Raw genomic sequence first — 72089 nt, forward strand, 5'->3', positions numbered from 1 at the left:
TAGCTGCCTGAATTTTTTGTTTACTTAATCTACTAATTCGATTTTCATCTCTAACATGTTGCATTTGTTTTTGTAGTGATTTAGGGGACTGAGTTTTGCGACGTGTACTCTCTTGATGGGCTTTTTTAGTTTTGGGAGAAAGATTTGACTGACGACTTTTTTGCGCTGTATAGCTGTGGTTGATTTAAGTGCGTGCACTTTTGCTAAAGGTCAAGCATATGTAACTTTAAGCCCAGTAAGGTCCCTAGATGGACTAATAATCAGTAGTTTATTCCACCCTAAGTTACTTAATAATCCTCGCGATATAAACTTTCTCAATAAAATGACAAGGTTGTGAAATTTGCCGTCTTATGATCCTAATGACTAAGTCAATGAAAATTGACTAAAAAGGGTAAAATAAAAAATTATAAAATAAAAACAAAAAACTCAACTGCATAAAAACCAAAAAACAAAACTAAAAACAAAAAAATATAAGCCCAGTAGTTTAGAATTTTATCGAGTATTACTGAAAAACTACTTCATTGAAATCGTTTTATAATAGATACACACATAAGACAAATCATAAATTAAAAAGCAGAATAGAATGATCAACAGTCGGGGTCCATTCTAATTTTACAGGGTTCCTTGACTGGTCAAAAGGGAATGGGCCCGACTGTTGATCCTTCTATTCTGCTTTTGAATGCATGATTTGTCTTATGTGTGTATCGATTATAAGACGATTTCAATAGAGTAGTTGCCGCCTTCCTTGTCTAGTGGTCAGAGAAGTCTGATTGTGACAGGAAGGTCCGGGTTCGAATCCCGGCTCGGGCATGGACATACTTTCTCTCTCCTGTCCTTGTCCTTTCTTTGTGTGAATGTGTTGTTATGATGTGAATGGTCGCCTACCCTATAAACGGGTCCTTATGGCATGTGTGTACTGTAGAAGTCGGACTTCACACCAAATTACGGTACAGTTGGAAAAGTGAAGCAGCGCACCCCAAATTGCCAGCCTAGCTGGCACACGACAACAACAACAATAGAGTAGTTTTTCAGTAACACTTCGTAAAATTCTAAACTACTGGGCTTATATTTTTTGTTTTCATTTTTTTTTTTTGGTTTTCACGCAGTCAGGTTTTTTGTTTTTATTTCATAATTATTTTGTACACAAATTCTCAAAGATTGGGCTACTTAAACTTGTTTAAAATACCCAAGAAAAAAATTCCTTGTTTATGAGTGATATTAAACTAATGCTTTTACAGAAACAATTTGATTCCAACAACAGGAAAGAGAAATGACTATATATACTGAGGGGAGCGGGGAGGAATTATAAGTCTTTAACACAAATAACACAACCAATAGATTCGTTTTATTCAGACATTTTACAAAAAGAAACACTGTGTAAAAATTATTTCATATATTATAAATAAAAGTATATAAAATGTATAATTATATAATATGCATTCTTGGCTATCAAAATTTGCTTTATAATGTTTTAATATTTTTCAACTATTCAGCATTTTGAACCTTTACTAGTCTTTTAGCACCTCTATTCATTGGCCCTTTAGGCTTAGAAAATTTCGGTTTATAAATAGTCTGTTTTGGATGAATTTGATCAATCAAAAATTCTTCTGTAAGTTCGTCATCATCATCCATTTCAATCTGTGGAAGAAAAACAAATTTAACACATTTTATCAAAACAGTAAATCACACCATGAAAAGTAACTGTGGAAAGTTACGATGTCAAGTATAAAGTATTAATTATAACCTGCAATTTTTGTTTTAGAAGCAGAAATCAATGAAGGAAACATGAAACTTCCCACCAACATCATCAAAACAGTTTATCAAAAAATAGATTTTTTAATGGAAAATTTTCTGAAATTTTCTTTTCTTCCCACATCAATACTGGATAATCTGCCAGTAATCCTGCTTTGAAATGTCGAATATCCAGATTGAAGGGGAGTGGCTTGTTCCTATACCAGATATCCTGTGCATCCCTAGTTAAAAACCTTTCTTGAAAAATTCAAATATGGAATCATTATTTACTGTGTGGTGCTGTTTGTGTATGTGTAAGATTGTGCACATTGATTCCCCTATGGTTGATGTGTTTTTCACAATAATAGGATCAATCAATTGATTGATTCTTCAAACCGTGATATGCTTCAGCAGACTAGAACTAACAGTGAACTTCACGGATGGAAATTGTAACTTTCCAAGACCACTTTCTGCAATATTCTTGTGTGTTTTTAGGCTCAGATATTACATTTACCTGCTTGTTAATAATTTGAATAAATTTCATATTTATAGCCATCTTAATAAATGATTTTTTTAAACAAAAATTACACAATTTAAGGTTTATACTTTTCTCAAAATAGTGATACCTTGGTTTACTGGTTAACTTAAACTAAGTTTGTTTTTTTACTTAAACTTAACATAAACTTGGACTTCTCATTAGCCAACATTGTCTGCATAGAATTTAAGAGTTTTACCTCATTTACTAGTTTGTTAAATTACCTCAGTATTGTGTATTCAAGTAGGGCATGGTTAACTTTTTGTTTCAAATTTTTTTTAAGTTGTCAAAGGATTTTGCTGATTCTAATCAATAATTAATTTTTTGATGAAAGTAAGCTTGAAGAAGGAATTAAGACCTATATACTGTTCAAAGTTCATCTTTGAGGTATTTAATTCAGTATTTATTAAAATTATTGCAGTTTTCAAAGCTTGAAATAATGTTTAATTCCAATGAACAATACTAAGCTCTATATAAGGGCAATTCCACGAAAATGTCAACCTGAGCACCAAAATTTCAATATTAACAAAACAATAAGTATTGTATATCATTTGAATGTTTGAAATATATATTTTTAAAGTGTACCCAGTAAAATTTTAATTTATAATTTTTCGTATTGAAAATAAGCAGTAACGAATCCCTATGTCCTTTTCGGATTGTTTGAGGTAAATTTGGTCTATAGTAATCAATCTTTTTCCTAAAAAAAATTCTAACTAAAAGGAAAAAAATGTTAGTGTGTTTTGTTATGCTCATAATATGGTGTTATACTGGAAGTTTATATTAAAAAATATCTTTATAGTGTTTTGTTCAGAAACAATCTTAAAATCAGTTTATGAAAAAATGTTAGTCAGTTACCATAAAAAATCAACTTTTCCCTCTCAGCATGAAAATTATTGGTGGAAATATTCTAAAAAAATCATATTCTCTGCCTACATCAGGAGTATTTAAATGAAGTAAGAAGTCGAATTGGAAGTTTACATCTGGAACACCGAAAATTCCTCAATAACCGATTGACAACGGTAATTGACTGATATTCTGTTTAACTTTAAAATGGTTGCAATGTATTAAACTTAATACTCCTATAGGAATACAAAAGTGACGACCAGCAACAGACTCTGGGCCCAGCTAGACTGGTCCAAGTCAATTTACAATCCCCAGTGAAGATCAATGGCCCTCTTAAAACTATCTACTCCCGTGCTCATTACCACTTCTTCCGGTAAGCTGTTCCAAGGTTCCACTACCCTGCTCTCTTTAAATTTTCAAGAATAATAACATATTTTATTAATTTTATTCATTATTCATTCTAATATAATTTAGTAATGTTTTATCCTAAATTTCAAACATAATTGCCTAATATTCGAAAAATACATCGATTCAAAACAAAAGAGAAAAGCATTTTATAGTCATTACAGCCAAATGACAAACTTACAATATCACAATTTTCACAAAGAGGAATGAAATTCAGAAATATTGGAAGTGTGTGTGACTGATAGTAAAGAACATTTCTAATTGAGTTTCTTGTAATCTACAATATTTTGTAGAAAGACTGATAGATAGTAATAAGGGAAAAACTAAGGTGAAATTCTTGAAAAAAGGACTTCTTCAAATCATATGAGTGACTAAGATGATGTAGAGGAAATAGAAATAGTTTACTTTTTAGAGCTCCAAAATTTTACAAACATGTGTTCCATTTTAAAATACCGAAGGGAAAAAAAAGATTTTCAAATCTTCTAGCAATTTAAAAAAAAAAAAAAACCTATGAGGGAAAAGAGGTTATCCGATAGAAAAAAAAATCTTATTTTAATTGCTTTTCATTTGTGCAGAGTTTTAATTACAAATTTTAAGGCTGTTAGACATTCGGTCAAACACATTTATAGATGTTACCAAAAAAAAAAAAAAAAGAGAAGGAAGTGCTGCAGAGTTGCAAGCGCCTACAGTTTTTGTTATTTTATATTTTACAGATAGGGTACACTAAGGGACTATTTGAACAAAATACTAGGTAGCACAAAATAGCTATTTTGATGTTAAAAAATCAATCTTTATATCCGTTTTGTATCGCCCTTGCTTTTAAATATCATAATTAGCATATTAAAACTATATTTTGTAGTAATTTTTTATATGTTCTAATTATTTTGTTGGTCCTCATAGGCTGAAGGTCCCCTGGTCTAGCCCTAATGGCAAAGAGAGCTCTGCTTTTGTGTACACTTATTTGTTTGTTTTACTGCATAATTCTGAATTTTTTAAACTAGGATATATAGGAAATTTAGAAATATCAGTCAGTTAGCTCACCAGGGTATTCTAATTACTGTAATTTTGTTATTTTAGTAATATTTTTGAAATCAAATGTCATATGCTAAAAGGTTATTCATTATTCCTTGACCCAAATTTAAATTCATCTATAATTCCTTTTGCTTCCAGAGGAGAATCTTTTATTCAATCTATACTACTTTTCCTGCAGGTTACATTCATGTCAGTCACCATGCTTTTAACATTTTTTTAAATGATTTTTAATGCATTTTAAAAGTTCAATTATACTATTAAAATTCAGCTTGAAGAAATCACTAAACTAGGAGAAGATATATTTTGTAAATGGATATTTTGGTTTGCATGTTTTTAATATCAGTCAGTAGCCAATATTTCAGTCAGTTACCAACTTGTCATAAATAATGCAAATATTTATTTTAGCAATACAGTGGCTGCTGCTTATACAAATCACGTTTGTTCTAAACAGTTTTGATTCCATAAAGCGGCTGATTCAATAAAGCAGCTAATTCAATAAAGCTGTATTTTGTCCTGTTTTTGACAATTTGACTCATTAAAGCAGTTGATTCAATGAACCACTGATTCAATTAACCGGCGTTCACTATACAGTACCCCCTTGTTACATCGCGCCTCGTCATATCGTTCATTTGGATATATCGTGCTTTTCCTTTGTCCCCCAAAAAAATATACTTTAAAAAATTTTACTTTACATCCCAGGGAAAAAAAACGTTATTTTTTAGAAAAAGTATTTTTTTTCCTTTTTAATCAATTAACAAAAATTGCTATATTTTCTATACATCTGAAATAGTTGTAGCTGCAACTTTTGATTCATATTCAACTGTAAGACAATAGAAAAGATTTGTTTTTTTTTGTTCTTTGTTGTTGTTTTAAAAGAGATTTTACAACTCGTAAACCAGTTTTCTTTGGTTTTTATGAAGAAAATTGTCTTAATTTGAAAATACACTTTTTTTGTAGGTACACAAGTCATTTGTACGATAATTGAATAGTTACTTTTAAGTGTTTGGTTATATCCTGTTTTCAGTTATATTGTGCTTTTTTGTTGTCTCCTGACAAGTGCGATATAATGAAGGGATACTGTATTAGGTTTGACAAATGTATTTTCATTGCTTAGCTTTTATGTAAACTTACTTATAAGTTTTGCTACTTAATTTTGAACCTTTGCATCAGTATATTTAGAAAACTTCAGAAATGTCAGTCAGTTACCAGGATGTCAGTCAGTTACGAAGTCGTTCTAATTACTGTGATTCTTTAGAATATTGTAGCAATATTCTAAAGAATCGAAGAAAGAAGGAAAATATTGTAGCAATATTTTCCAACTCAAATGTCATAGGCCAAAAGTTTATTCATTGTTCTTTGATCCTGATCTGAATTTAATAAAAATGCCTTTTACTTTTAGAAAAATCTCTTATTGAATCAGTATTACTTATCACACAGGTTGCATTCATGTCAGTCAGTTACCATGCTATTAACAAATTTTCTAAAATCACTATCTGTTTTCGAAATTCAATTATACCATGAAATTCAGTATAAAAAAACAATAACCGCTGCAAAATATACTTTTAAAAACTAATATTTTATGATTTATGCTTCAAAATACTTTTCATTTTCCTCTGTAAATGTCAGTCAGTTACTCGTGGAATTGCCCAGAAAACTTTTTTGCTTTTAAAAATGAAATATTTTGAAATGAATAAAAATTGCTTGTGGTACTAAACATGGAAAAGAACTCAACAAGATGCAAAATCAACAGAGCTTAAGCCTGAACATCAGGATGTTAATTTAGTCCGAAATGAATTTAACAAGCACTTCCAATTAAAAACCAAAAAAAAAAGTTTTTTTTCTCATATAGTAAACTTTGTTGCACATGCAATCCATGACAAAGTTTTCAGGTTTTACTTTAGTCAATGACACAGGATCTCTTTCAGGGCGAGATATCAATAGGCTTGACCTACCTCATTGAGTTTCCTAAAATTGTTACCATAGATGAAGAGTAAAAGTTGTAAATAAAATGTATAGGTAAGAATTTCTACCTCTTTCATGTGAACTAATCAGGGTTTCCAGGCGTTGAAAGGTGCCTAAAAATAAGTAATTTACCCTCATCGAGTTTTTGAAAATCGTTACCGTAAATTAACAGTAAAAGATGGAAACAAAACGCTAAAGTAAGGTTGCCTACTGTTGCGTGTGAACTAATCAGGGTTGCCAGGGGATAAAGGTGCCCAAAAATGAGTAATTTATACTCATCGAGAGGCAAAAAATTTGTCATAAATGAAGAGTAAAATTTGTAAAGAAAACGTTAAAGTCAGATTGCCTACCTTTTTCTGGTCCCTAACCAGGGTTGTCAGGGGCTAAATGGTATCCAAAAAATAAGTAATTTACCCTTATTGAGTTTAAACATAAGTTATGTTAAAAAATGTAGGTAAAAATATTACAAAACTGATGGTATAAGGTTGCCCAAGCAAAAGTGGTCCAATCATAGGGTTGTCGCTATTCAAAGTTTCAATATTGAAACTTCGAGCAACATCATCATCGAGCAAATAATCATGGGAGTAGTATCGAAGTAGAAATTATTTGTTACCAAACTGATGCATGTGTTCCTGATGTCTCACAAGTGTTTCTTCATGTAATGAGTTTAAGTTAATTTTTTAGGTGCAAAGATTGTTTTAAGTTGATAGTTTTTATACTATCTCATGACTGAAAAGTAGTTTAATTTCTAAAAATATACTTCAAAAACATTGACAAGTGTGGATTTTTTTTCTTTTTAATCAATGATTTTAAACTAAAGGATAAATAAATTTTACTGTATTACCCAGCATTATCCAGCATGCCACAAAATTTAGGGATCAACAGATTTTCAGTAACACTTGCCTGGTCCTTTTCAGCATGCCAGAAAAATCGAGGTTAGGGGGAAAAAAATATTACAAAAATATTATGTTCAGCTTAAAAATGAATGTAAGTTCTATACATATCTTATTAGTATTAATAAACAGTTTAATTTTTAAAAAATATTTACTGACAATGTCACTTGTTATTTTAACAAGAAAAATATTGTTTAAAAACGAATAATTTTATAAAAATTAAACTAAAACTAATTAAGCAAACATTTAAGCAGTGGGTTACCGCCCCTAAACCAGTGCTACAGTATTTTCATAGCTATTCAAAAAAATAAAAATTAAACTTAGCACTCTAAAAGGAACCTAAAATAATTTATTTAAAAAAAATTATGAACAAATCACAGTGACGGTGATTGCTTCTGAATTGATTATTTTATTGGCATATATTTAAATCCATTAATAATGACCTATCATAAATAACAAGCACATATTATGAGCAATACACTTTTTTTTTTGAAAGAAGGTTACTTTTGGGATTCATTAATTTTTTTTACTTACAGTGGTTTGCTTTCTGACTGGAACTGAATGGGAAATTTACTTTTGTTTTGTTGCAAAATAAACCTTGCATCATCCAGCATGCCGGAAAATTCAAATCTCCCGGTATGCTGGTCAATCTCGCCTTTTCCGGCATGCGGGGTAATACGGTATTTCTTTGCCTTTCATCACTAACATCATACATGAATAACATTATAATCAAATAATATCATAAGGACTAGTTATATAGTATCTAATAAACATCATAAATGAAAAATATTCGATTCCCAGTGTATGCAAAAAAAGAGTGTTCTTCAGAATAAAGATATCAAAAGTATGAAAGCAGCAAACAAATGAATTTATTTGTGCAGAAAAATTTTAGAATTGTATTTTAATAGTGTTATGATACTTATTATAAATAATTACCAACCTAATTGTTGAAAATTTGGAATAAGTAAAATATAATTAAAAAGTAAAAAAACTAGGAGGTGAGGAGAAAATAGTAAAAGATGACACAGGATTCTTTGCATCGAACACATGAAAAAATTCCAGAAATCTAGTGTATAGCTGGAAGCTAATCACACCTATTTTTAAAAAGAATGTTTTCATCACTAGCACAGCTATAAGTCACCTTTAGTGGAGGAGGGGGGTATGAGGTGTTGAGTCACAATCAACTTTATATGCAATAACATCATAAGGATTAGTACATTAGTAATCATGTGATGCAACGAGGGGTGTTGGGGAGTTGGCCATCATAACTCTTTGCTGCCCATGATTCTAAAGTAATTTTTTCAAATTATATTTTTACACCCACAAATTTTACAAAGAGTATATTTAGAACTGAAAAAGATTCTGGTGATAAATGATAGCAAAATACATAAAATAAAGCATGCTTAACACTAATATATTTTATAAAACACAAAATAAATTTCACTACCTTCTTTGCAAGTTCTATCCCTATTTTGTTTTCTATCACATCAAGTAAAGGACCCTTACAACTTGAATACAGCATTCGTTCCTTAACAGGGCAGTTGTATCCAGGAACAGAATAAATGAAAACTGAAAATAAAAAGTAAATACTATATGCATTTCAAATATTCACTTTGAAATATCTATTAAGTGGATTTGATTAGATATGCAACTCAACTATCTGCTAATTTTAATTGAAGCCTTCACAGGCAGGACTAAACATCATTTTTAATGCCAAAGGTGACATATTTTGACTAAATCTTAATTTGTTATAAATTTCATCAAAAAAATCTTTGAATTATGTATATTACAGAAGTCTAATCAGTTGGACCTAGGAAGAACGAATGAAATATTTGGAAAATTATTCATATCATTCCGCAAAAAAAAGAGAGAGAGAGAGAAAGAAATAAATCAGTAGTTTTCCTTTTCTTACCTATTTCTCAAGTTATAAATAACTTCAGAATGTTTTACAAATATACTTAAAGCTATCAAATACTAGACAAAGTCAAAAAGAAATAAAATATGATGCAATTTACAAGATTTAATTAATAAAAATTCCATTAGGATTGTAAGACAATTTTTCTCCTCAAAAATACTTTGATAATTAGAAAATTACATGTTAGCAAGTAAAATTTATATACATACAATGTTTTGTGTGCTTCTGTCAAAGTTTTAAAAGCTTTAAAATCTCTATTGAACTTTTTAAATTCCCAATGATTGATACATACAACACTTATTGTTCACTTAAAAAGACGTATTTTGGTAGCAACAGAGTATTTTTTCTATATTTAGCCTTAATTTTGAAATCTGGGATCATGCATTCAACATAAAATCAGAGAGAAACACAAGAAAAATTTAAGAGATATAAATACAAGGGCAAAGGGGGGGGGGATGCACGGAAAACTTTACATGTAAAAATGTACTCTAAAAAAGTTTGAGAAAACCACATAAAAAGAGTCTCACTTGTTTTTAATCATTTTCATGCAGTAATTGTTTCATTCACATGATTGGTTTGATTTATTTAATAACACGTAAAAACGCCATGAACAAAAGGAATGTTTTACTTCTATTTAGCTAATAATTGGATTGAAAAGCGATAGCTCTGTGCAGGTAAATTGGATAAAAATGAAACAAATGTTTAAAAGCACAGAAAAGATAAAAACTTTATAAAAACGCAGACATGTTTCAGAGGCAATAGCCTCCTTCCTCAGTGCGAAATGTACAAATGGATGAATCAAGGTCGTGGGGAAGTTTAAATTGCGTAACCGGAAAAACATTGACCAATCAGCTATCAACGAGTGCTGAGGCAAAATATGACGTATTCTAACATGTAAGATTGAATAAGATTGGAGAAAAATGCGGAACAGCAAAAGACTCATTGCGAAGATTATTTAAGTTTTTAAGAATGTAAAAGGATTCTAGAAAATCTAATTCACCTACTGTTGTAGGTCTGCAAATGATCTTGGCTTCCGAAAAGAGAAAATTGTGCCCTGTGTCCCAACAATGTTTAGCAATTGAAGATTTGTTCAGTTCCTGTTTTTTAACGTGGTTTTCATGTTCTTTCAAACGAAATTTAAGTGAACGCCTTGTCTGTCCCACGTAACCAATATTACATTGATAAGGAATGTGATCTATGCCCCGCTGATCACTTTCTCTCTACATCTCTAAAGAAAGAATAAACGTTTTAAGATAAAACTTTCTGACCAAATACCCCAAACAGTTTTTCCAAGCAATACAAAAGGTAGACAAAATAAATGCTTTTAAGACTAATTTCAGATTATTTTTTGAAGGCCCCCTTTGGTCGCCAAAGATAGCCTAAAACTGTATTCTTAAGATGTCACTTTTGGAAAATTTACGAAGCACATTCTTGGGACCCTTACTCTTTTGCCCAGAGTAGCGAAAAACATTTAGATAGTTTTTTGTGGAAGAGCTCCTGAACACCTATCCTTTGGTCACCAAAGATAAGCAACAGGGAGCCTAGTGGAGATAATGGACTCGGAATCAGAGGGTTCCATATTTGGAGCCAGATGCCGCCAAAGATCCACGGAGTGTATGCTTTTAAAATCTGCGGATTTGAAAATCCTGAGCTTGGTCGATTGCAGTTTCTTTGGGTGTCGGTTCTAGAAATTCTCTCTCCCCTTTAAGTACTGTGCTGAAATTGTGGAGGTCTCAATAAGCCATGTGTCACTCTTTATCATAGCATTTAAACCAGGGTTCTCATAGTTTTGACTGTCTGAGGTATTTACCCGGTTTTACCACCTTTGAAGAGCGCTGCTTTCTAAATGGTTTTAACCATTTTGGAGGGGAAAAAAATACATGGTATTTTTATTGTTTCTGCCATTTCTGTGCATATGTTTTTTGTGTTTTTAAGCAAATTAAGGCTGAAGTTTAAGGCTGTAAATATTAAGAGTTAAATACTTGCCAACTTTTGGATATGGGTTTGGATAAAACTTTTCTGTGCACAACACTATCTCATCCGATTAAAAATTCGCTGAAAATTTAATTAAGTATGAAAAAAACTTAGAATGATGTAAAAATATAAACGCAAGGGTTAATTAGTTAATATATTTAACATTTAATATAACTGATATGATCAGCAAAATTTTAAGGTTAAGAATAATGAACAATTAATGTCATTGCTCCTGTTAAAATTAATGTCCTGTTTCCTGATTTAAACAACAAAACTAGCTCAGAATCCTGCAATGAGTTTAGAATAGATATTAGTCGAAATTTGGATCCAAATTCAGCTGAAGAAAATAAGTCAATAAAACAAATTTTTTTGTTCTGTAATGGTTCAAACTCAAGATTTAAGCATTATTCGCATGATGCTCTTACCAATTCAGCTCTATTTTGTGATTCTGTGCATTGAGGGAATGCATAGAAAAAAAAAAACAAGGTAAATCGGTTTTCTTGACAAAAGAATCTAAATGGGAATTGTCTCCCATTTAGGTTTTTTTGTCAAAGCAGAATTTTTACTGAAAGCAGTCAGAAATAGTTTTAAAATGATACCTTACTAGTAAACTTTGATAGAGTGTTGAAAAATGCATTGGGTTCCCACAAAAAAAAAAAAAAAAAAACTGAAGAATAAATGAAAAAAATTGCCAACTTTTCGCAAAAACAAAACAATTATTCTTATGAATAGGTTTTAATAATTGTTACATTAACTCATTTTTTTTTTTGTAATTTTGTTCAAATAATTTTCAAGAAATATGACCTTTTGGCTCAATCACACAGTAAAATGAATGCAATTTGTTTCTTTTCTCCTAAGCAAAATTTTTTCAACAGAAAAAAAAACAACACGAATTTACCAACTTAATTTTTTTTTATCCCCCTCCCCTTAACAGTCAGTAGCAAAATATAAATTTTGTGTGTATGTGTGTGTACAGTAGTTACAATAAGACTATGATCTACATTGATATAATACACATGTAGCACAAATGAATTCTTTTAATGTTACATTAAAAGCTAATTTAATGTAGTTACCAATTTAAGTTTTATATATCACAAATTTATCCCCCTCCCTTTCCCTTAGATTGAAAAAAAAAAAAAATATGCCTATGAAACTGAGGAAATAGCTGTCATCTTAGTACATTGACTACCACTCCAATGGTTATTTATGCAATAATATATTTATACAAAATAATACATAACAATAAACTATAACATATGCAGATGCTTATTAGAAACATAAATAAATCACTGTCTACCAGCAAATGAACTATTAGGCTTAGGGGTATTAGTATTCAGAAGCTATTAGTAAAAAGAAGTTTCTCATGGTAAAAAAGCCAAGCCCAATTTAAACCTGAGAAGCCAATTAAATTCCTAGGTGCAGAGGTTGCTATGGTGCCTTGTGCCAAGGTAACCATAGATAGCCTAAGATTGTGTTCTTAAGACTTCAGTTTGGATAAATATCCAGAGAAACACCCCTAAACCCCTTTCTCCTAACTTTAAACAGGGTGCAAAATCACTTTTTAAGTAGCCAGTTTTGAAACTCTCCCTAGTAGAGCATACAAGCCCTGGAAACACCCTTTTCCCTTATACCAGTCAAGATAGACTAACATTGTTTAAGACTTCAGTGTCAAAAAAATGATCAGAGGAGATTCCTCTACTTTCCTTGAGTTATTCAACCAAGCTTTTTTTAAAAAGTACTTTGCCTGGCACTGCTATGGCTGAGTATGTTTGGCCAGACCTGAAAGGAGAATATCAAAATGTCTATCCGACAAATTGCATAAATACGTATAAATTATTCACAGAACAGAAAAAGCCATAAGTAAAGTATTCAGCATTATGTGGAAATCTCATTAAAAAACTTGAATTGAAATATTGGGCAAAAGGTGTTATTGAAAAAATGTCTGAACCCCTGCAATTTTTAACAACAGATACTGAAGAAAGTGACAAAAGTGGGATAGTGACGCCAAGGTTCCTCTCTCGATAAGAGCAATGCCACACCTCCCTCTAATCCTCCAACATTAAAGAGCAACCACTTTCCAGAGCTACATTTTCCTTTCCCCAAGTAGGAGCCACTTTCCAAAAATGAGGAAGAAACCCTGTAACACACCCCTTAAACATTTCAATGCCACCATGAAACCCCATAGCCCTTTTTCGTAGGCACCCTTGTTCAAACTACATTTTTGGCAGAAGAGGATGAGAATAATGCTTCCACATATTTCATTCTCTCATATGCTTAAGTTATAAGTTTTATATTATTTTTTCTTTTAGGCAATTTTTCATGTAGATTTCATTTGAAAAGTTTTTAAAACAATTGAATGTGTTTTTCTTTTATTTCTAATGTTATCAGCCATTTTATTCTACATCGTAAAAGTAAAGGGAAAAAAAAGGCTGGTGTAATACCTGTTCAGATTGAAACATAGGAATATTTTTGCTAAGTTTGATATTATTTTAAAAGAACCAATAAGGAAGGAGAGTAATTAAATAAAACAAAAGCAACTTTACAAACCTACTAATGAATGAGTCTCAATGAAAAACAATAATAAAAATCCACCCATTGTTATCTCTCCCCATACTCCTATTTTGGTATAATCTGAGAAGACCTGATGCATGCACAAATTCACTGAAGGTCGGATTGAAATTACAAACAGCGTACTTCCATTGCTTCTTGAGCCAAAACAAAAAAACTAACAAGTCAAAAAAAAAAAAGATGTTGCCTTTGTGAATATTTTCAGTTTTCATAGTTTAAATGCAATCATATTTGCTATTCATGCTCATTTCAGCATACTTTATCAAGAATGTTCCACTTAGAATTTTGAATTTATGTTAATTTAAATATCCAAACAGCTCTGTAAAAATCTTTAAATAATTTAGCAAAAGACTGATATTTATGTCAATACTTTAGTTCTTTTGTGCATGATGGTAGAATAATTAGATCTGTTTTGCACTTTCCCTATATGATACAATCAGGGATGTGCCGACCAAAATTCACGTTTGGAGCAATCTTGGGAGCAGGGAAACGGTGAGATAGGGACAGAAAAGCGCCGAATTTGGAGCAGCCTGGAGCAGTAAAATTGCAAATTTGGAGCAGCTTGCAGCAGCAAAAATTTAAATTTTGCATCAATTTGGAGCAAGTGTATATTTCAGGGCTAGAAAAATTTTTGAAATTTCACATGACCTGCTGAGCATGTTTGTCTAAAAAATGCATATCCGAATAAAATTTTTACATGCACAGTTTTTTTATTGTAGTATAACAAAAATATTTGAATTTGTTGGATAGCATTAATCAGACAAAAGATTAATTTAAAAGTTTTATATTTGAATCAAGAATTATTTCAATATAAAACATAAAAAAAGTCGTCATAGCAAGTCATCATTAAAATTACCAATACTACTTAATTAAAAAATTATAATAAATGCATTCCCAGCCAGGCATGTAAGGGTAAAAGATTCATTACTGATCAGAATTTTACATGCCCTGGGCACGTCAGACAATATAATTTTCAAGCCCTGATATATTTCACACACAAAACATTTGTGACTTATACATCACTGCTTTAGTGCACATTTAAGTTATAGTGCTTTGATACCTATTTCTAAAATTTGTTTGCTTTTATGTTCAGGCAGTCTGACCCCGATTTAAGGTACCTCTATTTAACGAATTTTGAAATTTAGCGAATTTTTATTTTTCCCCAACTAAAATAAAAGCAAAAACACCTATTTATAGAATAAAAAAACCTTGAACAAACAAATTATTTTAACAGACGAAAAAAAAAATTTTTTTGTTAGTTTGAGTTACGAAATATTGCATTGTTTTCCAAATGATATATCCGTATTGTTTGATGCAGAAAAATACTTTTCTTGGAATCTGCAATTTTTGATGGGCGAGGGGGCAACCAATGAATAGCTATTCTGATCCAGAAAGCGATAATAAAACTCCCATTAAAATTGCTACTTTTTCTAATGCCTTACATGGCCAGGAAACTAAAAACATATTTCATGCTTCATGCCGCAAGCTGTAAATGAAAAATGACAGTATTTTCTTCTCTCCATAAAGTCTAAAGAGACCTGTTTGGAGTCAAGTATCAAGACATTTGTCAAACATTTATTACCCACTACTTTAAAATTTCAAATTAACTAGTGTGTAATAAGTCGCAGATTACTGAACAAAAAGTGTACACTTTCTATTTATGGATATTTTTGTGCAGTTGCATTTTTGGGCAATTAGATAAAGGGCAATTTAAAAAAAAATCGAACCCCAATTTTACACACAACCTAGATTTAACATATAAAAATTTCGGTCCTGATGAAATCGTTAATCCGGAGTCCGACTGTATATACATGTAAACGACATAAGATATACATATATATACATGTAACTCAAAAACATATTCAAAAAGGTTTTTTAAAAAAGCAAAAAAGAAGGGTTCAATTTAAAAACTTTACCTCAACCAGTTAAAAGCGAGTTTAAAGAGCTATTAATTAATCTTTTCCTTTCTTCTTTTTTGGTTTGTGTAAGTTATTTACTTATATTTGACCTTATTACTATTATTATTATTTTGGCATATATGTTTATACACTGAACTACTTGATTAACAAATCTGAAGATCAAGCAAAGGCAACATTAATGCTTTTTATTTTCAACTGATTGATATTTAATCACAAAATTAATAATGAAATTATGATGGAAAAAAATGATTTTGAGAAATGATGTCATAAGAAAAGGAATTTTGAAATGCACGTGAAAAAAATAAGAAAAATGTGAGAAAAGAAAAAAATAAATAAGTAAATAAAAATTTTAAGACAGACTAAGATATAGAGAAAGTGCCTGAATCTGAGAAACTTGAATGTTTGCATATTCATTACCAGAGCATTAGAATTCCCAATTTTTGCTATCTTAAGTGTTGCCAACGAAAATTAAAGAAAAATTTTCTGTCCTAAAACAGAAAGAAATCCAAGATTAAAAACTGGTGAACAATATTAGTTTTTACAGATGGCTCCTGCTTAAATCAATTTGGATGCAACTGGATTGATATTTTCGAATGGGCGTGACAAGAAGACGAATTTACAAGTCCTCATATTCTGAAAACAAAAGATAAGAAAGATTGAAAATAATGATCAACACAAAATTTTTCAAGTCAAAGGAACATAATCACTAAAAAAATTAAAAGGAACGAATTTTTCAAAACCGGACGCAATCGGATTTTGAAGTGCCCAAAAAATCTAGGACCAAAAGTCAAAAAATTCGTAAAAACAAGCTCCAAATGCTCCTTGATGATATTTTCCAAAAACTGCCAAACATACCAAAGAAACTGCAACATTAAATGCAAAATTGCACGTTTGGCGCAAATTTGTCCGATTTTGGCACAGAAAAGACAATTTGGCAGTCTCTTGGAGCTAATTGGCACAAGAATTGGCAATTGGCGCAGTTAGCACATCCCTGTACAATAACATGAGCAAAGATTACTCACAATAATGTAGCTACATATTTTTTGTTAGATAAAACACAAGGATAATGAAAATTTTACACAGAAACCTTTAATTTACCTGTACTATTCAAATAGTCTCCATCATATGAATGGGCAAGGCAAAACAAGTGATACCTTGCATGATCTGTTGGAACATGGTTGCATAATGAGCTTACTTCAAGAGTTGCAGCTTTTTCTAAATTAATTTCTTCTTTTTCCATATCAATACTCTGAAAAAAAATTTAAAAACTGTGAATATATGAGGGCAAATCAAAAAGTCTTTGCGCTTATTTTTTTAGCCAAAATATGGCTGTGAATACAAAGCAAACATATACATTTCCAACAGTGACAGTTCCTTGAACCGTACCAGCCGTAGCTGCTTTTTGCTCGGAAGAACGGAGCTGCTATCAGTCATTTAAGATGACTGTTGTTCCTCAGACACCCACAACTTATGAGCAGCAAAGCATTATTTGTTTCGTATGGAGCAACGGACAAAACTCATAGCAATTCACAGGGGTACTTCCAGTCCAGACCTTGCCCTAGTGATTTTCACATATTTGCTCCACTGAAAAAGTTTCTGGCAGGACAGAGATTCACATGTGATGAAGAAGCCAAGAACGCAGTCTGACGGTGGTTCCACAGGCAGCCGGAAGAATATAGCACAAAGGGGATCTCTCATTTACTGCTGCAATGGGACAAATGTCTAAATTGGTGTGGTGACTATGTGGAAAAACAATCTAAGGTAAGTAGTACACTACATATATTTGTAAAAACTTGTATAAACCTGTTTTTGGGGGATAAAAAATAGGCGCAAAGACATTTTGATTTGCCCTCGTATATCAATCACAAAAAATATGAAAAAAAAAAAAATAAATAAATAAAAGCTCTGAAATATTCAGAAAAGATTCAATCTTAATATATAACACATATAAAACAAATGATGCACAGTAGATTCCAGTCAATATATATCAGTTATCACAAGGTTGGCTCTCTATTATTTCAGATTGTTTTGCGTAAAAAGAAAAGCCAAGTTGCATGAACAAAAAAAAAGTCTCTAATTTGTAAGAGGCTATGCTTCAGTAAATTTAGATATTCAAGCAGCATTTGATCATACATAACCAAAGGGAATACAAAAAATCTTTTGAATCACTGAACGATTGCACGCAAGTGTTGCAAATCTTTGAACGATCCCTTATGATTTATCCCCTATCCAAGAACAATTGAAATTTGGCTCATTTAGTCTCAAATATATTAATAAGTTTTTTATGAAATTCAACTGGAATTCAATTAGTTGCAAAGTTTATTGAACTACTAAACTTTGAAAACTATAAATTGCCATCTTTCACACGTGCACTGTGCAGTGAGAAATTAACTGCTTTAAATGAGCCTATTTCGGCAAATTTTCAATATTTTCATTTAAAATTTTAGTATAGTCAGGTGTCCATACTTGGGACAGTACCAGCCCTCTAAACTTGGGACATTTTGCCAAATTTAGTTTAGAGGGCTGGTACACCTGCCAATATTTCACCAGTAAGAAATAAATGGTGTTACAGAATAAATGAATAATTATCTTTTGAGGCTATGTGAGCTAAGCTTTGATGTTATAGCTTTAAGGGTTAGTTTAATGATTTTGAAAATTTTGAAAAAATATGCAATTTTTAAGTATGGAAATAACCAATGCTAACTGAGCAGCATTAGTTTGAATTTTTTTCACACTTCATCTCGTCTATGTACCTGTGCCTTATTTGGGCTAATTGGTTTCTACTTAACTAATTCAGTTTAACTAATTTATTCATTAACTTGAGAAATTGCAAATACGCTGCAAACTTGGGACACTGTTTTAAGTTGGGGTATTAGGGCATAAAAAGTGTCTATAAGAAATATTGTGGAAATACACTGTTTAATTATATTAAGAAAAAAGTATCAATACAATTTTTTTTTATATAACTATTCAGTTGATAATAACTGTGTCATATATTAACAGGACAAAAAAGTCGTAATTGTTTTTAAAAAATTTAAATTTATTGATGAGCAAAAGACATTTTGCCACAATATTATTTATTGTCACCTCAGAGCAAAAGTAAAATAACTAATCCCAGAAATAACACTAAGATGTCTTACTGTTGCTCTGAGGCGAAAATATGTTAGTTCTATGAAAATAAGCCTCAAAGTATAGATGCGACTAATTTATTTGTTGTGAATTTTATGTAATATGAAGGAATTAAAATGAATGTGAAAAGTTGTGAAAAGAGGAACACAGAGAGCTAAAAATCAGCTGCATTAAGTATTATTTGGGTTCACAATTGCTATGCTTCCAAATATAGAGGGAAACGTGAAAATATTACATTCAAAATGATTAAGATGGCTAGGGAGACATTCGATATTTTCAGGGGTAAGTATATATTCAGAAATCTTTAAACGTTTACAAAATTGTATTATTTCTATATAATGATACTAGGGGCCCGTTTCGACCTTGTTCCGGTTCAAAAAAACCTATTTAACAAAAAAAAAGTTACGCTGTAACTTTTCAATTTAAAGTTTAAAAGAAAGCAACTTTATTTGTTTAGTTTTTATGAGATTTGAAACAAATTGATTTACCTAATTTCCTGATCAAGAGAGGCCAACATATAATTTTCACTGAACAATACAATCTTCCCGTATGCACTGTTGTACTACACATCGTAAAGTTGTACGTTTAAACTTTAGATTTGATGATGGTGATGGTATAAGAAATTTTCTTTTGAAATTGCAATCATTTAAATTCGAAAAGCAAATATGCAGGGACCATGGGGATGCAAGGAATATGAGCTAATTGATCTACGGCTGATATTGTAAAAACAATACTCTAAATCATATTATTCCTCAGTGATTTAAACTGGTGTCCAATTCCACTGCATAGATTACGCAAATTAAAGTTGAGCAAAAAATTATTGGGATATTGCCTTTAATTTTCAAAGCATGAAGAAAAGTCTGGAGGAATTAAGGGGTCTAAGGACCTTTAAATTTCAAAATTTTCCATTTTCTGGAAAAAATATATGTTATGCATAGTTTAACTCTGAACAATTTGATACCTAATTTATTACCATATGCAAAATTTTTTTTTCAAGTTAACGTAAAAATATGTAACTTTTCCCCATAGAGATTCATGTTAACAGCAGCTGTTTAAGCCTCTTTTCTCAGGTGCCGGTTTCACCGATTTCTCGTTTTGCGTGCATGATATATTTCAGAAAGTTTCTTATATATTTCCATAAAACTTGAATTGCATGTTTGTCTGGTTTATTTTTATGATCTGAACCTAAATTTATTTATTTTATAAAAATTTATTTATTTATTTTTTTGAAATTTTATAAGTGAATATGAAAATTTTGAAATTTTTTTTTAATATTAACTTTTATTTTTAGTTAAAATTTAGGTTCATATCATAAAAATAAACCAGACAAACATGCATGAAAAATATTATGAAAATATATATGAAACTTTCTGAAATATCATGTACCCAAAACAAGAAACTGGCACATGAGAAAAAGAGGCTTAAACAGCTGCTGTAAACATTAATCTCTATGGGGAAAATTTTACGCATTTTTACGATAACTTGAAAAGTTTTTGGTCTATGGTAATAAATAAGTTATCAAATTGTTCAGAATTAAAATATGCATAACATATATTTTTTCCAGAAAGTCAAAAATTTTGAAGGTTAAAGGTCCTTAGACCCCTTAAGGGAATTAAGGAATTCATGTGGATGAAATACGAAGGTGACAACTCTTATAGTTTTGTCTGAACATTTTTATTCTTTAAGGATTCTATCTATGCTTTCTATAGCCAAAGGGTGGCTCTTCAAAAATTTGTCCTACATTTTGAGACACCCTCTTGAAGAAGTTCTCCCAATTGCCATTTTTTAAATTTGGAACACACGGAATCTTTCTGGAGGAGGTATTCAAAGTAGTTTAAATGTGGAATAGTCAGATTTTAGAACACTAAGTAAAGTTCCTGCAGTTCCGGGAAAAAACATCGCAAATTCAGTCTGCCTGTTGATTGATTTTTTGCTAGTGTTGAATTAAGTTTTCCAGTTCCTCCGAGTTGCCAAAAAACATTAATTTGCGTTCCTGGTTTTCATGGACTAATCTTGTTTTTATAGAATTGTTTTCATTGATTCTCAGAGGCGGTGGCAAACTAAAGTCCCCAATTGAATTTCCGCTTCATTGACAAATTTTGCCTTTTTTTTAAAAATTAGATGTTGGTTTATGTGGTTTGACATTGAACGACAATCTTAGTATTTCTGCTGACTCTCTCCTTGCAGTATGTCATCACAGAGATCTTTTTTAAGTGTTTGCCATAAAGGAATAGAATCCAAAAGTTGTCATAAAAGTTAAAACAGTTGTAAACATTTCTCTGAAATAAGGAGCGGAGTCGAAGTTACATGTATCAAATAAAGTTAGTTTTCAAGGTTTCTTTTCCCCTATAAGACTGAGTTCTATACAGGCTAATTGATAGGTTGGCAGGGCCTTCAACTCTCAAAAGACTTTGGAAGTATGTCAGACCACGAAAATGTTCTAAATGAATTCTTAAGTGACCCAATTCCGATTGGCTAGCAGGATCTGTATTCTACAAAGAGGTGAGTCGTTTTCAATCCCAGGATGAATTTCAACCACTTTTTCTTGTTTTCTCCGTAAAACTTGCTTTTTTCACATGCCTCTATTTTTTATTTTTATTTTATTTTTTTATTTTGGCAATTTCTTTCTGATATTTTCTGATGATACACTTGTGAGCTGTATTACTGAATTATACAGTTTCAATGCTTAAATACAGTCATCATGAAGGATATTTCTCCAAATACTTTTTATTTTCCCCCTTTGCCAATTTCTTTCCTATTGAATGTTCTTTGTTCATCCTTGTTTTAACTCTTAACTTGAATGTATGGTACTTACATGAAATTACTCTGAGTTGAGAATTTTCTAAATTAAATGCACTTAAGTGAATCCCTTAGCAGATTCTTTTCATTTTGATTTGAGTATGAATAAAAAAAATCTTAAAAGATAGCCTGAAATGCAAGCAAACTTACAACTTTTAGAAAAGCAGATTAATATTGTCCATCTGCACTACTTGAATTCAAAAACTAATTTGCCCAAAGCAGATCTCAGTTATAATTCATTTAAATACATTTTGAGCATAAACATTTGTAGCCTCTAAATAATTGGAAATGTTCAAGATAAATAGAATGCAATACACCTTATCCTCTGACGTTGACCGGGTGATCTTATTTCTCTCACGTATTTCCATCCCACAACATTCAGCACGAAGACACCCTTCAAACCACATGGTTATTGCGAATTCAGGACAAGCGGCATTCGTTTTTTCTCATATAAGAACAAAACAGTACGAAACAAACTGGTAGCAAAGAAAAACTATTGGTTTAAAAATTAGTATTAAGACATATATGCATAATTTATAGTCTATGTCACTCAGTAAAAGGGCATCTTTCATGTAGTGAAAGAATTTTTCAAATCGTTGCAATGGTTTCGGATATTACCTCGAACATATAAACATACAAAAATCCACTCTCTCTCTTTAAAATTTTAGTATAGATTTTTTCTTTATTGAGTTGTAAAATAAACTTCTTTAAAATGATAGTTGGTGTCCCAAACGCATATCTATTGCTGCATACATGAAAGAAAGATCAAAATGTTAAGTGTACCAAGTTAGGGAGAGGGATCCCTAACTTGGGAAAGGGACAGTAAACTTTTTTTGTTGTTGTAGATTTTGAAAGGGACATATCTATACATCTATACCTTGTTCTGAGGTAAAGTACTTAGGTACATCCTAAAAATTGAATACTTTGTTCTAATGGAAAACATGTGATTAATGTGCTACTAAAAGTAAAAGCTCAAAACTGTCCCAAGTACGGGCACTTGACTGTATAATAATGATTCTCTTGTATGCCGTCAAGTTTTCTGAACGTTAGGTAATGTTTGAGTTTTGTTATGTCTTTGTTATGAGCTAAAAACAAGCAAACAAAATTGATATTTTTGAAAGAAAAAATTAAATCTTCGTAAATATTTTTTGCAGTATGCGCCACATCTAAAATTGAACAATTTAAAAGCTAAATTGTTTTTGTTCATAGATTTTTGAAGAAAACTGAAATGCAATTAAAACAGATTAAATGTTCCAAAGGTTGTTCTTTTTTATTTAATATCATTGCTTATAGTTCAGGACTATAAATCTGCGGATAAATCAGAATTTCGGATTGCTGCTGAAGACATTCCAGAGGTAAAAACATTGACCAATCGTCTTAATGGATGTTTAAAAAAGTTATGAACTTTCACTGAAAAAACTGCCATATAAACATGCTTAAATTTCAGCACTTTGGTCTAAAAAATGATGTTTAAAGCAGGAAGATCGGACTTATTCATGGCATAAAAATAAGGGGGGGGGGGGAGAGTTCAAAAAAAATCTTTTTTTGAAAAAATTTCCAAACAAATTTTGTTTTTTTTCAGTATCGTTCAAGAGTAAAGAAGTTTAGCTATTAGTGTACAATCTTTAAAATCATTTAAATGGGAATTTTAAAATAAAAAGGAAACGCTAAATTCTGGATAATTCAGGGCTTAAAAAGATAAATCTATGCATGCTTTTCCAAACATAGGATTTTCTGAAATTGAGACTATTAGGTGAGTTTGAATGCACAGAGGGGAAAAAATGTCTTGAAGAACACTTCAATTTTCAAGAAATCTTTAGATTTTTTACAGTATAATATTTTTTTTAAATGCTTTATCAAGCATTATGATTTCACTACAAATGTATCATATAAACATAACTATGAAGCCATTACATCCAATAATTATTCTTAATTCATAGAATGTAGAGAGCACTCTTACCAACTGAATGTAATTTATGTGACTGTCTTTTAAATCAATTAGAGCATTGATAACGTCATCTGAAATGGGAAATGCAACTCCTTGTACTGCTTGATGAGTAACATCTATTCCTCCAGATGCTGCCTAAATATTCAAACAATAGAAATAAAAAGATCTTCATCACCTATCACAAATTATGGCAATACAGCAATTATGTTTATAAAAAATTTTCTTTCATAAAGAAAAACTCAAAATAAAAAATCTTCTTAAAGCTTTTACATAAACATGCATTCCAGTCATATTAGACATTACAATCACGAAGTCCCCCGTAGTTCTGTTTTTTTTTATTAAGTTGTTTGGGCCAGTTAGGGTAGTGTAAATCTAAGTTTGCAGTTTTCAAAAACCTGTGCTCGCTGCGTAATTTGCAAAAAACTGCAAAAATTTTTTGGATTTTTTTAAGTTTTTCCGTTCTAACTCCTAAACTATGCAACTTTTGATTTAAATGTGAATACCTATTTTAAAGCACCATAAATTTCTAACAATTTAAGCTAAAGTGGCGTTCTGTACAACCAATAGTTTAGGAGATATTGTACTTCAAAAATTGGCCAGTTTTTGCAAAAAATGAAAAAAAAAATGCTTTGATCATATTTCAGGTCAAATATCGACATAAATTCCAACTCTTCAAGAAAAAAACTGGATGTACTGTTGCAGTAAATTCGATTGGATTTCATGTAAGCCAAAAACAAAATCTGTAGATTAAATAATTCTTTTGCAATTGCAAAAGAAACAAATAATCAGAAACTACCATTTTTGATGAAATGAGACAAAAAACTTCTCAAGACAATACGAAGTTTCAAATCTGAAAAAGAGGCAAAGAATCATATAATAAGATTCTAATGTGTGTTTGTACAAGTTATCTGTGTCAAGAAAACACACCGGTTATTAAGGGGGAAAAATAGGTCAATAGTTGACAGGCCTATGCACAGGTAATGCAAACATTCCTTCCCCTATCTATACATTTCACACTGATGAATTTCGGCAGAAATTACGCTTTTGATTGGAAAGGGACCTACCAAGTTTTATTTTGAATAGAGAATGTTTTTGAACAAAAGACTCAAAACAAAATACTAATTTCCTTTAGAATAAGTGAGATCTCTGGACAAAAAAAAGAAAACAGAAGGATCTCAAAAGGTTGAAACTGCATTTATATGTTAGTTTTATCACTAAAGCATATCTTAAAAATACAATTAATGTCTTGCTTTTTAGGGTTTCCTTAATGGGTATGATCGTACATCCAAACTGAAAAAAGATGGTATTGATAGATTGAATTTTTTTCTTTTTGTTATTTTTTTCCTTCCATTTTCGGCGATTAGAATTGCAAAGATGTTGTGAGAGTCTTTGCAAATGGCACATTGCACAAAGTTGAGCAGCTGAGACCAGCTTTGCAACAAGATCATGCTCTCATTCATCAATTCTTGCACTAAGATGAGAGAAATCTAAAAAGAACGGGTGAGGCTGGTTCTCTTACTGTTGTGATTAGTGAAGAACCAATTTTAAAATTTATGTTGGTCTTTGACCACCTCCACTGTGAGGCATCCTTCTCCTTTGCCAACCATATTTTTTTCACTTGGTGGTACCTGCAATACAAATGGAATGAATGAAGCTACTCTTTTGGTTGAAGACTAACCAAGACGGTTCACATTTGCATTACAGGCTGCTTAGACGAACAGGTGGAACTGAATACTGTTGCAGGGTATCGGTGGATGCCTCATTTCCATACATAGCAATCAGCTCCATCTTTACAGCTAGGGCTTTGTGACTCACTTCAGGAAAAAAAGCTATTGTGGCCAAGTGTCAATCCAATACTGAAAAACACAGCACAGACATGGAAAGATGTGGTATCACATTCACTAACTGCGTGAAGAAAGAGTATGAACCTAAGAGCTGTTCCATTTTTCCTTGGGTGAAAGAACATTTATAAAGCTAAATACAAATTAACTGGACTTCGGCACTTTTCTGGAAGGAAATATTTTGAAAGTTTGAAACAGAAACAGCAAAAAAAAGAACAAGCACATCTACATCTTCTTCATCAACGATCACGATCTAGTGAGAAGTACTTTTCTCGATGGCGGTTTGGATAATGTATCATTTCTGTATCTTCAGTATCTGTAACTTTTCAGTATCTGTTTCTCTTGTCATTATTTTTTCAATGCCCTCAAGTCCAAAAGTAGGGTGCAACTCAGTATTGAGGTGTCATTTATTACACAATTTGGAAAACTGCTTCTTCTGAGGCACACTGATGTTGAGAAGTCAAATATAATAATATTGTTCTAGCACGCAGTCGTTCTGGTGTATCCAAAGACAGTACAGATGTCCCAGAGACAATCTAATTCTCCAATAAAGTTTAGCATTAACACAATTCATTAAATTCACCAAAAAAGCACACAGTTGAAGTGTTGAAAATGTTACAACTATGGATTAGTTTGTTCAGTCGTCTGATATCAGAACTATTCATTATTCAAAATAAAACTTGGTAGGTCACTTTCCAGTCAAAAACGAAATGTGGCCGAAAATTCACCAATGTGAAACGTATAGATATGTAGGGGAAGGAATGTTTGAGTTACCTACATAAGCCTGTCAAAGATTGGCCTATTTCCCCCCTTCATAACCGGAGCGTTTTCCTGACAAATAACTTATACAAACACACATTAGAATATTATGTGACTCTTTGCCCCTTTTTCAGATTAGGATCTTCCATATTGTCTTGAGAAGTGCTTTGTCTCATTTCTTAAAAAAATGAATTTTCCGATTTTTTGTTTCTTTTGAACTATGGAATCTACAGACTTTGTTTTTGGCTTAAATGAAAGCCAATTAAATTTACTGCAACAGTATATCCATTTATTTCTTGAAGAGTTGGAATTTATATTGTAATTTGACCTGAAATGATCAAAGCATTTTTTTCATTTTTCGCATAAAATAGCCAATTTTTGAAGTACGATATCTCCTAAACTATTGGTTGTACGGAGCGGCCCTTTAGCTTAAATTGTTAGAAAATTATTGTGCTTTAAAACAGTTATTCACATTTAAAATCAAAAGTTGTAGTTTAGGAGTTAGAATGGAAAAACTAAAAAAAGTCCGAAAATGTTGCAGTTTTTTGTGAATTACGCAGCGAGCACAGGTTTTTGAAAACTGCAAACTTAGATTCACACTACCCTAAGTGACCTAAACAACATATTAAAAAATCAGAACTACATCGTGCTTTGCGATTTTAGCCCGTCTTTTGTATAATATGACTGGACTAATGTACTCCTAATAAATTTATGGAAAATGTTTTACCATAAAAACTCTAAGGATAAAAATATAATGAAAACATTAAAGTAAAGACATAATACATCTTTCACATCAACAAAACATTTGTTATGCTTTAGACATGCATCCTAATAAATAACAGAAATATGTCAAACAAGGAAACTTAATTAGAATTAAGCTCATCCTGAACTTAGATGAATTAAAAGAGGTTATGAGTAATTCTCCAAAACATGTAACCTTTGAACGAAAATATTTTTCAATTTTCAAACCTTTTGTTTTCTTTTTTTTTCCATTGTTACATGAAAGTGTTACCTCCTAGAAGTAACCATAAATAATGGTCCAGCTAAATTCCAAGTATTTTTACTCATAAATAAAAGAAATAAAAAAAATTCCTTGTTGAAAGAAAAAAAGAAAAAGTCTTTTAGTATTTGAAACCAATTTAACATAAAGAAGTAAATTTGTTAATTGTGCAAAAAACGAGCTATTTTCAATTTCATTGCGAAAAGGTTCATAACTTTGGAGCTACAGGCTAAAAGGGTCAACAAAAAAGAGCAAAATAAAAGCCAATCTCAAGAACACACTGAAAAACCATAACACATACGGGTCATTTTCCAGAAAATATAACTTTTGAATGCAAATATTTATCAATTTAGAAACCTTTTCTTTTCCTTTTTTTTTTTTCATTCTTACATGAAAGTGTTACACACTAGAAGTAACCATAAACAATGACCCAGCTAAGTTACAATTATTTTACTCATAAATAAAAAAAAATAAAAAAATGCCTTGTTCATGGAAAAAAAGAAAAAAACTTTTAATGTTTAAAAATGGAGGCCAATTTAGTATCAAAGTAGTAATTTTGTTAATGGTGCAAACAATGAGCTATTTTAATGATTAGTGTGTATCTAATTCTTGAAAAAAATAGGAGCATATTTAAACCTATATTAACAAGAAGAACATTAGAAAAGGTAAAAGCATTAGTAACTGAATGAAGAAAAAACCATTTTTTATCCCATTCAGAGGAGCAAACCATGGTGATAAGAAAAACAAATCTACATCAGGACAGTTATCAAGGTGGGGAGGACATTGATTTTTAATATAATACAAAAGCTAAAATACAATAATAAATTGGTAAAAAAAAAAAAAGTTTTTTGTGTATCACAGTCATGCAATGCTATAAGATAAAGAGAAGTTAAAATAGGTTCAGAGTAGAAAAGCCATATTTTTTAAATGCAAGAATTTATAAAAATATATAATCCATAAAAATGCAAGAAATATGCTACACAAAAGGTAGAATTACTTCATATGTCCGGATTTGTTGTAATACTGCTTCAGAAGAGCTCATAGGCTGAGGACAGCTTTCACTTTCAATATGTTTTTTGTATCCTAGCAATCGAACTTCCTCCTGAAAAATTTAATGAAAATGAAGATGTGTGTGTTTATATTGTCACAAAACATTAACATCTGAACAACAGTTTGATCATCACACAAAATCAACATGATAAAAATTTAGAACCAAAGTAGATGAAAGCTGTACATTTTGTTAACAGTTATTCGTCCAGTCTTGCTGGTGTACAGTAAAACCCTTCTGAAGCAGAAACATTAGGAGGAAAACATTTTGTTTGCAGAAGAGGGGTGTTTTCTAGACAGGTTATCTTTTTAAATTCATTTATTTATTTCATTTATTTTTTAATTTCAACATAAATATCTTTATATCCACACTTTGTTGAAATATTTTAGCATCTGCATATTTCCTTTTTAATTTACTAGTTTTTTCAAATACAATACATAATAATTGATGCTATTTTATCAGGTAAATAAAATATATCAAGTTACAAGATACTCCTATGAAGCACTCACGCTTGAAAGAAGGAGCTCAAAAACCCGGTTTTCAAAGTTTTTTTTTTTTTTGTAAATAAGACCAAAGATGTGACTTGTTTGCTTACTTTACGATGATAGCGATGCTAAAACTTTTAATATGATAACTCACTTTTGAAGTTCAATGAAATTAAGGAAATTATGGCATATTCATAAATAAAAAACCTTTTGAGAAATAATATATATGCGATTAACCATGTTTAAAAAAAAATTGTTTTCTGATTTCAATGCAACAACGCAACTATGGTTTTGAATCCTGCCCCCAATGAGTTAAGATTATATATTCACGGACATTTGGACCAGAATACAGCTGAAAAAGATAAGTCATTTAAAATTACATTTTCTGGCTCATGGGAAGATTGAACCCATGAGCTTCAAGATATTAGCAGAATCCTCTTACCAATTGAGCTAATGGTCCTCCATCTCAGAATGCTATACACTAAAGCAATGCGGAATAAAGCAACAAAAGAAATTGAAATTGATGCTTCTGCTTTGTTAATATATTTTTTAAAAGTTAAAATATGATTCACCATGGTCAAATCAATATCATGCTTCCTGAATTTAAAGACAACAGAAGTGTAGCTCAGAATCCTAGAATGAGTTTAGATTACATAGTAATGGATATTTGAATAGAGTTTTTCAGAAGGAAATACATCTTTAAAACAATATTTTTCAACCCCTGAGGATTCGAACTCACGTCCTTTCTATTATTAGCATGACGTGCTAACCAACTGAGTCAGCGTGCCTCCACTTTGGAAATGCTGCATCTTTGTTTTGAATATTTTTAACAAGTTATAGTACGATTTACCACAGTAAAATTTAATGTCTTGTTTCCTGAATTTAACAACAGAACTTTTCTAACTGTACCATAATTTGGTGTGAAGTCCAAATTCAACAGTATACACAGGCTATAAGGACCCGTTAATAGGGTAAGCAACCATTCACAGCAAAAGAACACATTCAAACAAAGAAAGAACAAGGAGCAGAGAAAGTACATCCATGTCCGATTGAGACTCTAACTCAGAACCTCCCCATCTGCAGTCAGACTTCTCTGACTACTTGACAAGGCCCATATCATAGATTTGCAACATATTTTTCTAAAACACAATGTCATGTTTCATTTGGAAGCAATCAGACTAACCATTAGAAGCTCTGAAATAAATCAAAGAAGATACTATACAAATTTCAGTAGCAGCTTCCATGATGTTTTCTTGCAGAATGGGGTCAGACATCCAAATTGTTTTGTTTCTGGTGGACACAAACCATTGAAAAACAACTGCATTTGCCTTAAGTATGTTACTTTTTAGAAAATTATTTTTCTTCTACAGATTTTCATTTATTAACCATGCTTTACAAAAAGGGTTTTTTTGATCCTACTAGGGGCTATTTTTTTTTCAGCTAACAACCCTGTTGGAGCAACCCCTGATCTCTCCAGAAGACACCATTGATTTACAATAGGAACTTACAGGACTTTAGACTACGACAAATTTAACACATCCCAGTCACTATTAACGAACAGGGAGGATTTTCAACCAGTTAGCATTGAACCCTGGATTCTTCCATGCTGGGTCCAAAGCCTTACCAATCAGTCCTTCATGACATATGTTTGAAAAATTCAAAGCTTTTATAGTTATTGGCAGTACGCTACCTAGAAACAATGCCTGCATAGTTTGTTAGCCATCTCAAACTGAGCGTAGCAACAGCAAGACAGAGAGGGGGGGGGGGGAGAAAGAAAGAAGAATTACATAATAATCATTTCCTTTTTTATTTTTATCCATTTATTTACTTACTTTTACTAGTATTTTATTGGTAAGAAAAACCCGTTTCCTTGTCAATCCTGAAAAATTAAGTTGCACATAAAGCGAATAACAAAATTGCTAACTACTGTTTAGATTAATTAATTTCCGTAACTGCTTGTCGACTTTGCATCAAAGATAAACTTTTCAATGTAATTTTTTTTTCTTGAAATTTAATTTATGAAATAATCTGTCTGCAATAAAGAATATATCAATGTATATGACTCCCAAAATAGTGTCTGCATATGAAGGGTGTCCACATTTGAAGGGTGCCTCCTTAGAGGTTTTACTGAATAAGAAACTTAGTACAGAACACTTAACTATTGTAACAGGATCTTTTCCAGGAATTATTAATAAAAAAATATTTTAGCAACCTGACTGTAACTTGATATACTACTAAAAGGTTTGATATTTACTTTATAATCTATCATTTCAAGTGAGCAACCTCAATAAGTTTTCACTTAAACTGCTTCCTCATTTTCATGATAAATTGTCAATGTGGACTTTGCTGTATAGGAAACACTAAACAAGCTCTTAAAATTCACTCCAAAGAATAAAAATCATGTTAAGAATAACGTTGAACATTGGTCAGAACTATTAAATTTCAATCACACATTTGAGTAAGTTCAGGTAAAAGTATGCAGAAATATTTACTCCTTCAGATACCAGACCATAGGTGTTACTGGTCAATCAGGAGTAAAAAGCTGTAAGACCTTGAGCGATACAAGCTGTTATTGACTAGTAAATCTTTCTTTAACCAGAGTAACATTTCTGCAGCAATTAAATAGATTCCCATCAAGGTTTTGTCATTTGATTGAATCATGAGACATAGAAAAAGAGGCCTTTACATGGACAATTTTCGTTCTTATGAAAAATTTTCAAGTTTACCCTTTTTCAAAATGTTGCAAGCCAAAAACTGGATACTGAGGGAGTTTACACCTAGCCTGTATCCATTATTAAACTAAAATCAAGGCACTGTAATGCAATCAATTTGATCAGCGGAAGCATGCTGAGAAATCTGACAAGAATCAATTTATCAACGATATATTTGCAGAGTAACGAAAGAAAGTCACATCAATTATTTATGACAATGGTAAATTAGGATTGTTTCTAGCTTACAACAGTAGTTACTTAGATTTATTCTTGTAAATTACAATAGTAACTCATTCCCTTTTGCCAACTAATTTTTAGACATGCAGTATTTCATTATTCATGACATAGCTAGTAATATTTATATACACAATAACCTCTTTCAAAATATCACAATATAAAATGTAAAATTTTTTTTAAATGAATGTAGACAAAGCAAAGTTGCTTTTGATGTTGTTATTTTAACTTTTCCCTATAACTAAAAAAAGCGGGTGAGAATGGTTTGGAGGGTGAGAATGATACAAACCCCAGTTTTGACTTAATAAGTGTTCATAGTGCATTCTGGGCAATCCCAGTTTCAATGGGAACTATTGTGCAACCTTCTCTGGTACTGAGAGAGTTGTTATGACTATCAAAACGGCCTGCCAGATGAATAATCTGGTGATTGTGAATTTATTTGTGGTGAGCAACTAGTGCTATGTGTTTGTACTTAGCTCGGAAATTTATGTTGGTGGACTTTTAGTGCAGAAGGAATCACAATTTCGTAGGTACCTTTTGCTTTCATGTTACATAAAGAAAGTTACCTCCAATTTTTATTCATAAATAAAATATTTTGATGTTGCTACAGTTACAAATGTGTAAAGTTTACAATTTGGAGGATGAGTATGGTTCAGTAATTAGTCGATATTTTGGAGGGTGGGTTGGGTCAGGGGAAATAGTACCCAGGAAAAATCACGGGTGTAGAAGCAAGTGAGTTTGAAGTTTCAACGATGTTGAAGTGAGGTAAGTTTTAGCAGTGGCCTGAAAAAGATGATAAGATTTGGTATCCATCTTCAAAAATTATGAAGAAAAGAAAATCTTTGTTTCATCTCCATTTTATGATGTACTTGATTCTCGAAAGTTCAATTTTCAGCATAACTTACATCAACAACTCTCCTGTTATAGTATAAGAAAGGTAGAGTATGGTATAAATCACCAAAACCTATATGAAAACGTTGAAACATGTGCTGTACCTTTCTCACCCGCAGTGAGAGAGTGAGAAAAATACAAAGAAAAACTGCTCTGGAGGAGGTGTGGGTAAAGTTTCAATTTATTTCAGTCGGAATTGAAAGCCAAGGTCCTAAATTACAATAATAAAACTTGATTTTTTTCGAATGAATGTTGAGTAATTACAGTCAGAAATGTACTAAAACTGTACCATAGTTACCTGCTTTTACGGTAATATAAATAGTAATGCATTTCCGAGCAATATGGACGAACCCAAAATTTTCAGGGGAAAGTGGATATTTTTGCAAGGTTTTTGGTACGGCTGTAAGAAATTGTATGGGCTGCAAGTACTTCCTTTTTGAAAATGTATTACAATTAGATGATCACAATTCTCTTGCAACTTACTATGAAATGCATATATTCCACATCTCATAGTATTGGAACTTGAAGTAGGTCCAGTAATGGGACTTAAAGTTAAGCATTCTTTTTTTAAAGGGTTATATTTTGTCTTTAAATATCAATCAAGAAAAATAATGGGTTACTAAACTGCCTCCCACTCTTTAGCTGCAGAATTTTTTTCAGCAGTCTGTATGTAGATTAAAAAACTTCAGAATAGTATGCAGGGTAAACCAAAATTACATTAATCATAAAATTTTAAATCAGCATCAAGAAATAATTACGATATGAAACTATAAAACTGAAAGTAAAACATGTTTTACTCACTGTGCTGAAGATAAGCAAATAAAAAGTTATAAAAAAGTATAAATGCTACAGAAACAGAAATAATAAAAGAAAAATTGATTTACATAAATTAGAATATTTGGCAATTCAAAAAGAAAAAAAAAAAGTCTTATTTTTGCTTGTAATAAAAATTAAAGGTTTTACTCTCTTACCCTTCGTGTTCCAAATACTTCATCTTTTATTTGACCACCTCCAAATTCTTTTTTTATGGTAGCTTTTGTAGATGCATACAACATTTTCTGACGCACCTACATATTAAAAGACATGGGAGTCATTAATATACTACATATTACAGAACAAATGTCATATGCTCTCTTGGTGAATTTTTCTTGTTGACACCAAAAAGGTGTTGACAAGAATGGAATACATGCAGTGGCACACACAAGAAGAGGGTCCAGGGGTCCGAACCCTCCCTACGTCCTTCAGTTTTTTTGATTAACTACAATACTATGTATGTAAAACATAAAATATTTCCAAGCAATAATTTCAGATTTTTCAAATAAAATAATAAAATTTAGTTTCTCTCTTTCCTCCCCTACAAAATTGAACTGCAAATGAACATAAATTGTTCTATAATTATGATTCTGCTTTGCTGTTTTTATTTTTAACTATGAGAAAAGTAAGTTCATTCATTTTTGTGCTTTCTGGTATTTTAATTAAGAATCTTTTTCATAATTAAGTAGTTACTCAAACATTTTAAAAAATGTTTTTTGTCGCGGACAATCAGAAAAAAATCAAGATATGTTTAATACAGGTTGGAGAATGATAAGATAACAGTGGACTTCCGTTCTTGGACCCTCCCCCCCCCTTTGAAAAATTCTTGTGTGCGCCACTGGATACATGACATTTTAATTTTGCCAAATGCTTATGTCGTACATTGTTCTTGGCAATGTTTTTTTTTTTTTGGGGGGGGGGGATTTTTGAGTGAAATTTTTTTCAAATACAATACTTCCTTTTTTGTAAAAGGAAGTAAAAAAGAAGAAAATAGAAGAAGATAGAAAAAATAACTTAGCCTGTTTCTGTCATTGTGGTTTTTTGCTTGGGTTGGGTGGTTATTTGCCTAAACTACTGTATTTTTATAATATAAATTACAATATAAATTGATATTTTAATGTTCTTTGACACAGTTGATATTCATTTAAATTTGGACATGGCATTTAACATTTACAACTTTTATATTTAGGGACAAAGTCATAAAATGAATGGAGAAATAATTACTTTTCTGTTTCTGCAAAAAGGCGGATTTCGTCCCTGATATTTACCTTTTCAGCAATTTCATTTTCTTGAATTGTGAAATGTAAAAGTTTATCAACTTCATCCATTTCAGAATCAAAATATTTAGCCTTCTCTTTCATTCTGCTAAAATAGAACAGAATCTGTTCTTGTGTTAAATATTCTTCTGGGCTTCTTTTTCTTACCCTGATCAGTCAAATATCTCAACATTTTTACAATATTATGAACTGTTCATTTATTTCCTTTTTTTTCCTTTGTTGAAGCACTCAAGAAATTTCTTTTGATTTTGATTTAGAGGCGTTACTTTTTTTTTTTTGGCTTTAGTGCCCACTTATATTGTGAAACATGACTTGAAAACATTGCATAGCTACTATCAATATATGTCACAGAACAATAAAATATCAATTAATACTGAAAACTATATTATTAAGACCAATAATTCAGGCAAATAGCATGAAGAAGCAAAAAGCCATGACACCAAAAATAGACAAAGTTATTAATTTTTTAAAAAAATTTAAAGCATTTCGCCTCAATGGAATTTACTGTTTTGGTAAGACTAATAATAAGGCACAACAAGGACAAAAAAATTAATTCAATATGTTGTTCGCGCAAGGAGTTACGGCAGTTTGAATATCAGTAAAATGTGACATTTTCCCTATTTCGACCTAATGTAGCTAAAAGCACATTAAATTTGCGTTAGTTAATTATGCATTTTTTTAAAGTGCACATAGTTACTTTTCAAGCGACAGTACTTTTGCCATGGCAACTGAAAGGTGCAATCTGTTTTTAAACCTCAAAAGTGCTAAAAAAAACGTCAAAAATTCCACTTTTTTCTTCATACATAAAAAGAATTTGGAGGCAAATTGTTAGCAACAATTGTGGCTCATAGCAATTTCCTTGTCTTAAAAATCCGCTCAATTTTCCTGCCACGCATTGACCTTTAGGGGCCCATAAAAACTGAACAACTCAACTTCAGAACAAAAAATTCTGAATTTGGGCTTTTAACAAGACAGGTAACAATTAGTAATTTTTTGGAGAAAATCTGAGATGGCATGAATCACATCATAATGCTAGGCGTGACAGTTTCTCAGATTCCTGCTCTTAAGTGATTACAATATCCAATGAAAGTGTCTTATACCATTACCATCATCAAACGTACAACTCTACGATACATAGTGCAACGTTACATATGGAAAGATTGTATTGTTCAATGGGAATTATATGTTGGTCTCTTTTGATCTGGAAATGAAGTAAATCAATTTGTTTGAAACCTCATAAAAGTGAAAGGAAAAAATATTTCTGACTATAAAATTTCAAATTAAATAGTACCTTTATAATATTTATTTAAGATAGATAGTTTTTTTAACCCGAACTAGGTTGGGACGGGCCTCTAGCATAAAATATAAAATAGAATTTAAAATAATGGTATACACAAAATTAGGGATGTGTATAGTGTAAAATCAAATATTAAAGAAAAACAGGTCAGTTTTACACAGGCAGATGCAGTAGGACTTCAAATGCAAAAAAAAACGAGCTGATGTGTGCATCACATTACTTCCTTTTGCTCCAATTTAATGTCTTTTACTCATTATTGGCAATTTTAATGTGATTCAATTGTTTACTTTCTAAATATCAACAACAGTGGCCATATCGAAACCAAATTAAAAAAAAAAAAAATTAATTTGAATTTTGACGTCTTGAATTCAAATTATGTTTTTCGCAATCACGAGTGTGTGTATGTAGGCGTGTATGTTTGTGTGGGGGGGTATGTGTTTGTGTCTGTGTGCCGGCATAAGTGTGTGGGTAGTTGTGTGTATGAATTTGTGAGGGGGGGGTATGTGTATGGTGTGTGTGCAGGTATGAATGTGTGGGTAGTTGTGTGTATGTATATGCTTTTGTGTGTGTATGTGTCGGTGTCTGTATGTATGCATGTGTGTTTGTGTATGTGTATGTGTGTGTAGTTGTGTATGTATGCGCGTGTGTGTAGGACATGGATGCAACCTGGAGACGGCTTTCGCTATAGGAGCAGCATCGTAAGGAGCCAGTCGACGGTGATGGTGCGGAGGGTGGCGGTGGGAAAATAAAATGATAGGACGCCAAAAACAGTCAAGTGAAAGCAATAAGCAATCGTGATTGCTCAAAAAAAAAAAAAACATCGCAAAATTTGTTGCCAAATTGGCGACAAAACTTGGCGACCAAAAGACTGGCGATGTATTGCCAAGTGTCCAACAAATTATAACACCACTTGAGTTTACATCGAAATTAATAATGATTTCCCCCCAAAAAGGGGCAAAAGACCCCCTTAGGAACATCCGAATGCAACCAAAATGGAAGATGCACAACTAGACCCCACTAGGAATCTACGTACCAAATTTCAATTTTCTAGGGCATACCGTTTTTGAGTTATGCGAGATACATACACACATACATACGTATATACAGACGTCACGAGAAAATTCGTTGTAATTAACTCGGGGGTTGTCAAAATGGATATTTCGGGTGTCTGTAGGTTCCTAGGCGTGGTCTACGTGTGGTGTGGTTGAAAAAAACTCAACATTCATTCGGGGGTGAGAAAAATGGAAATTAAGGCCGATTTTTGAGTGAAATTTTTTTCGCGAATACAATACTTCCTTTTTTGTAAAAGGAAGTAAAAAGATGCATAAAATTTGGCTGAAAAGCAAACTTTTATGCCTTAATCCTAAAAAGTTAGACAGAATGAAAAAAAATGTTGTTTAACTTATTTTTAAGCACTTTTCAAGGAACATCAGAAAAATTGAGTAGGTACATTTTTCCTGTAAATAGTTGGGCAAAATGAAATTCAAGTAGTTTTCAAGGATTTTTAAGGACCATGGGAACCCTTAAAAAATTAAACTGTCAAAAGAATTTTATATTTCTGTACATTAATCAAACACAATTGTGGCTGATTCAAAATAAGAACTAAAATTTTAAAAATACAAGATGGCAAAAAATATTAATTACTGGTGAATCATCTGGAGACCAAAAAATGAATATCCACTCATATCCTGCTTCATTCTGAGAATCTAATCTATAAAAGATATAGCAAGGCTGCTGGTGTTCAATGCAGTTTAGCACATATTCATCATACTGTAATTTTGTTAAAGAAATATAGCACAACATTTTCTCATAAAATTACAATAAAGGTTCAATTAGGATACATAGATACATGCTCTCATTATGACTATAAAAAATTTAACCATGAAAATAAAATAATTTTATGAACAAGCAATTGTTTATGCTCTAAAACAATCAGGTCAGTGCATGATATTTTTGATTATTTGCATTAACGCAAAGATTTTTGAAAAGTCCAAGGAATACAAATAGAATATTTAGTAAAAAATTAAAAGGGTGACATACAGGTATAGGACAAAATGATAGGAACAATTGCGAAAAAAAATGAAAATATTTTATTAAAAAGGGGTTGGGCCACAATTTGCCTGAATAACAGTTTATATTTGATGTGGAACTGACAAATAAAGGTCTTGAATATAGTTCATCGGATTTCGCACCTTCCTCCTACAAGACAGTTTCGAGTTTAGACAGAGTGCGCGGAGGAGGAAATTGTTCACTTACTTTGTGTGCTCTTAAAAAACCTTACAAGAGCTCATTGATGTTCAGATCAGCGGACTGAGGACACCACATTAGATATTCTACTTCATTTTCATGCTCATGTAACCATGTTTAAAAACCATGGTGCACACGAATAGGGGCGGGTTGTTGTTTTGAAACACCGGATATTCTCCTAGAAAGAGAGTCTGAAAATTAAAGTGAAGATGATCGGCGAAAATGCTTCAATAATGTTCACTTGTGTTCCCCCCCCCCCCTTAGGACAATAAGAGGTCCCAATATATGGAAAGGTATAGCTCCCCACACCATCACAAAAACCCCTCCATGCTTCAGGGTAGGAACTAAGCAGTCAATACAATATGCTTCTGCCAGTGTTTGCCAGACGAACACACGTCCAAAGGTCTGGAATAAAGTAAATGATGACTCGCCAGACCATATGACTTGTTCCCATTTCAGCTGTGTCCAGTTTAGGTGGTCTCTGTACCACTGTAGTCTCTTCATGGCATTTTGCGCCAAAACTAACGGTTTTGGAATAGCTACTCTGCCATGAATGTGCCCAGTATGCAATTCCCATTGAATAGTTTTCATTGACACCAAGCTCTTAAGGTAGGTATTAAGTTCGGACATTATCTGAGGCATTGTAGTCTTGCTTTTTCAGGAGAAAATTCTCTTTAACACGCATCTATCCCGACCCTTCAACTTCCAATTTCACCCATTGTTTTGCTTTGCAGGAGACACCTCACCCAGATTAGTATAGGCTGTTATAACCCTTGATACAGTGGTCCTTGAAATACCCGCAAGACTGGCTGTTCTGGACACTGATGCTCCAATTATTATGCCTTTGTTTATGTTGGAGAGATTGGACATGAGCCTGCTTTGCTAAATACAGAATTTTCCATGCAACTCTCACACTGCCGAATATTTGATTGACACCTTCCCTACCACCACCATTACGTGGCAAACTATTGCAACACGTGGCTGTCATTCATTGGAGGGTCGAAGAAAGACTCAATTTTAACTGGGTGTTCCTATTATTTTGTCCTATACCTGTATATTGTACTAATGTACTTTTCTCATAATCAAGTTTTAAAGATAATTTATCTTATGTACTTGGCATTCAAAAATTTAGCTCTAATCTCAATTATTTAATTGATGAGTAAAGAACATTTCTCTACAACATTAACTTCATTGATGGAATCAAAATCTCAAATCTAATTTTCCCACCCATAAAAGAAATTGCTGTACCTTGAATTAATTATACACTTAAATATATACATTACTGTTTAAAAAAGTCCTTTACTAATCTCAAATATTACTCAGCTTAACATTACACAAACTAGAAAAAGGATATCATCTTCCCAAGATTTTTGGGATTCAAAACTTTTTTGAAGAGTCAAGGCCTCTGAAAAGGAAAAAGCAATAAAAACATCAGTTCATTCAGAAAATTTACACGCTAGCAAATACACAAAATTATAGGTTAGACCAGGGGTTCTCAAACTTTTTCGACTCGCAGCACCCTTTGAACATTTACAACTTTCTAATGGCACCCCAGTCCATCTGAATTACTTAAGGTAATTGAAAAAAAAATTTAATATCAGAAAAAAACGATGCATTAAACCATATTTGGTAACCTCATTACCAAAAATTTCCCATTTACTTCCACGGAGAGGAGAAAGGTCAATCGTCACTTTCGGGGCAACTGATAATTGTAATTTTCTGTTTTTTTTTTTTTTTTGCTACTCCTGCACATATGTGCAGCATATGCAACACAGAATCATTACCTCTACCCCATACTCCGATGTCGTATTATAAGGACACCAGCATGTAAATAAGGCAAAAATGGTCTTATTGACCGACAATGTTCCTTTCTTGTTTATCAAATCGCAAGAAAAAATGACGGTATCAAACAACATTTTTTCTTTTTGAATACTTCACCTACTTAAATTAGACTTCAAGAACAAAAAATAACTTTTTTCATACTGGTAACCTACAGTGATTCATGTAGAAACAAAACTTACCGTAAAATAAGGTCAGGTAGTTTTCACATCACTCTTCTGTGGTTTCAAATCTTTTGTTACATTGTTGCCAGGTAATAAGAAACTGCTTGCTGCTCTTTATCATCAATTAATATTTCTGATCACGATCTAGCAAATTTTTACTATGCTACATCACATCAAACAATGAGGGAACGACCTTATTGGTCTACATGACCTTATTTTGCACACCCAATAAAAACTAAAAATATATATTGATACTATGGGCACTTTGCGGCACCCCTTGCCTCTTCCTATGGCAACCCAGGGTGCCGTGGCACCCAGTTTGAGAACCCCTAGGTTAGATATTCAAGACATTTCAGGACAATAAATTCAGCACATCCTATTGTATAAATTAGTTTTATATTTCTACTAATTTTCTACATTTCTAGGTTATTCAGTCTACATCTTATACACTTCTAGTCAACGTTTCCAATATTTCTACAGTGAACAATAAAGCTTGACCACAGAGAGATGGCAGATGTACTGGAATCAGAAATGGATCGCTTCATTTTGTAATAGGTAGAATCAGTTAGATCGTGCAAGTAGTAAACACTTTACCTCTTGCGTATTCTCTATCTTTAAGAAAATGGGTACATATCAGACAGATCAAGTTTCAAATTATAAGAAAAAGAAACATTTTCTTAAATATATTATTGTGAACACACGACATTTTTTGGCATCATTAGCCACTCATGTTCTAAAAAGTAAACTAATTTTTATATCAGAGAAACAAATATAAATAGATCACAAAAAGAGACTATCATTACCGTCAATGATAATAACTTTGAATGCACGAATTCTCCCATCTTTACATTCACCGAAAAAGGTTTTTAAGTGTTGATTTGCTGAAAATAAATTATGAGAAAACATTAATAAATTGAACAAGAAAATCAAGTTTTTTCAGTACTTGAAATTCTGACAAAAATTAGCACTGAAATCATTTAATTACCAGAAAAGTTACAATGATTTCAATTTGATTAAATTTCAAAATTCACACATAAATATTATTGATACCTTGACCAAAACACATCACAGACATGTCATATATGACACAAAAAGAATGAAAAATACTGAAATTACACGGCCGAGTGCTTAAATTGCTGAAAAAATATACTGAAATTGCACGGTCAGAAGGGGGAATTATGGGTCAAAAAACCATAACATCTTCATTTTTTAAAGTAATATGCATCAAAAGTAATTGAATATTCTAAATTATCATGTTTTAGCCCAGAAAGAGATTTTTTAATGAAAAAAGTGTCATATTTAAGAAATAACTCATCATAACTGAAATAATTTGATGTTTCTCTTACAAATCAAAATAATTGGTTTTTGCTCTATTCAAAGAAGAATTTTCTCTATTTGCATGCCACTTTCATCATGTTACTAATAAATACAAATACAAATACAAATGTGACGACCAGCAACAGGCTCTGGGCCCAGCTAGGCTGGTCCTAGTCAATTAATTAGTCCCCAATGAAGATCAATGGCCCTCTTAAAGCTATCCACTCCCTTGCTCATTACCGCCTCTTCCGGTAAGCTATTCCAAGTGCCCACGACCCTGCTAAAGTAGTAGTTTTTCCTGATTTCCAAGTTAGCCTGAGATTTAAATAGCTTAAAACAATGACCCCTTGTCCTGCTTTCCCCGCAAAAATTTAATCCATTTACATTTTTCATTTTGATAAATTTAAATAACTGAATCATGTCCCCTCTGACTCTCCTTTGCTCCAGGCTATACATGTTAAGCCTATTAAGTCTGGTATCATAATCTAAATCTGAGAGTCCCCTTACTAATTTAGTTACCCTTCTTTGAACCCTTTCCAATACGAAAATATCTTTCTTCAGATAAGGCGACCAAAACTGAACAGCATACTCCAAATGAGGTCTTACTAAACTCCTATATAAAGGCAGAAGAACTTTCTTAGATTTGTTTGAAATAGATCTCTTGATGAACCCAAGCATTTTGTTGGCTTTGTTACTAGCAATACTGCACTGTTGACTAAACTTGAAGTCCTGATTTATAAAGACACCCAGATCCATAACATTTTCTGCCTGATTTATGACTGAACCCTGTAAATGATATCTCATACGCTTATTTCCATGACCTAAGTGTAGCACTTGACATTTCCCTACATTAACTGCCATACCTCATTTATCTGCCCACTTAGTAATATGATATAAATCCTCTTGCAGCTGTTTTACTTGTTCTTCATTTTCGACAATCCCCATAACTTTTACATCGTCAGCAAAACAATTCAAAATACAAAAGTGACGACCAGCAACAGGCTCTGGGCCCAGCTAGACTGGTCCTAGTCAATTTACAATCCCCAGTGAAGATCAATGGCCCTCTTAAAACTATCTACTCCCTTGCTCATTACCACCTCTTCCGGTAAACTGTTCCAAGGTTCCACTACCCTGCTAAAATAATAATTTTTCCTAACATCCATGTTAGCCTGAGATTTAAATAGCTTAAAACAATGACCCCTTGTCCTGTTTTCAGTGCTAAACTTCAGCCCTGTAACATCTTTCATTTTAATAAATTTAAACAACTGAACCATGTCCTCTCGGTTTCTTCTTTGCTCAAGACTGTACATTTTTAGCCTTCTAAGCCTGGAATCATAGTCTAAGTGAGAAGGTCCATTTATTAGCCTTGTAGCTCGCCTTTGAACCCTTTCCAATACATTAATGTCTTTCTTAAGATAAGGAGACCAAAACTGAACAGCATACTCCAAATGAGGTCTTACCAAACTTCTATATAAGGGCAGAAGAACTTCTTTAGATTTGTTTGAAATAGATCTATTGATAAACCCAAGCATCTTATTGGCCTTGTTACTAGCAATGCTGCACTGTTGGCTAAACTTTAAATCCTGACTTATTAAGACCCCCAGATCAGTAACTTCGTCAGCACCCCTAAACTGCAATGTTTTCTTCCCATTCCAATTAGCTAGATTGTAAAATATGCATTTGTTTGAAATAACTTCTAAAAATGTCTTGCTTGGAAAAAACAAAACTTCAACACCTTGTTCCATAAAATTAATTTCTGTTTTTTTCTCGTCCAAACTTTAAGTTACTTTCTCATTCTCATTGTAGAATCGGTTGCTATCATCATGCACAGCAAAGTATTTCTGATGTTCCAGTAGAGAATGAATTTCATTGTAGCACCATGTTTTAATATTTTCTAAGCAGGAATGTTTTAGCAATTGTTTTATTGCATATTCTTCCCTCTTGTTCTCCTTTTCATAAACAATTCCAAAAAAAAAAAAAAAATGCTCATTTTGCAATTGGGGGCATCAGCTTGTTAAGATGCTTTTATTTTTTTGCAAGCAAGGTTTTTCTTGATGACTACATTTTTCTATTTTGGAGTCTTCTTTTCATGCTTCATATTCGCTTTTTCTTCTGCTTCTTTTTCTCTTGCATTTACAAGATACAAAACAGTTTAATTTGTTTTAACTACACATTTTGTATTAATTAGCCTCTTCATTTGGAACTTAAAGGGTTTCCTACTTCGATTCCTGATGGGTGCCCTAATTGCATGCTGACTATATTTTCAAAGTTGGGGTAGATTTGCAAGCCAGAATGGCGTGATACTTCAACAGTAATTGGAGATGATATATCATCATCCAATTTTTACTAGGAACATTATAATTTCTTTTTACGAGAGTTTGGAACAGTAAAGTAAAAGACCGATATTATTTCCACAGAAATAAGTACGAAAATCACCTAAAATATCAGAAAATATACTGACTAAGAACTATCCCAGTGATCAAAAATTACCCCAATAAGCTGGGATATAAATCAGTGTAATTTTAACACTAACTTTTTTTTAAATGTCAGCAAATAGCACATTAAATTCAACATTTTGTGAGAGCTTCCCGCTGAATTAGCGTAATTTTAGATTTTCTTGTAATATGAAGAAATGTGTTGAAATTTCAGCAAAATTATAGTTGTAAGATTATTTGTAGAAAATCTGCAGAAATTCTGTAGAATTTATGCACAAAATTTGTTGAAGTTTTCCTTTCACATTTGAACAGAATTGTTTTGCAGCTCAGGCATCTGTTCTGTGACATACATCGCAAATTTAATAGTACAGACTGTTTAACGACTTTCAAGGGACCACAAAAAATCGTCCTCAAGTAGTACGCGTACTTAAATGGAATGCTTTAAAAACTACAGTGGAGCATCCAGGACTGTGAAAAGCAGTTTTTAAATAGAGAAAATCGTTAAATAGAGTGTTGTTAAACAGAGAGCCAACTGTATTCTGCTTTTGGGCTTCCCACAATGACAGAAAATGTGTCTGATTTCCCCCGAAATACAAGTGTCACCTTAACTTCACAAGAGTACGAAAAACTACGCTCTTCTTTTTGTAACTATCTTGAGGCTCTAAACAGAGTGTTATGAAAGGAATACATTTGAAATACATAGAAAAAAAATTTAACCCCTTATTCTGGATTATTTTTACTCTCATAAGCAAAAGAAGGCCGAAGTGTGTCTAGACTAAAACACTTTTCTTTCATTACTTCTTACCGAAAATTATTTCATTTTAGTGCTGAGTTTTCCATTCTTCTGGTCGTTAATGAGGTGGTCAGTATATAAAGGTGGTAGCTCATAGAAGTTTCACTGTATATGTATATGGGTGAATATCTGGAAAAGTGCTAATTAAGAATACAGTCGATTCCCGCTACAACGAGATCCGACTTACGCGAAATGGCTATAGCGTGATTTTTTCCCCAGTAAAGAATTTTAGACCTAACGCAAATTCCTCACCCACAACACAAAAGTTTTCAAAAGGGAATTTTGGTGTGTAAGTATCGGTTTTGTTATTGGCTACAAAATATTTTTTTCCATGAATGGGCCTTCATTCCTTTAGCATCACTGAGAACGGAAGCTCTCACACCCTACTAGTCTGAACATCGCTAATACAAATAACTACTCCTCATTTTCCATTTATTTTTTGCATTCTAAATGTGAAAGTTGATGAAATATAATAACACCTGAGAGTGCTGTTTCATCTTAAGTTTGTAAAGAAAGAAAGAAAAAGAGAAAGTTTCTGACAATTAAAGAAAAGCTAAAGATTATGTGCTAGAACAACTATAAAATGCATCGAAGATAGCGCAACAATTAGGTATGAGTGAATCTTCTATATGTACAATTTAAAGTCAAAAAAAGGAAATCCGTAAAAGTTTGCCGAGTAGTACCTAAGCAAAATGCAGAAATTATAAAAATGGAAGCTGCTATTGAAGTGTGAATTTAAGAAATGAAGGGGGGTGTTGCCATAGATGTGGAAACGTTGTAATAGAACTAGTGAAACAACTATTGTGTATTTAACAATATATAAGAATAACGGTTTGATCACACAGCATAAATGAATCGCTGATTTTGAAAAGGGCGTAAGTCACCAGTAATTGATTTTGAGAAAACTTGATAAAACCGTTTATCTTAAGTTACAAATTAATTATTATAAATCTATAGCAGTGTCATTCCAAAGGTATTGCTCTTACATATGTTCAGTGAAGTTTTGGTTAATTTCCGATTTAATTTGGATCAAATACCGAATTTACAAATTAGATGACTTACACCCTTTTCAAAATCAATCGGTTTTTTGCAGCAAAAAAAATATTTTATTTGCACTTATTTATAAGATATTTTTAATTGTACAAATTGTTTGGTGTTGTTAGAAGCCGTATTTTTCCAAGCGAGGATCATTTTGTAGAATCCATGGTGTTATTCGGGAATGTGAAAGAGGAGCTTTCTAATGTCAGTCAACTTCTTTTCATTGATGGGCACCTGATCAGTGAGTGTATGCTGGCGTAGTTGGTAGATCGGGGATGTTCTTGACTTTCAGGAGTTTGTAACTGTTGTAGCTTATATTGCTTTTGACCGTCAATCCGGTCAAAAGCAATAAGGATCCTAGGTGTTGAAGAATCAAACACGTACATCTTGTTGGAACTGACCCCCCCCCCCCCGAAGAATAAATCGTGATAATCTCTCTTCTGGCCTGGGCTGGTCTTTTTCAAAGAGAAGCAGTATTTCTTAACAAACTCTGGCCACCATTGACTGAAATCTTTGACTTCTTTGGGGCATAGCACTTTGACAGTGAAGGGATCCTTTCGGGTATCCAGAATCAATGCATGATATTCGTCAGGGACTTAGATGTTTTCTCTGCTGGCCCGGTAGCAGAAACTTTCTAGCCAGTCTGCGACACTATTTCCGGTAGTTGAAAATAATCTGCAGCATTATTATTAGTTTTATTTTAAGTTTTAATAAAATACACAAGTCCTTTGTGAAGGCCAAGACTTGGACAATTTTCCAGCTGGCCAGTGGCCACTAGACCCGAAAAACTTAGTGGCCACCACTGTCGCTGAGTTTTAAAGCAATAAGGGGGGGGGGGAGGGAGGAAGCAGCTTTCACTACTTTCATAAAAATAAATATAACTCTACACACTATGAAAACCAATTCTTCAAGACATATTAATTTTAATATGGAAAATTTGCATTGAAATGTGTTTTTAAATTTTTTAAATTAGTAAATGAGAAGTTGGCAGGAAACTGCATTTTAGATGAAATATTTAGCTTATAGCAAAGCCTTCAAATCAATGAGGATCAAATACAACTGTGCAGATAATAATTCGCATTTTTCAAAAAAAATTTTATAAAAAGAAAAAAAAAACATGATTTATTGAACACTTTATGTTATCTTCAATAGTTTGTGTTGAGGTAAACATCCAATTCTGTTTTTGGAAACTTAGGTAAGTATTAGTATCCTTCATTTCTATCTTGCGAATGGCCAAACATGGCGTCTACGCGAAAAATTCATGGTTATAAATAGATATTTGAATTTGTTGCATAAAAGTAGCAATAAATTCAAAACCCTTAAAAAACTACAATTTATGTGAAATAGTCAGTTTTTAGCACATTAGCCTCTAAAGCAATGAAGATAAGATAATATTCTGAAGATAAAATTTTGCAATTTCAAAGACTATAATTAAGAATTATCCAAAAAAAAAAGACACATTTTGCTTAATTTTCAGCAGTTTGCATTGCAATAAACATCTAATTCCGTTTTTGAAAACGTAGGCACTTCATGAGTCTTACGTACCAACATCTTGGGAATGACCAAACATGGCGACTACGCTAAAAATTAAGATATTAATTTCTGAATTTGTTGCAAAAAATATTTTCAAAATAAAAATCCTCATGAGACTAAACTTTAGTAAAAAAGTTTTAGCGCTTTTGCGTCCGAAGCAATAAGGATAAGGTGAAATTTTCACATAAAATTTTTCACTTCTCAAGAAAATTATTTTAAAAAATAAAAATAAAAGAACGATTTGCTGTAGATTTTAAGTTATTTTCATTTCTTGGCAGAAAGATAATACATCCAATTCATCTTTGTATTTGAAAACTTTTGAACTTTTCTACTTCGATTTTGTGAATGACCAAATATGGCGACTATGTTTCTAGTTGAAATGCTGAAGCATCCATCGCTCAAAAAGCGATCTTTTTTAAGTTGTATTTCTTTTTTTTTTCTTTTATTTATTTATTTATTTATTTATTTTCCCCTTTCTTTCGTTTTGTTCTTTGGTAAAATTATCTGCAGGCTGCCGAAAAATCTGCGACGCACGTCTCGCGTCTCGCAGTTTCTGCTACCCGGGTCTGCTGGAATAGTGGTACGTTTTTGTGGGAAATGTTTTAATATACTCCACCATTCGGTGGATTTCAATGGCGAAAATCTTAAAAATTTGGTCGAGGAGCTTGAGCGCAAAGTTCTTTTTGGAGTATCTCTTCCTCTTAACAATCCCTGTAAACGCCTTAGCTTCTTTACGGAGACGCTGTGAAGACTGAGAAAAACCTTTTGACAAACAGATACTTTTTGGGAGCCCTGCATGACATGATAGCTGAAAGTGGACTGCCTCACTCGTAGTTCTCTTTTCTGGGACGATGTTTTTTGACTTCATGGTGATCAACGAGGGATTGAAAATAGACGTCTTGTATTGTCTTTGATTAAGTAGAGAACAGATTAGCAAGGACACCGTCACGTTTCTCTGGAAAAAATGAATCAAAGCATGTTTCTGACTCCTTTTTTATGTTTTTTTTTTTCCCATTTACTTTGTCCATCATTAATGTTTAAAAAAAAAAAAAACCTAAACCAAAACAACGTAGATAATGACGACGTAATATTGGTAAAATAATGATGCAATATCGCGAAATAGTGACGGAAGATTACCCACTACAGTTCATAAAACACTGTAATACAAGAGAAACAAAAAATATCACCTTGCACAACCAGCAACATCTATTAGAATTTGCCAATGAGTTTGAAAAGGGCGTAAGTTCAATGACTAACGCTCTTTTCAAAATCATCGCAAATTTCCCCTCCATTTTTCTCAATCACTTTTCATACAAACTTATGCCGTTTTTAATCCCATTTAGTAGGTTTACGCTCACAGTACTGTTTCCCATTAATATCTCGATTTGTCAAAAATGGTGACTTACGCCCTTTTCAAAATCAGCGATTCAAATAGTCTTTATCTTCACTTTTTTAAGTTACAAATATCCTGGAACCAAGGGCGCAAAGTTTAAGGGGGGCTCAGATATTTTCCCCATGGTTTAGCAGGATATTTTCCACATAGAAAACCGATTTCAGTACAGATTAAAGTTATTAAAATTTGACATTTTTAATAACTTATTCATTAATTGCTGGAGAAGAAATGCTTTTACATTTTTGCAAAGTAAAAGTATTAAAAGCAATGAAGTTCTAATTTCAAAAGGGGGGGGAGCTTGAGCCCCCCCCCCTTACTCTCCAATATTCTTAGTTTCTTAGATCAAATTGTAACTCAGGGTACTCGACAGGACGCGATTTTAGATCTAGTTTTCTGCGACATGGAAGGCTCTGTTCAGGGGTTATGTGTAGGGGAACACATTGGAGATAGTGACCACAACAGTATTAGGTTTGGGATTAAATTTGATTTGCATAAAGTAGAGAATTTTAGGTTTGTGCCCAATTTCAGAAATACTGACTTTGTGGCACTTCGGCAGAGTTTGAAAGCAGTTTTTTCTTCTGGATTGGACAATAGCGATGTGAATCTTCAGTGGGCAGAGTTTAAGGAAAATCTAGCGAATACGGTTAGGGATCATGTTCCTTTTAGGAGAAAGGGTGTCAACACTAAAATTTGGCCAATGTAGTTCTCCAGGGAAACTAAAGACGCTCTAAATTACAAGCAAGCTGCTTTTCATAGGTGTAGAGAAACAGGTCACAGTGCAGATAGGCTCAAATATTGTAAGGCAAGGCGTAAATTTAAGTATTTGGTACGGATTCAGAAAAGAGAGTTGGAGCAAAGACTGGCAGATAACATAAACAGGAATCCCAAGAGGTTTTTTGCATACGCTAATTCGGGGAAAGTTCGAAATAGTCATATTGGGCCACTGGTTGATGAGCACGGAATTTTAATTCAGGACGATAGTGATATTGCTAATGTTCTTAATAACTTTTTTTCGAGTGTTTTTAACGATAACTGTATCTCAACAGTTGACACCAACAAGACACAAGCTATAGTACAGCTTGAGGACTTTGTATTTTCCAGGGATGACGTTTTACTTCATTTGAAAAAAAATTAAAGAGACTAAGGCTCCAGGGCCAGATAATATTTATCCGAAAATTTTAGTTGAATGTGCAGAGGAATTAGCAGATGTAATCGCAAACATTTTCAATGCTTCTTATAATTCGGGGACAGTGCCAGAGGACTGGAAGCTGGCTAACATTACACCGCTCTTCAAGAAAGGGTCTAAAGGGATTGCGGGAAATTATAGACCTGTGAGTCTAACTTCGGTGGTTTGCAAAATTTTTGAAACATTGATGAAAATTAAGATAGTAAATTTTCTAGAGACTAATAATCTATTGACTAGTTTTCAGTATGGTTTTAGGAAAGGTAAATCTTGTGCAACTAATTTATTACATTTCTATGACAAAGTTACCATGGCTTTGGACAATAAGAAGCTTGTAGATGTTGTTTACATTGATTTTCAAAAAGCTTTCGATAAGGTACCGCATGTTGCTCTACTTAGTAAATTAGCTGATATAGGAATAGGAGGGAAAACTTTCATTTGGGTAAAAAATTGGCTGATCGGAAGGAAACAAAGAGTAGTTGTAAGGGGAAATTATTCTAATTGGAGTGAGGTCTTAAGCGGGGTTCCTCAAGGATCAGTGTTAGGGCCTGTTTTGTTCATTGTCTTTATGAACGATATTCACAAAAATATTTCTGGGAACATGAATTGTTTTGCTGATGATGTCAAAGTTATGGGGACTGTAGAAAATGAAGAACAAGCAAATCAGCTGCAAGAGGATCTAGATCATATTACGGAGTGGGCTGATAAATGGGGTATGGCTGTTAATGTTGGGAAATGTCAAGTGCTACATTTAGGGCATGGAAATAAGTGTACAAGTTATTATTTGCAAGGTTCAGTCATTAGTCAGGCAGACAAAGTTACTGATCTGGGGGTCCTAATAAGTCAGGATTTAAAGTTTAGCCAACAGTGCAGCATTGCTAACAACAAAGCCAATAAGATGCTTGGGTTTATCAATAGATCTATTTCAAATAAATCTAAAGAAGTTCTTCTGCCCTTATATAGAAGTTTAGTAAGACCCCACTTGAAGTATGCTGTTCAGTTTTGGTCTCCTTATCTTAAGAAAGACATTAATGTATTGGAAAGGGTTCAAAGGCGGGCTACAAGGCTAATAAGTGGACTTTCCCACTTAGATTATGGTTCCAGACTTAGAAGGCTAAAAATGTACAGTCTTGAGCAAAGAAGAGACCGAGAGGACATGATTCAGTTGTTTAAATTTATTAAAACGAAAGATGTTACGGGGCTAAAGTTTAGCACTGAAAACAGGACAAGGGGTCATTGTTTTAAGCTATTTAAATCTCAGGCTAACATGGATATTAAGAAAAATTATTATTTTAGCAGGGTAGTGGAACCTTGGAACAGCTTACCGGAAGAGGTGGTAATGAGCAAAGGAGTAGACAGTTTTAAGAGGGCCATTGATCTTCACTGGGGATTGTAAATTGACTAGGACCAGTCTAGCTGGGCCCAGAGCCTGTTGCTGGTCGTCACTTTTGTATTTGTATTTGTATTTGTATATCAGTAGTCAGTAAGTCAGGTCAGTATCAGTAGTAAGTCAGGACTTGACTGTTGTCCTAGATGAATTTCTCAAGCACTTATAATTAAAAACCAAAAAAAAATTTATCATATACACAGTCCAGTCACATTAATGTGACCACCACGTACTTTCCACATCAGAGTTAAATAACCAATTACAGAAAAAAGGTGGCAGCACAGTGCAGTTGAGCTTATATAAAGGGTGTGTGAGGGCTTCAGAAAACATTTCAACCGTTGGCGTAATGAAGAAACGAAGCAATTTATTTGACGTCCAAAAGGGCATGATCATTGGCTTTCGGGCCAAGGGTGGAAGCATTTCCGAAATGGCTGAGTTTGTGAACTGTTCGCGTGCCGCTGTGGTAAAAGTATACCGTGCATGGCAAAATGGGACTGTCCAAAATCAGTGACATGGCAAATGTGGTGCACCACGGGCCATAGATGACAGAGGCGAACGACGGTTGCGGAGATGCGTTCGGGCAGATAGACGGGCTACCGTTGAACAACTGACCACCAAAATGAACCAAGGGGCTACCAAAAGTGTCTCCCAAACAGCGAACATTGCTGCATCTGGGCCTCCGAAGCAAACGCCTGGTTCGTGCACCTATGCTGACTGCTGTTCATTGACGACGAAGGCTAGAATTTGCACGCCAGTACAGCAGCTGGACGTCCACTGAATGGCGACAGGTAGCGTTTTCAGATAAATTGCGTTTTATGCTCCATCGGACAGATGGACGTTGGCGTATAAAGCGTGAAACCTCTGAAAGGAACCACCCTGCAACCATTGCCGGAACGGTCCAAGCTGGAGGCGGGAGCATTATGGTCTGGGGAATGTTTTCCTGGCATTCTCTGGGTTCATTGATCATTGTGGAAGGCACGATGGATCAATACAAGTACGCATCTGTCCTTGTGGACCATGTCCACCCCTACATGCGCATTGTTTTTCCTCAGGATGATGGCATCTTCCAGCAGGACAATGCGAGGTGCCATACAGCTGCCAGTGTACGTGCGTGGTTCGAAGAGCACCAGGATGAGTTTACCGTCCTCCCCTGGCAAGCAAACTCACCTGACTTAAACCCAATCGAGCATCTGTGGGACCATCTCGATCGAGTTGTTCGCGCCATGGATCCTCAACCGCGTAATCTAGCGCAGCTGGCCATGGCATTAGAGTCGGCATGGCTCAACATCCCAGAGAACACCTTCAGGGACCTAAGTATCTCTCTTCCTTCACGTCTCGCAGCAGCCCACTCTGGGAAAGGTGGTTATTCTGGCTTTTGACAGATGGTCACATTAATGTGAGTAGACTGTGTAGATGCATCATAGTGCAAACTTTGTTGCACATTATGGTGGGTTAAAAAAAAAAAATTCGAAATGTTAAGGGGCAGAGGATTAAAAAGGTGCTAAATGGTCTCAAACTAACATGTGTGAAATTTTATTCGATTCTGATAGGTCTTTTTGCCTCCGGATTGAGTTAGAAGTTTGGATTTCCTTACCCAAATAGGACACGTTCCATGTAAGATTGCAATAACAGTAAATGTTACTTCCTTTACAGAAACAAGTGATAAAACTTTCAATTTGCACCTGGTTTAAATTCATACTCGCCATTTTAGGTATTAAAATTAGCTGAAAATGTGTGAATTTGGTCAAACTCCCCTTGCCTACTGCATAACCTAAATTAGTAAGAGATGCTAAAAGTTTTACCTTTTGAAATGCAGCATCAGACTTTTGAAATCCTATCCAAAAATAACTAAGGAAATAATCAGAATCATTTCACCAAGCTAGTAAATTGCTATTTGACACTTTATCTTGCAGTTGGAAAGATATTGACTATATTTGTCCGAAAAAAAAAAAAAAAAAAACATGAGAGAGGGAGAGATATTACAACTTCAGTCTCAAGAAGAAAGTAAAGACAGTTTTAGTATCATTACTTCATCGCATGTCTTCTATCGGTTATGAACTGTGAGGATGAGTTCAAGGGACCTTTACAAGCTTCAAACTACAAATGCTTATATCGAAAAATTAACTACTCCAAGCAATACAGTGAACTTTAATTTGTTTTCACGGGCATGTGACAGATACGAAGACAAGGCTGGAGTCAGAGGTGTGCAGAGGGGACGGGGGGTTGGAGAAAGGACACCTGGTGGCCAGGGCCCGAGCCTGAAGGAGGCCCAATATTTTTAGTAACTTCAGAAATTATTGAGAAAAACATGCTTTGTTGGAAGCGCAAAACAGCAAGAAAATCTGTCCTGGCAAGAACCAAAGCCTAGCAAAATGTCTCATGTTCTATGGCTAACTCGTACTAATTGAATTCTACATTTGTGTTATCAGTGGAATATCTTTCTGAATATTTGATAATTCTTGCAATATAAGTTGCCAGAGTACATGCTCTAATCTGGTTTGCTATCAAAAGTTACCTTTTATGGGCATATTAGCTCTGCAGTTGTTCAAAATCACTGCAACTAGATATTTATCCACTGAGTTAAGTGCAAAATAAATCCTGTAATCCAAAGAAACAGTGTTTTCGCATGCCCTAAAAATTAATTTATTGCAATGTTGACAAATTTGAAACAACACATCCGTGAATTGGCAGCCCGTCGGATTTTTGAAGCTTGTAGCGTTCAGCAAAATAGACTCCGAAAAGACAAATTTTTCGTTCTTGTTGTTAAATTTCATGCAGAATCTTACATTGGTCTCAATGACTGGAAAAATGTGTCTGATCCACCAATACTGAAATCAATCTCTGAAGAAAATATTCAAATGTTTGTTTCAGGCAAAAAAAGAACTGTTTACTATGCCTGCCATGCCATACACACAGGCTATTGAAAGGCAGAGGCGGCCACTAGGAGGGTTCATATGGCACAGACTGCGGCATTAAAATGTTTGAGAGGGTTGATTTTAGATTTTTGACCTTAGTTTTTTTGGGGAGGGGGAGTGGGCTCTCGTTCTGGGGGGTACTTCCCAGCATTGGGGGGAGGGGTTTCAAAATCACTCTTTAGGGATGGGAAAGGGTGATTTTGTGGAAGGTCAGTTAAAATTGACACAAGCTTCAACTACATTGCATAAAAAGATAAGCTTTTTTAAGAACCAACTGCAGTCCCTGAAACTTATGCCAAAACTAGATAGTAAGGACTTTCAAGCTATTTTAAGATGAATATTTTTAATTTTGAAAATTATTGATTATCATAAACGCTTTTGTAAACAATGATTAATACTTAGACCACCTTAAATTGTTATATATATTTGTAATTTTCTTTTTCAGTTTTTTAACGAAAATAGATTTTTTCCCTTAAGTACAGGATTTTCAAACTCAATCCAGAGGCAGAAAATGAACTCCTATTTGAATGAAATTTTATATATAACCTTAAAACATCATTTGGCACCTTTTTCTTGCCCTGTCCGTTGGAAATCGGAAACTTCTTTTTTTACCATAGGACGATGACCCACCCTATTTGCACATGCAATCCATGACAAAATTTGAGGTTTTACTAATATGCGACACTGAAAGTATACTTTATGACTTTAGTTGCTCCAAAATCATGTCGGTAACTGTCCCACGTTCGAATCGCAAGTTTCAAAGTAATCCTGTACATTATAAACCATTGCAGCAGAAACAAATAATTAAATGAAGTATTGTGTTTTATGTTTGACTATGAGAATAGACTCTTTGTGTTTTAGAAAAAATTAATTTACGTTGATAAAAAAAGCAATTTATTCTTGGCCCAAGTTTTCATACCATGTTTGGAGTGCAAACTTTTGGCATGGTTATTTCTCATAAAAAAAAAAAAAAAAAAAAAAACATTTACTTGGCTCCAATGGATTGTGTGGGATGAAACCTATTGTGTGAAGTTCCAATCAAAAGTTTTCACTTCAGTTATATAGAATTTTCCAATCTTTACTTTTCTGTTTCTACCAAATGAAGCGTCATGTAGTAGCTCAAATTAAAACGAAAAATAAATGAATTTCTCAACGTATTTTTGCATAATTGAAAATAATTTTTCTGTAATGAAAATAATAATGCTTTTTAATTTTCGAATCTTTAATTTGCAACGTTCAGTGATAAAAAATTCGGAAATTTGTCATGTCGGCAATAATAATGTTGGTAACACCTAAGTAGAAACCATTTGTTACTGAACTGATGCCATGTGATACCGATTATTTTCACAATGCTTTCCTTGTGTAATGAGTTTAATTTCTTAAAATATGCTTCTGAAACATTATTTTCTCCCTAAAGTTTGAGTTCTCTAACAAAATTTTATCTTCCCCCACCCACCTCCCAATGTAAACAGAGTGTAAAATTGTGGCAAATAAGAAACCAGGGTAGGACAATTTTTTTGGTAGCAAATGCAATTTTTGCCGCTCTCTACATTTGATCTCAATTTTGAAGTCATCAACTATCAAATACACCTTTTGTGACTTAAATTAAACATATTTCAATGGTATATCTTTTATTACAAAGACAACAAGTTTAATTACACCTCTACATTAGTATGTGATCCAAGTTGAAAGTGCATGTTTGAGCAGGTCAAGGGGTACTCTCTTGGACATTTTTCTGAACTAAAGTTGTAAAAAAATGCAATTTTAGGGAAAGAAGAGCTTTGAGGGCTCATCCGCAAAAGTTTTCAAAATTTAGGTCAAAAAATACAGTATTACGCAATGTATGTGATATGCCAGTGGCATTAATTATTGTCCAACATTAAACAATATTCTGAAAATTTATGTTAAAATTCACTAATTCATTCCTTATTTCAGAGTAATTTTCTGACAATGTCAATAAATATTAGTTTTTTTTTTTTTTAAACATATAGCATAACTAAGAGCATTGAAGAATGAGCTTTGTTTTTCAAAGAGCTACACAAAATAAATAGTTTGCAAAAATATTTTATGTGACAGATTTTGTAAAAAAAGAAGATGCAATAACCTTTTCAAGGTTACATTACTAAACGTATGGTAATTTTAATCGCAGAAAAAAAAAACGCTGGCTCCCAAGATTCTCTGATCCATTTAAATTTTCATACGTAGCATAGTAGCTGCTAATGTCAAAAACTAATATTCTCGATTATAACATAAATAATAAATCAAACAATTTACAATCCATCATGAATTCAACAGGAATAAAACGAACATCAATATGAGAAAAAACAAGTAACAAAAATAAATTGCGTGATTTCATTCAGGAAAAACAATTAAAAGCGTGAATGGATTGTGACAGTTGAGAAATTTGTTTAAAAGGTCCACTCTGACGGACACTTATTACGTCATAACATTACGATATTGCGAAAATTTAAATCATTCAATTACGATTAAAATATCGGCCAAGAAACATTAAAATTTCGTTTGGAGGAAATACCTTGTATCCCTGTTTGATGGGACATACTAAAAAAACCTGTTTTCCGCAGACGAGACCACAACACAAAATCTGAGCAAAACAAATCCAAATCGCTCTCGCCTCCCGATAGTTGTTGCCACATATGATGATAAAAAACATTACTGAATGGGATCGCTGAGAATTCTGGGATGCAGCGAGACCTGCGGTGCATTCGGAAACAAGGATCGGTCGCACCGGTGGTGGAACCGATGACGTCACTTAAACGTGTTCGGAAACGCTGCGGTCGTTTTCTGGCGGTCGACTTGGTAGCAACCTGTCGCAACGCTGCCTGGAAGCGGTTAGCGAGATCACACAAAGTCTGTGTTGGCCAAACCGGTCATGTTTCATGTTTCAATCGTCATTTTATCCCATCACGAAAGTTACGCTTTGATTGAAGCGTCGTTTTGCTGCTGAACTAAGGGCCGGATTCAAGTGAAACACTACACAATCGCAAAAAAAGATAATCGCAATTGATGAGATTTGCAATTGCTGTTGGCAGTCGAATTCAAGTGAAACAATTTGGACGATCGCAAGTGAGAAGTCGGAGTAGGAGCTACTGGTCGATGATAATCGCAAGTACATGGAGCAATTAACTGATGTCAACCAATGAGAGAATTAGGTTTGAGCTCCCTGGGTTTGAGATGGTTAAAATCGTGATGCAATATTTGTTTTGATGTTGAATTCATGTTCGCTCGCGTAATGGATATGTTCCGTGCTTTTTTTTTTTTCAACTTTTAGTTCTACAGTTGGAAAAGAAAGCAAACTGGATAAAAAATGTTGCCGTTTAAGAAATGCTTTATATGTTCCACATGCATATTGTATTTGTTTTGAATAAAACGCATGATGTTTAAAGGAAAATTACGATTTGGTAGTCATCCGATGAGAATGAATCTGATGAGGATCAAAGATTTTCAAATAATTTTCTCAGAACGACAATTGAATAATACTTAGAGAATTTTGAATTTAAACTGCCCACTCAGCATAATGTCGTCGCCCAGGTGTCACTGGAACGTCATCTGCTGATGATAGAGGCGTCCTGGCAACGTCACTCCCCGGCGTCCTAAGTCTGCCCCCATGTCCGGGTTCAATAACGGTCTGCAGACGTCCCCAGAAGGGCACCGTCTGCCGTCAGGGAGACGAACTGCGACTATTAAGGGACGACGCAGAGACATCTCAGGATCGCCTTAGGGCTGACTAACCCACATAAAAGCGACGGTCTCACGGCGCCCTAGGGTCGTCCACAGATACACCCTTCGGCGTCGGGTGACCGTTTACAGTGCTTTATATTGTGTAGAGTAAGCTTTATTTGACTATTTTATTTTTTATTTCAACTTATTATTTTTTTAAAATTCAGTTTACTTCATTTTGTAGCTCATTTAGTTACGAAAATTTTTATTATTACAATTATTTTTTTTCCCTTAAAAATTCATCAGGTTTGCAGCCCCAATGTTATTTGACAAAATGAAGCAAACTAATTTTTTAAAAATATAAATTTAATTAAAAAATAAAAAAGCCAATTAAAGCAATTTTAGTTCAGTATATTTATCATCACTATAAAATACATATATTGAACGCATTTCAGTTTTTTTTTTTTTTCAGATCAATTTCACTCTCAGATAATTAAAAAAGTTGTCATTCATTGTTTTGGTGCATTGTATTCTATTGATTATTTCTTCCAAACTCTTTGGAGAATGGAAAGTCCAACAATCTTTTCCTAAAGCAGCTTGAAAAACACAAAAATACAGTTTAGGCATATTGCATTCCTTGAATGAAAATTTTTATTATCATTTTATGTACCTTCTTACTTGTCTATGTTTATGACTTCCCATTTTTTAAAAAAATCATTAATATAAGAATTTAATATAGCTATTATAAGAATTTAAAATGCAAAATTTTAGTTCACTGTGATAAAACATTAAAGAGGTAGCCGTTTTATTCAACATATAATTGGAGATTTTCAAGTTTTAAGCAACTGCTTTGAATTTTCTTATAGCAAGTGGCTTGAAAAGATCCTCTTAGTAATGCAATTTAAAACTACTTGAACTAGCTGTTAATAAAATATCTTTCCTACAATGGAGCAGCCCCTGCACTGCTTATACATTTTCACATGTATTTTATTTATTCCTTTTAATAACTTCCCAAAACCTGAATATACATAGTACAACTTCTAGCCCAGTACATAATATTAAGATTGCAATCAAATTTTGTTTCCAATTGAAAAACAATTCAAAATTCTTATTCGCGATATAAAAAGTTGTCTAAATGAACATGTACATTTAAACAAGTTATTCTCAATTTATTCCCTGCATGTAAACAATCAATATTAAACTGAAATACAGTCCCCCCCCCCAAGTTGATAAAACTAGTGCACAATTGGTTCTTATCAATACACAATGAAATTCTAACTGAAAATAATTAAATACATTAAGCCAGGACTTAGTTTTGCAAAAGAAAAAAAGAAGTACAAGTAGCACAACATTCTTATATAATTTAACTGAATTTCATTTAATGAATTCCATGAAGTTTGATACAAAGAGCAGTACTAGAATAATACAATGAAACACCTTTATTGACAAATTTTATACAATAGATTTCTTTAATTGTTGGCTGTTTCCCTTATCAGCTAGTTTGCTGAACGCTTCAGCCAGGATTTCATTTTCCCTTGGTCATCTGCTACCTTCATGTTTTTTCCAATACCATCTGAAAAAGAACTAATGAAGAGAAAAAATAAGAATATTTTCAAAAACCACAAAAACGGACAGCACAATATTAATGGGTTGGGGGGGGGGGAGAGAAAGAAAAACGTTGCTTGCTCAATACAGGAAAAAGTCATGCGATTTTATAAGCTATTGTACTAAGAAAATTCTTATTCCTGGCTTGTCAAAATATTGTCCTATTCCTTTAGTCCCCACTGTAAAATGAGTAATCAAAAGATTCATCCCCCTTCTCACAGGGGCGGATCCAGAAATTGTTGTAAAGGGAGTCATGTTTCAATGTCGAACGTTGTACCACCTACGTAAAAAAGTATCAGTTAAGTCCATCCCCCAAGGATGATGGCGCACCCCCTCACATGCTACAAGGCCCCCTAACCCAATGAGATCAAAATTCTTTCAATTATGCCATACCAACCCCCTATTTTTTTCAATGTCGCAACCTGCACCACAGATCATATTTTTTCAAATTTTCATCATAAAAGTCATATTTCTTTTGGCAGATAGGCTGATCATGCTACCACAAGCTTTGAATATATGGCATTAAATTTATAAAATATTGGAAAAGCATAGACACACATGTGGTTTGAGGTGGAAGAGTGCTCTGAAAAAACCGTTGAACTCATTAGTCATGATTGTTATTTTGAAAATGAACAATTAGAAAACTCAAAATAGCAATAATCCCAGTAAATGAACCCAGTCACTCCTTTGAATTATGAGGCCCTGAGAAGAAATACCTTACAGAACGGGGACACACACACGTTAATATTCATTCCATGTACTATTTTTCACATCGAAAAAAATGAAGTAATAATAATCACAACAAATTACTGTCACAGTAACCCTCTCCTGAATCTGCCCTCCCCCCTCCCACGCCATTAACATTGCAAAAACCTAACAGGCACCATCATCAATGTTAAACTCAAAATCAAATCAAGAATGTCTTCCAGTTTAAAGCAAAGGCGATACTTACTACTACAGGGGGGGGGGGGGGAAGAACAACACTTAGAAATTTCTAGCTTAATAGCCACTTTAGAAATAAATCCGCACCAAAAATTTTCAAAACTACTTCTTAAAAAGATGATTTTATCTTTCTTGTTGAAAACATTTCTATTACTATTTTATTTTTAATTATTTTATTTATTTCGCAATTTCATTTGAAAAATGAAATTATTATTATTGAATAAGAATGTAAATAAGGTGTTTTATCTGCAGTATTTATTTTTATTGTATTTATTGTAAACATTTCTACAGAACAATGCAACATTTTCCTTTGAATTTTGAATACCAAACAAAAATACCAAAATTCTTTAAATTTGAAAGTACCAAACTCTTTTTACACATTTTATAAATGTCATAAAATAGAAATTTTAGAAGTATTACTTCATATGTGCTTCAGTGGTGTGGCGAAGGGGGAGAGCTGCTGAAAACAACCCTCGGAAGCATTGGTTTTAATGAAAATGCAAATTATAATACAGTAGTTTATGCATATGAAATGCTGTTTTGATGAAAAAAAACCCCTTCAGAGGATATTTTTGATCAAAAATACCCTCCAGAAGGTATTTCTGGCTGCGCTAGTCATGTGCTTAGATGAGTAAAGAGTAAATACATCTATCCTTTTGAGTGATTAGAAAACTTAGATCAGATTTTTTTTTCTCATTGAAAGAAATACATTGCATTTTCACTTTTCATGTTAGTGCTCTTTAAGTATCTGTTGTAACAAAAAGCAACAGAACACAAAATATGAAATCAAACTTCATTGATCAAATTGAATTTGCACAAGAAATATGTTTGGTAAAATTCTCCTTGAAACAAAAGTTTGGGTACAGCCCTAGCACATAGTGTACAACACGCAAATGATTTCTTATTTAAAAGATGATTTTTATGGTTACAAAAAATATATATATACATAAAAATAAGCAATCGAAGTCGGATGAAATGTCAATGTCTAAATAAAAAATAATCCATAAATGACCAATAATAAATAAATAACATTTACACAAATAAATGCAAAATTAAGTTACGAATATTGTAGTGGGAAAAAGGAAAAAACAATCACTATTTCAAAAAATTAGTTATTGGAGGGGGGAGGCGAGTGGGCGGTTAGGGGTTTTGACGACATTTTGCAGGGAAGTAACAATTTCAACACATGGCGATTGAAGAAATTGGTAAAAATTAAAAAAAAGGCAGAAAAGTAGTACAGAAAGCAAGTACAACTCAACAACACTCTGCTCAATCAAACATATACAACTTGAAAATAATAATTGGTGTAAACTGTAGAAAAATTCTTTAATGCAGGGAAGGGGGTCCTGACCGAATGGGAATGGTATTATTGAAACTGAAACAAACTACATCTTTGAATGCTTTTTTTTGGGGGGGAGGGGTCGCAGCTTAGGAGGCAATGCACCATTTCCCTCAAGGGATGGTCACCCCTTGAATATTCACTCAGTTTTATATAATAACTGTTTTCTGAGTGTAAGCTATTCAGAGTGAATGATATGGAATGCATTCTTGTCAGTTTGTTCACCAAACCCCAGCCCTCTCATACTTTCCAACTAAGTTGACACTCTTATCAGCCCTTCATTTAAGCCTGAGAACCCCCCTCCCCCAACAGTAAGATCTCTTGTAATTCCTCAGAATTTATTCATTGAAACCAAGCTTAACACAGACATGAGCATGCACTTGATTGACAACATAGTTGCTTTTGTGAGAACATTAATTCAAAGTCATGGAAAAATATAAGTAGCAGATTTGCTACACTCACAATTATGTGCTAATAAATATTAAAAAAAATGCAGTATAACCCCGATTGAATAATTGTCAAAGGACTGGAGAAAGTTTTCGTTAAATAAGGATATCTTCAAATCAAGGAGCTTATACATTCAATGCAGTTAAATTCGGACCAGTGAAATGTATCGCTAAATTCAGGAAATCATTAAATCGGGTATCGTTAAAATCAAAGTTACACTGTATTTAAAATGATTTTTAAATATTCATTTTGGAACATTTTATACAGATACTTATGACTAAAAAATAGCTCTAAACCGAAAATAATAAAACAATCAAAGGACTTAATTAAAAATTCAGTTGCATGAAAAGGGAGAGATATGGGGGAAGGGGGGAGCAAAATTAGAACTGTAACTCCCTTAGTTAAAATTTCAGTATGCATACATTAAAACATTTGTCACAATTTGATCTTTAAGAGACCTAGCTCAACACATAAGCAAAACATAAGTCAATCGATGGAAATAAAAGGTGAAAAGTGAGGTTAGATTTATATAATCTGACAAATAAAAACAAATATTATTTGCATTTGAAAGAAAGAAAAAGCATGAAAATTCAATACAAAAAGATATTACCTTTTAGACTTTAAAGTTAAAGTAGAAGCATTTCCATTCTGCTCCTCGATCCCTTTAAGTTTTCTTCCTTAAAAAAGGGAAGAAAATTATATGTAATGACAAAAAGTACAATAGTATGTTAATATGTATTTGGTACTTCATTATAGTACCCCTTGAATCTTCTATATATGCTGCGTTGATATCACAATGTAGACAATTTTACATAGTTTATGAAAACTGAAAACAGGCCATCACTCATGCAGTGCTACCTACTGCTTACATATGGGTTAGAAAAATAATTCACTGGTTCAAGGGACCAGTAGGCAGGGCTTTATTTGGTTTAAACCACTGTAAAAAGCCGGCTTTTTAAAGAAAAATAATTTTTATGGTATTTTATTGTAATTTAATCAAAATGAAAATTATCTTTGTATCTTTAATGCAGTTACGACTGTATTATATCAAGTTCCATTAAACACTAATAAAATATTTGGTAGTTGTTAAATAAAGTCGTTCACAAAAACAAAACCTCGTTCTAATATTAAGAATATAGTCTAGTTCAATGGAATTTAAACGTTTATAAATAAATTTTAGTAAAATTCAAAAAATCACATGACACTGCTGCTGTCATACCAATCATTTGGTTCAGACTTTAAATAACAATGCATTACAATTTTGTAATAAAAAGGAGAAGAAAAAGTTTAATTTCATACACTATATCATGCACGTGAATGCAAGGGCCACCGAGACCCAAAGGCCTTGTTAGCTTGGGACAGGCATCCCCATAAAAATCGTAACATGACTCTGATTCCGAACCATGCCCAGTCAACCAGTTTTCGATTAGGGTGGCATGGAATCTTGTCAGCGCTGGTCAAGTCCCCAAGAACGATGGCAAGCCTCCCTCTTCTCCTAAAAAGAGCAGACTAAGACTCCTAAAATTTCAATGGCTCTTGGTGACCTCGCAGACAAACTTTATGTAAATACTACTGAAGAAATTCACCAGAAAAAGAGCATGATCATTGCATTAGTAAATTAAAAATTATACATGATTTTTTTTTGCGAATGACAAAAATAAAAAGGAAGTAAATCATCCTGAAAAATTTAAAACAGTCGAATGCAATAAAGTAATAAAACGATGCATAACAGCAAAATCTTTTCAGGTTTATTTACTCTTAAAAATTTGGTGTAATACTTTAAGGGAGTAAAATTACAGAATCATGACATAAACATCTTTAAGGAGAAAACCAAGCATGAGATAAAGAAAAATAATTTTCAGCTTTGAAAAACAATAAAATCATTATTTTTATACATCATCTGATTGCATTATAATACAGAGTATACGAATTTGCTTGCAATAAAACACATTATATTAATGTTAATCACAACTGTCTAATTTCCTACCATAAAAAAAATATCGTTGTTAAATTTATTATCAACAGAATCTGCAACAGTCGAAGTATCGGCATGATTGTGTATTTACATTACGTAACGAGCACCCCCTTTTTTTTTCACATGCTGCAGGGACACGCAGAAAACAAAACAAAAAAACATAATGCTTTTCAATACTTCAAGAACGTATTCCTGTAAACATTTACACTAAACTGCCACAAACACAACGGACAAACAATGGAACACATCATATAGTTAACACTACATTTTAAGTAAAAACGCACATGAATATACATTAAAAGTTTGCTTTTTTTCTTTCGGTGACGTTAAGGATTACTCTTAAACAAACATCTTTAAGAAAAAATGCACACAACGTTCTTATTGCATTTCTATACGTAATAAACAAAAAAATATTTTTACTTACCTTTCATGCTTGCAAAAACATGGCCGAACGGCGAGCGGGAACTCAGAGAGACAACGCTGGTTTAGAATGCCGCGCATGAATATCTCGAAATAGAATCAAAAATAAAATTACCTTTGGAAGCTTAAATTTTTTCTTTATTTTATCCATGTTTCTTCGTTACAATGTGTTTCGAAACAAAAAGACGCGATTTTAAACCTTTCAATAATTTATTTATTTATTTCTTGCTAAGGAGTATATTTTTACGCGGAATATCTTGATGAAGTGTAAGTGTAAAAAGGTTCGGCGTTGCATAGACGGCATGAAGTCCGTCGCCAGGACGACCCAGGGATCAGGGTAGAGGGCTGGAACCCGGGTTGAGTAAAAGGGTCCTCAAATGGTCACTGTTATGTCGTCCCAGGGACTGACTAAACTGACGCTATAAGACCAAACTGGAAAAACACGGTTTTAATTAGTAATTAAACTTTTTTGAAGTAAAATATACGTTTTTCATCTATTTTCGACAATTGTATCATCTTTTGACTCATTTTCTGCACTAAATTTTACTAAAAATAATATTAGAGGCGTCCTGTGGACATCATATTGAAGCGCCCTCCAGACGTCAAACATACGACCAGTATGGGACGTCTCGCCGACCAGTTCTGCTGAGTGGGTGCCTATTGTAATATCTGTTTGATTTGAACATGTTTGTTTCCATACGTTGAATACATTTGCACAAGTAGTAAGTAAAAATATGTTTACTTATGAAGCAAAATGAGAGTTTTTGTTAATAGTTTGGGTTATGTTCAAGTTTAAATTAAAAAGTTGAAGCCAATTTCTAGAATAGTTATAAATAATCACATTGATAAGAGACATCCAGTTTTGAAATGGTGATACACATTGTGCAGAGATAAGTTCTTTTTACTTCAATTAAACACATTTTTACTGTATTTTACTTATTTTAGTTCATCTAGATCATAATAGGTCTCTTTGATTTCGTCTAAACAGGTGTGATTGCAGTATGTCTTCTTTGTTATTAAGGAATAAGTCAGTTGTTTTTTCATCAGTAAAATGTAAACTAATTTCTTGTTACCCTGAAATAAGTGTAGCTTCAAAAAAGAAATTTTATTCAAATACAAAATTATAAAACTAATTACACCTACATGTACTGTAATACGAACAATGAAAGAACATAGTATGACCGGGGCCAGGCCCGAATCTATCAATTTTGAGGCCCCCTGCCAAAAATCAGCATGGCGGCTAACTGCCTACTAAATTTCTATGTCACTAAAGGCCGGGGGGCACTTTCAGTGGCATGCCCCCCCCTCCCTACACACACAGCAGGGTCTGCGAGTATGTAGATCCGGGCCTGACCAAGGTCGCACAGAGGATAGGAAAGCAGGGGCAGGGCCGTCCGAAGAGACTGACCATGTTATCTTTCCTTTTATTAAAAAAGACAGGACTGTGTTAGTATTTTGAATTAAATCTTTACTAATAATAAAACTGAAAGTCTCTCTGTCTGGATCTCTGTGACTCGCATAGCACCTAGACCGTTTGGCCGATTTTCATGAAATTTAGCAAGTTTGTAGCATGAGGGTGTGCACCTCGAAGCGACTTTTCAAAAATTCGATTTTGTTCTTTTTCTATTCCAATTTTCAGAAAATTTCTCCGCACAAATTATCACAACGTGGAATAGTAAATTACGAAATCATCATAATGCGGAACTGTAACATGGGCAAGCGAATTGGCGAGAAATTCACCATACATTATTTAAATATACAGGCGAACCAAGAGATCTTTTAATTTTCTACTATGGGCAAAGCCGTGTGGGCAACACTAGTACTGAATAAAAGTGAAAAGAATACATTTTAATGCAACTAAAGCTCGGTTTAGGGCTCGCTGTCACGTCTTCACTCCCGCCCGGCGGGGGACGCCCTGCTCATCCTTCTCTTTGGACCGCCATGTGCCAGGCAAAAACTCTGAAGCTGGCTCACAAGGGGCCTGCTAGCCCTGGAAATGGACACACAAGAGATGTTTTTGGGCATTGTAGCATAACGAGAAATTTTTTATGTGGAGGTGAAGGTTTACTTATAACCGGGGTTGCAGTGTCAGGCCAATTTTAGGTTAGCAGATACGAGTTGGAAGCTTTGAAATTCTAGAATTTGGAATCATTTTCCCTCTAGACTGTAGCTGTGTCAGGGATACGGAGTAGTAGTGAGAATTGGTTTGCTTTTGGGGTAAAGGCAGGGCAGCTGAGAGCCAAGGCAAACCTGTTGTTAGTTTGGTCCCCAGCCCCCACTCTCCTCATAAAACTGAGCTGTGACCCCTAGTTTTCGATTAGACTGACATGGTCTCTCGTTGACCCTGCGTAAACAAATCTGAGATTTAAAAATTCAAATGCATTGCTGTAATACAATTTTCCCATCACTGCCGCACGTAAAGGCATACATTAGCCTTAAAACCAGTCATGTACTTCATGTAGTATTACAGAGCTACATGCTGTATAACCCGCCACAAGTCGAACCGCACCATGCTGCGGACACTCACTGGTGAGATAAATTTACTTTGTCTACCAGTTTGTTGGCGCTCTCAGCTCCAATGAGTTGATATCTGCCTCCAGCTCGGTTGTTCATACTATTCCAGACTGATGAGTTCTAATAAGAACAAAACTGCAGTCTTTGGATGTGATTACCGGACTGGCTGGTATCGTTGCAGGTTATTCTCTCATACATCAAGTGCTGGATCCAGGGCGAAGGAAGCATGTTGTAATATAACTAGATGCAAAACTCAGCTGCAGCCACCGACTGTGCGAATTTTGAAGTAAATGGGCAAAAACATAGCCAACGAGGATACAATACTGTTTCCATCCTATCAGAGGCTACGGCAGAAGTTGTTTGTGCACGTCTTTTTCGAGCACTTGTCTATTTACTAAAAGGTCTCAATTACCTACGGAACCGTTTCTTGTAGTATATCTGGTTAATACAGTCGAATTTGCTTGTAACGAGCCCTGTTTTAACGAGAACTTGGATTTAGCGAGGGAATCAAAAAGCTTTGGCTGGTACAATGTTAAGCCTATAAGAATGTAACTCGCCTTATCGAGCAAACCCCGCTTCAAGCGAGCGATATTTTTGTCATTCATAAAATTTCTGTCAATTTCCACTGCAGAAAACATTATTCTATTTCTCGAAAAATTTCATTAACATTTTGAATTAAAGAAAAAAAAAAGACATAAATCCTGAGAAAAGTGAAGACACAGCCTTTTTTTAAAAAAATCGTGGAGTTTAGGAGGATTTAGAAATTATATTTGTTGAAGCGAAAGTTAAATCATTTCCGAGATATACTTCCGAGGATATTGTAGCTCTAAACCTTAAGCCTTGGACATACTGTCAGACTGGCTTAATCGAATATCGTCGGTTCCAAGAAATATTATTTGATTAGGCGGGGAAATTTTATTTACTTTTTCAAATTTACAACTTGTCTTAAAATATAATAATAAAGAAACAAGTTTTTAAGGAAAATAATTAGTGTTATTTCTTAAGTTTTAGAAATAAGCTAAATAAACAACAAAATAGTTTCTTTTATAAACAAGTATATTACAAGTACATATGAAAATTATAAAAAAAAAATTTAGAAAAAAAAATAGAACCGACTTCAAAATTGCTCTAAAAAGTGAAAAATAATTTTATTCTTTAAACACCATCGATAATACTTTTAAACATAATTTTTGAAGTTGGCGCAAAAACAATCGATAAAATCATTCACAGCCATAACTCAACTACAAGTATAAATTTAACCAGGTCTAGTTTCTTCACTACCACATGCATTACGCATTGATGACAGCATATTTGAGTAACGATATAAATGTTTCGTTCCTAACTTTGGATGATTTTTTGATAAAAATATGAACGAAGCATGGTTACAATGGATTTTACTTTTTGTTTTTGCGCCAACTTCAAAAATTATGTTTAAAAGTATTATCGATGGTGTTTAAAGAATAAAATTATTTTTCACTTTTTAGAGCAATTTTGAAGTCGGTTCTATTTTTTTTTTCTAAAATTTTTTTTATTTCATTCTTTTTAATGTAAATGTAGATATTTCAGTAAAAGTAAGAAGTTACCTAGTAAGAAGTTCGGCTCTATATCACTGCATTGCTTTAGAAAAGCCTTTATTCAAAATTATCATTACAATTACTATTAATGTTACTGTTATATGGCACCAAACTTTTATAACAATGAGTTTCATATTGTCGCGTAGATGAAGATAGCGAAGACAATGTGAAAGCCAAATGAAGCGAATACTCGTTAGTCTCAACTCGAGATCTTTATTCAGAACCACGAATGAACGTTACATCTCCTTATATACAACTTGAGAAAGTGCTGGAACTTTCCAGACTTGGAAAGATACAGAAATTAATAGAACATTCGTGAAAATACGGGAAACAGTAGAAACGAAATTTTAGTAAAATTCACTTTGTCCTAGTCGGGATTTGAACCCGGGTCGCTCGTGTGGGAGGCGATAATTCTACCACTGAGCCACCGTTATCCGCGGATGAAAAGTGCGAATTTGGCTACAATATCATTTAATAGGGAAATTGCATAAAAATTCCTGTTTTTTGCCCATAACTTTTTTTCTGAAGAACAAATATGGTCAAACAAAGTAATGGGACCTAAGTTGAGCCATCCCCTATCCATTAAAAAAAGAATCAAAATCGGTTCACTAGGTGAGACGCTATGAGTGGACAAAAAAAAAAAAAAAAAAACATACATACGGTATGAACTGATAACCGCCTCCTTTTTGAAGTTGGTTAAAAAGTAGCTTACAACTTCAGTTATGAAATCTTTATTTTTGGCATTTTTTTCAGAACAACATAGTTTTTTGAAAAATTCCGTAATAGGCGATTGCTTGCTCAAGATCTTTTGGGAACACTTTCTGACACCTTTTTCCCCCTCCTTGTCTACCGTATCTTACATTAAATATTTGTCAATTTATCATCGTCTCAATTGCGTACAGTATTTATTTGTGTTATTTAATCAGGTTATCGACCGGGCTATTTTTTTTAATGTAAAGATAGTTGGAAATAAATATTACTTTACAGTTCCAACTCAATCTGCATCCACCTTCTCGCCCGGTTCCACTTAGAAACGCTAAGCGACTTCTCGCAAGCAAAATCCAACATGTACAGTCTCTGCCCTGAGGAACAAAGCTGACGGAAAGCCCTGGGCTTGCCTTCTGGATGATGAACAGCGTACGCACCTTTCTCTCCTTCCCAGAGCCCTGGGAGTTGCCTCTTTCCGAACCATTACTGGACATGACTATCTACAGGCCCCTTTATATAAAATCAACCTGGAAGATTCACCTCTCTGTGTGCTCTGTGAGGGCACTTCTATCTTTATAGATGCTCCTCTCTTCATGTTATTCATAATTGTGATGACTTCCAGGCCCTAACCCCCTTTGAAGCCACTTCATTGTTATACTGGACAGCAAGACACCTTATGTTTGAAGGAACGATGGTGGGCGTAATTTAAAAAAAAAAGTTTAACTCAATGCTTGCTTGCGATTAGCTAAACCAGTTAACCAATCACGTGCTTTAATCAACCAATCAACAGCTTCAAATGGTAACCGAAAGATGATAGAACGCTGCAGTTAGTAACCGGTTACTCACTGGTCGACCGGTGAGGTTCGTCGACCGCAAACAATAAGTGTTCTTACTTAATTTTTTTCTAATGAATTCAAAATGTTTCTCACCAAAATTGTTTGTGAAAGCTGATTAATATTTTTCGATTATCCGGGGAAATTATTCGATTAAGCGGGGATCTTTAGCATTGCATCTATGGGGAAATATTCGGTTCCAGGAGGTTTTATTCGTATAAACTGGTTATTCGTTTATCCGTTACCCGATTGAGCGGGACTTTCAGCTCGAACTATTTTAAGCTGCAAATGTTATTGGCGATGTTTTTCATACCACGAAATCTTTGAAAAAAATAACAAGAAAGAGAGAAATAAGACAGTTCAAAGCAAATAGCTAACTTTGGTGTTATATTGAAATATAAAAATAACTCAGTATGTATAAATTTTCATGATTTTTTCCACAAACCCTTTTTTTACGAGCACTCTGTTATATATAACAAGCAAATGCTGTAATCTCATTACGCTTGTTTTTAGTGAGTTGGACTGCATTACATATATGGGAGCAAGCCCTTGCTACAGGCGGCAACTTCTGAAAGGTGGCAAAATTCACCATAATTATTTTCTTCAAATTTGTTCAAACTTGATATAAAACCTTGAAGGTAGATGGGTAAGGACTAGTGATGGGCATAATCGAATCACTCGAGAACTCTTATTGTCACGAATTCTTGGTTATTGATTGACTCAGCTGGAGTTCTCGATTTCAAAAGATCTGGATTATCAATCGCTCAAGTTCTTGATTTGGAAAGATCTTGATTATCAAAAGGTCTCGATAATGCCCATCACTAGTAAGAGCATCAGTTTCAACATTTGCCACAGAAATATAAAAATAACAGAAAAATTAAACATTTGGCACTGCTCGCTTTTCACTATCACCCCCTCCCAAACCAGTATTAAACGACTGAATTCGAAATTTGCCCCCCTTGTTTGACTACGTTTTGTATATGCACCTTTGTGAAGTATTGCATTATTTTTTTCCTCATTGGAAAAAAAAAAGGATTTGGATCGTTATTTATTTTTTTCATTTATTTACAGAAAAATGTTTCTGCCAATTACTTTTTTAAAATCATGTGTATGCAGTACATATATGTTACTGTAAAACACCAAAATTAAAGAATGTCGACTTTTACTGGCGATTCACTAGAAATATTAAGTATATCACTGATGCCTTTCGTATGTGTATGTTGATATGCACTGACTAGTGTCGACATTTACCAGATTTCAGACTTTCACAGTTTAACTTTTAATGGGAGTACAATGCATGTCATAGTAGGAACTTATGCCGGGGGGCCATGTAGCTAAGTTTGATGCATTTTGTTATTGTACCATAATACGCAAGTAAATGCAATTTTAGCAAATAATTAAAAAATACTAGCCTAGAATTGAGATTTTATAGTAGTAAGATAGTGAACGTTAAACAAATTTACTCACTTTCAACAGTCCTTTTTCTTTCTCAACTAGTATAATACTAACTAGTAAAATTACAACAATGAAGAGAATTTAATTATAATTTCTCATCACAGTCGTAATTCAACTTGTACTGTTGTTCAGCCGGAAAAAAATTCCGTTGAGTTCTTCAAAACGATGAAGTAGTATAATGACTATGCAGAATATTATACCATCAAGTATTAAGTCATAATTAAAATAAGTAGGGTCTGGTGGGGTAAAGTGGTCATAAAATCGTATGTTTTCAACTATGAAGTAGTATAATGACTATGCAGAATATTATACCATCAAGTATTAAGTCATAATTAAAATAAGTAGG

At 33.2% G+C, this 72089-nt stretch overlaps 1 protein-coding gene across 1 annotated transcript; it reads right to left on the minus strand.

The window, feature by feature from the left end:
* Positions 1-1323: 1323 nt before the first annotated feature.
* On the minus strand, positions 1324-56897 carry LOC129231386 (twinfilin-2-like). Its single transcript, XM_054865683.1, has 10 exons — positions 56787-56897; positions 41063-41140; positions 39610-39661; positions 37654-37780; positions 33594-33689; positions 28251-28355; positions 23666-23788; positions 16876-17026; positions 8849-8970; positions 1324-1638 (listed from the first exon to the last, which is right to left on the minus strand). Exons 1-10 carry the CDS (start codon positions 56809-56811, stop codon positions 1486-1488), a joined length of 1032 nt encoding a protein of 343 aa, XP_054721658.1. The 5' UTR covers positions 56812-56897; the 3' UTR covers positions 1324-1485.
* Positions 56898-72089: the final 15192 nt, after the last annotated feature.

The sequence above is a fragment of the Uloborus diversus genome, chromosome 10 (genome assembly GCF_026930045.1).
Source record: "Uloborus diversus isolate 005 chromosome 10, Udiv.v.3.1, whole genome shotgun sequence".
Lineage (NCBI taxonomy): Eukaryota > Metazoa > Arthropoda > Arachnida > Araneae > Uloboridae > Uloborus > Uloborus diversus.

Bases quoted from the DNA above. Each gene is read 5' to 3' on its own strand.
- LOC129231386 (XM_054865683.1), bottom strand. From the start codon at position 56,811: ATGTCCCATCAAACAGGGATACAAG. The intron at 37,781-39,609 runs TATCCTTTTTCT...AACAAAATTACA, and splicing joins CAAAAATCTTGGGAAGATGA to GTATGATGAATATGTGCTAA. The intron at 17,027-23,665 runs GTAAGAGTGCTC...ATTTTTTTTCAG, and splicing joins ACATAAATTACATTCAGTTG to AGTATTGATATGGAAAAAGA.